Source organism: Leopardus geoffroyi, chromosome A2, assembly GCF_018350155.1.
Source record: "Leopardus geoffroyi isolate Oge1 chromosome A2, O.geoffroyi_Oge1_pat1.0, whole genome shotgun sequence".
Classification (NCBI taxonomy): Eukaryota; Metazoa; Chordata; class Mammalia; order Carnivora; family Felidae; genus Leopardus; species Leopardus geoffroyi.
The window spans coordinates 110,364,038-110,436,126 of record NC_059331.1 but is presented as its reverse complement, the minus strand read 5'-3'; the positions used below and the strand labels follow the sequence as shown (position 1 = coordinate 110,436,126).

At 36.6% G+C, this 72,089-nt stretch overlaps 1 protein-coding gene across 3 annotated transcripts; it reads right to left on the bottom strand.

Moving 5' to 3' along the window:
• Nucleotides 1-14,453: 14,453 nt before the first annotated feature.
• AHR (aryl hydrocarbon receptor) lies at nt 14,454-70,783 on the bottom strand. 3 transcript variants are annotated; one of them, XM_045495005.1, is made up of 11 exons: nt 68,533-70,783; nt 57,026-57,213; nt 39,504-39,607; nt 34,478-34,567; nt 32,534-32,657; nt 31,753-31,883; nt 29,897-30,099; nt 29,031-29,140; nt 27,773-27,914; nt 19,616-20,867; nt 14,454-16,575 (listed from the first exon to the last, which is right to left on the bottom strand). In XM_045495005.1, the coding sequence occupies exons 1-11, from the start codon at nt 68,595-68,597 to the stop codon at nt 16,429-16,431; spliced, it is 2,556 nt and encodes an 851-aa protein (XP_045350961.1). In that variant the 5' UTR covers nt 68,598-70,783; the 3' UTR covers nt 14,454-16,428. The 3 variants fall into 3 exon arrangements, with proteins under 3 accessions (XP_045350961.1, XP_045350962.1, XP_045350963.1); XM_045495006.1 differs by having other exon boundaries at nt 31,753-31,880; XM_045495007.1 differs by lacking the exons at nt 57,026-57,213; nt 68,533-70,783 and adding an exon at nt 36,732-36,835 and having other exon boundaries at nt 39,504-39,608.
• Nucleotides 70,784-72,089: the final 1,306 nt, after the last annotated feature.

Below are 72,089 nucleotides of genomic sequence, written 5' to 3'. Positions count from 1 at the left end.
GACTGTCCCTCAGTTGAGAGTCTTAAAAGTTAAGTACTAAATGTTAGGTCCAAACCCTGTGCTCCTCAGGGAGAAGCTGAGAGTTGGGAGTTCCCTCCCAAATGTGTGGTGTTCTGCCAGGGGTAGGGTTTATGGCAAAGTGTACCTCAGCCTTTCCTGCCCATTTTGATGTTGGTATTTTCTCATTTGCCTGATGTGTAGGAGTTGTTCATTAGTTTCTAGATTTCGTTCATTGGTAATTGCTTTGTAACTATAGATTTGATGTGTGTGGGGGAGAAGGGGAATTCGAGAACCTCCTACATTTCCAGCTTGATTGAGCTCCTCATTCATAACTATCTTGATGGTTTGTGGCAAACTTTTAGGCACTTGTAGATTTTTAACTGAAGCAATTAAGGAAGATTAAAGAATTTGAATCTTCTAACGTGTACACTGGCACCATTATAAAACCAGGAAAACAATCATGTCATGTCATGAGCATCATTGACATTGTATTCCAAATTAAACGATGAATGTTAAATGATCTCACAGCATCAGTTATAGCCAGTACCGCAGCGTGTAGTAATCACGGTTGGAACCAGAATTATTTTTCTTTATTTTCGTTTTTTACATTCTTAAAAATTATTCCAAGAACTAAAAATGAATTTGGTTAGAATGAGAACACATAAAATAAAATAGGATAGCGTGAAAAGAAAAATAAATGCAAAATAAAGCAGTAACAATATAAACTGGAGTAGGAGGTTAATGCAAGTTAGGGAGAGATAAAAATGTAACCCAAATGTGCAAGCTCTAAAGACATAAATCATTGTTCTGGTTGTTCCCTGATTTGGTTTTAAGTTGCCTGGTGTTCAAAATAAAAAGAGATTCAATTACAGTTTGATGAGGAGAAAACATGCTGTTTTCCTAGTTCTAACACTAAGAAAGCATATGGATCCTTTCTAAGGGACTTAAATACATCCCCCACTGTAAATGCCGTAATTTCTTAAAACTGCTTTTCCTAGTACCCCGCAATAAAAATTCAGATCAAAAAACACCAAAACAAAACTCAATGAAACTCTCTGCGAGGATGGTGAAAATAACATGCCTAAACCACAAAGAGTTTTGTGATGGTTAATCTTGACTAAAAGAAAAATTTCGAGTATGTTTATATGTGATACAGCTAAGAGACCATACAGTGAGTACTTTGGGTGTGAAAATAACATTAAACTCTTCCACATATTAAAAAGCTGGATTGTGGAATCTATGTGCTTAGGCAGAGAAATGGCAGATAATTAATGTAAAAGGGCATACCATAGCTATTCTAATCTTACCTATAAAATAATAGGACTCTGAACCATAGGAACAGTCCAAGAGAAGATCCTGGGATCTTTTACCACAGGTCAGAATTTTCTCAAAGTATTTTCCTTGGAATAACTAACATCATTGGATGAGCTCTGAAGATGGTTCCATCGTCAAGTAAGTTTGGAAAATATTGAACACCAGTTCCCTCTCTTGGATAATCATGATACGCAGTAACACGTTAGAGACCTGTAATAAAGGATATCTGATTAACTTTTCTTTGCCTAAGTTTTCCCAAACTTATTTGATCATCAAATCCACATGTTGACATCTTGTGTGACTAATATTCTATAAAAACCATGCATTTAAAAACATTTTGTAGTTTCAGAAGACATTGACTTGATGTGCTGTTAAGATTAAAATAGCTTTAAAAATGTCATTGTGAAGAAAGCTCTAGCAAAGGAAACAATAGACATTAACTCAAAGTTCTTGCATACCATAGCCAGAATACAATTGTGGTCAATGTATTTCAAAAAAAGTGTGGTTTCCTCAAAATACCGAAAGGCTAGTGAAAAATTGTATATTGAACACTTGGAACATGGAAGAAAGACAGAAGTCAGAGTTCCTTTCTGTACTATTAAATCTGTTTGGTAAGATGACTTTTAAATGAATTTTTAAATGCTGTAGCTGTGATTTCAAAGAAAGCATGGGAGTCTATTATCTAAGTGTTGTCATACTTCTGTTTTAAACAGATACTGCAGTGTCCATTTTTCAATTAAGAACTTTGATAAATACACAAATGTGAGTATAAATTTTACAAATGGACTTTGTGCAGAGAGGCACACGTTAATTTTCCAGGAAAGATTCAGTTCTGTCAAGAGCGAGGAGCCATCACGGACATCTTAGCTGATGAATGTTCAGTGGGAGATATTTAATTTTAGATTTCACTTTAATAAAGGAGGGAAACTTTCTGAATGATTGGTCAGTCAAATGGCCAAATCTTAAATTTGGTTTTATTTGCTAGACAAATGAGGAGCATTTTAGGTAGAATAAGCATTAATTATCTCCCATTCTAGCCTCGATTACCTCAACTATAGTGATAATAACTTTTCAATAGTTACTCCTCGATAGATTCCAAAGTAGTAATCCTGCCTTGCTATCTGAGAGTTAACCCAGTTGAGCACTTGACCTTCAAGAGAAATTGTAGCTGCTTGGTGCATGTAGTTAAATCGACGATTCAACTCTTGTACCCGATCAGAGACCACCTTGAAATATTTTTTTTTAAGTTAGAACTTGGAAAAAAAAAATCAAAATTTGAACTTGGAAGACAGATGACTTGAGCAGAGTCTTTGATGCCACCTGTTAGTCGCTGTGTGTGCTGAATAATCTTTTTTGATTGTTTTCAGTAAAAACTCCCCTTATACTAGAGTAGTCAAAATTAATTCTGAAAATGGATAGGAAATTGCTGTGCAAATAACGCATTGAACAAATGTATGCTGTACTATCTTCAGAAAAAAGAAAAAAAAAAGCTTTTCTGATAGTTTTGGGTGGCTTCCTCTCTTTTTTATAAAATCTATTTCTTAAGCATATGCTTCTTGCCACTTACTCTTTTTTAATGATCTTTATTAGACATGAGTACATGATCACATCATGGTACCTACCAGTAAAAAAACAAAACCAAAAACTTTTCATACTCAAGCACTTTAAATGCATGGCTGTAAAACGATGTGCAAAATAGTTGTGTTAATTTTAAATGCAGAACAAACACTTAAAGATGCATATCTGACGCTACTTGTGTAATGTCTAACTTACTGAAATAAAGCAATTTTTCTTCTAGGAATTAAGCCAATTTTTTGGGTTATTTGGAAAGATCAGACACATTTATCAGGACCTTCTTCAGAAACACATGTGGGGCTGTAAGCAATGTATTTCCTGGCTTCTGACATGAGCTAAACATCTGGAAAAGCCAAAGCTGTAATGAAGCTGTGAGTTGGCTGTGTTCTTGCACATTTCTTTGCAATGCCAAAGCAAGGCTGGAGCCCATCAGGCACCACTATCATCCTCATAAAGTGGAGGTCCTTTTTCAGGCCCAGATGTGTCTAAGGGTGGAGAGGAAGGATGGGGAACACTGCCAGACCTTCCTGATCCTCCCCTGCAGAAAGGCCAAGAAGAGATATGGAGAACAGTTTGTCTATTCTTCTCTATATAGTATTATAATGGCAGAGTAAATATTTTCCTCATAATGGCTCCCCTGCCTTCTGAAAATTTATAACCATGGTGTTGGTTTTCTATTGATGCTGTAACAAATAACCACAAATTTTGTGGCTTCAAACAATAAAAATGTATAATTTTGCAGTACTGCAGGTCAGAAATCCTAAAATCAAGGTGTTGGTAGAGCTGCCTTCAAGCACTAGGGAAGGCTTGGTTTCCTTGCCCTTTCCAGCTTCTGGAAGCTGCCTATATTCCTTGGCCTGTGGCCCTCCATCTTCAAGGCAAGCAGCAGAGTATCTTTAAATCTCTCTGTCTCTCTCTCTCTCATTGACCTACGCTTCTGTCATCACATCTCTTTATCTGACCCTGACATTCCTGCCTTCCTCATAGGAACTTGGGTACACCAACATAATCAAGGATAGCCTTCCTATCTCCATCTTAATAACATCTACGAAGTCTTTTGCTATCTAGTCTGGGGATTCAAATATGAACATCTTTGGCAGTTGGGGCGGGGGAGGCATTAGTCTGTCTACCACAATCATCTTGGTCATTTTGATTGCTTTTTTAGAATACTTTCATCATGTGTCGATTGGGACGATTATATTTACCTTATGGGTTGTATCATGAGTCAGCGAGATAATCTGGATTAAGCAATATGGCAAAGCCCTTGAATGATGGCCTTGGGAAAATTTACTCTTTGAAAGTGTTGTTAATTCAGAAGTACAAAGCTTGGATTCTGTGCCCACTACTGCCTCTGCAACCTGAACAGGCAGCTTTGCCTTTTGGCTCTGTTTCCTCATCTCTATGCATAAGTGGAGTTTTCTGATCAGGCTATGAGGATTGGTAGCCCTGACATAAGTTTCACTATAACCCCACCTACAAAAGAAAGGACTTAACAACCTTCCCACAGTCCCACCCACTTATTTATAAGAGTACTGGGGCAATGTTTCTCTGGTGTCCACACATCAGTTCTCAAGTCATCGCACTGGGTGCCCTCTTGGTTCTCTGGTCCAGCCAAGAAAACTGAGAATCTATAAGATAGGAAACAGTACAATATGTTAGACAACTAGGATTGGGAATATGAGAGGGGCCAACAAACAAAAAATTTCATGGACATTGCAAATAATTTTACAAAAACAGCATCAAAGAGAATGATAATGAAGATACTGCCATAGCCTCTGGAAAGGCAGACAGGATTAAAACCAGTATTCAGAGTCATCATCACATTATCTTAAGGCACTACTTCTGCACTGAGCCAGTCTATCTGCTGTAAATGCTCCTAAGTTTTATTGGCCAACATTTTATCTTGCTCATCCCTCCATAGGAGAAAGGCCAAGTGGGTGACAGCCACTGTCCACATTCTTCAAATATGTGAAACAAATCCATCAGTGGTCCTGGGCACAAGGGATTTGATTTTTTCCCGTTTTTTCCTTTGGCTGAAAGTGTAAGAGGCAGTGACATGGAAAACTGGGCTGGCTCTGCCAGCTCAGAGCATCTCAGAATAGTCCATTCTAAGGTCTAGATGTAAGACTGGGGAATAGAGCAGGTGATCCCTGTTTGACTTTTGGGCTAAGTTACCATTTGTAATGATGACAAATTTTCATATTTCTTCCTTATTTCTCAATAGCTTCAAAATGCAAACAGAAAAGAGAAGTGCTATTTGTTTTTTGTTAAATGCTTTATGCTATCAACCAAAATCTATTTCTTCTTCTTCCATAGAAATATAATGTTAGCTGGGCCGATGGTTGCAACCAGGTGTGACCACGTGACTAACTTCGTGGGTACAGAATGTGGGCAGAAGTGTAGTATGTGTAATTTCTAACTTACTTTCTCAAAGATCCATGGTCTGGGAGAGTTCCTTCCTTTCCTTCCTCCTGGTTGGAAAAGACAGTGGCTAGAGCATATTGAGGATGGAAGGGTTGCCCGACCTGTCTGGGTGGCTTTGTGGAGTAAAGCCTATTTATAATAGACCAATGTCTATTTTTGACACGATGCACTTTTGGTCTCTTCATTATTACCAGATTGGCCTTTACCCCAACTAATACAGTTTACAAAAATTTTAAGAGCTAGCAATTTTAACATTTATTATCACGTGCTAGCGACTATGCTGAGCACTTTACATGTATTATCCTATTAGTTTTCCAGAAGATCCTATAAGGTAAACCTCATTATATTATCTTCTTTTTTTAAAATGTTTTTCATTTATTTTTGAGAGAGAGAGAGCGAGTGAGTGAGCAAGCATGAGTGGGGGAGGGGCAGAGAGAGAGAGGTGGACAAAGAACCTGAAGCAGGCTCCAGGCTCTGAGCTGTCAGCATAGAGCCCAACATGGGGCTCCAACTCACAAACTGACATCATGACCTGCACAGAAGTCCGAGGCTTAATCGACTGAGCCACCCAGGTGTCCCTATCTTCTTTCTACATAGAAGGGAACTAAAGGCACATAAAATTTAAATAAGATCCTCATATCACACGTCTAACAAGAGAGCAGAGCCAGAGTTCAAACATAATGTACCCTGGCATATTGCGTTGGGACAAGGACTTGGGGCAGAGTGTTAAAGTCAGAGTTTCAGAACAATTTCCTAGGAGCTTTAGAATAATGTATTTTGAGGATAGAGAGTATTTCTGGTTTGTCATGTTATCTCTGTGGTCAAGAATGGGGAGCATGTCCAGCAAGGAAAGCGGTATGCTTGAAAGAGCAAGCAGAACAGTCCTAAGTGATGGAGGCAATTTTCTGTGGGCTTTCTGCAAATTTTGCGGAAGGTACCAATTTCTTTTGTTCGGGAACAATCTTTTCAAGATGTTTGCGTAGTGAAAAGCCTCAGAACAGGTAGTGTCTCCTTTCACAGCAAAGGGTCAGGCATGCCTACCACCATTAAAAAAGATGAGCGTTCCCTCAGTTTAGGGTTCCTTTCTTTTAAGTGCATGTCAAGATGTTTGTCTTGCCTTGTGGGGAACCAACACAGATGCTAATCAGTTGATACATTTAAGAGGAAGGGAAGTATCTTCAAAGGGAATAGAAATTAATACCCTATAAAATAGATACCCACTTAGAATTGGTTAAATTCTAACTATGTTAACCTAATTCTAAAACACAGATTACAGTCTCTCTTCTAGGTCTTTATGCCAGAGTCCTCAAATTGGATGTCAGTACCCTAAAATGTCAATAAATAGGTAGTTTGGAAAACATTTTAAAGATACAGCATCATGGAAAAATGGAGTTGAGAATAACCGTATAGACATTCTGCAAGCATTACAATATCCAGCATTATCTGAAACTATAATTCTGAATAAAAGAAAATAAGCAGTTTCATGTATCAAGGGTAAAAAAGGTATTTGAGTATTTTGATTTTCCTAAGTGGAGAATAATGTGACCTTCTTGTATTGGGGAAAATATACTGGGACAGAACTCAAGATATAAGAGGTCAGTGTATCACCAACTAAAGAGATCACAGATTGTCAGAACTAGAAGGAAATTGAGTAGTGATAATGTGATATATATATACACATCAGAATTTTGAATTTTCTCATAAATTGTAAATGATCATTTCTAAAGACAGATCATTATATTTCATATCTGCCTAATTCATCTCCAAGTATCTTTTAATGATAGTCTTCTTTACATTAAGGTAAACTCTAATAGCTTGTAACTTTTATCATTGATCGTCAATTAACTTCTGTACCATAAACAAGAATGTTTTTTCCCCCGCGTTAGTATGTTATCTGAAGCAATCATGTCACAGACAATTCTTTTGTTTTCCAATGTCTTAGTTCCTGATCCCTATTAATTCTTCTATGTATGAATTTGTACTCCCTCATGGTTCTCATTGGTTTTAAAATGTGAGTTGCTTCATGCAGGTTGTATACATCAGATACCACAGATATAATTTTGTCTATCCATCCTCCTGAAAAATTTTGTTGGAGCCTAGGGCCTAGGGCCTTTCTAGGGCCTAGTTTCAGAAGCTGATCCTTAGGAGCTGTGGATCCTGTCCAAGCTGGTGGTGGGATTGGAGGTGGGGAAGGAAGCCAAAACTTGTTCTGCCTAGGGTGAAGTTTTAAAAGTTTCAATTAAACAGCACAGGAAAGCAAACTGGACAGACATAAATTCTATCCAAGCAAGTGTTGATATCTTAAAGATCATATACTAGGAAAGCAGACAAGTTTACCTAATGAAGGTGATTTTGCTTCTCAGGTGGGAGTCAGAGGGTCCCCAGGACAAGGTAGCCTAGGGCGGGCCTCCACATTCTAATAATTAAATCATAAGAATGTGTTGTTTTCCACATTTTAATGTACATATGAATCGTCAGAAATGCTTGTTAAAAATAAGATTTTCGGGGCACTTGGGTGGCTCGGCTGAGCGTCCGACTTCGGCTCAAGTCATGATCTCGTGGTTTGTGGGTTCGAGCCCCAGGTCAGGCTCTGTGCTGATGGCTCAGAGCCTGGAGCCTGCTTCGGATTCTGTGTCTCCTTCTCTCTCAGCCCCTCCCCAACTTGTGTTCTGTCTCTCTCTGTCTCTCAAAAATAAATAAATGTAAAAAAAACAATTTAAAAAAACAAGATTCTCAAGATTTTTGAGCATGAAGTGTCTTCAGAAATCCGACTTTTATAGCATTCTTCATATGATATGGATGCAAGATGGTCCATGAACACCCAGGAAAATAGACTATTTCTGGTTCATTCATGGACCCCATGTCCTAAGGACCTGGACCATTAGTGAGGGACTCCCTCCTAATGGGAGGGAGTAAAATAGAAACTATTCAACTGGGTTCTTGAACATCAATCTCAAACTGCACCCTATTGCACTTGGTTGGCTAAATGTTCATGGAATGAATGATTTCCTACTCTCTCTCTCTAACCACTCCCAAATCCTTGCTTGTTGAAAACCTGTCTTTAATTTTAAAACTCCTCTCAATCCCTATAATTGTTTGTCTCCTACACACTCCTTTGCCATCTTATGTAGAAGATTTTTGCCCCTTAGTTTGCCTTTGCTGAGGTGTGGGTCAGCACATCATTCTAGCTGAGTTCTAGCTGTGATTGTAATCTAAAGTTTGTAAGATCGTTGAAGTACAGAAGCAAAAGATGCCACTGTCCAGTGGAAGTGACTCCTATGGTAATGGAGAGGGAAACACAGAGATGGAGGTGTGAACAAAAATGATGGTTCTCTCTCTGCCCCTCCCCCGTTCATGCTCTGTCTCTCTCTGTCCCAAAAATAAATAAACGTTGGAAAAAAAAAAAAAAAGGGCGCCTGGGTGGCGCAGTCGGTTAAGCGTCCGACTTCAGCCAGGTCACGATCTCACGGTCCGTGAGTTCGAGCCCCGCGTCAGGCTCTGGGCTGATGGCTCAGAGCCTGGAGCCTGTTTCTGATTCTGTGTCTCCTTCTCTCTCTGCCCCTCCCCCGTTCATGCTCTGTCTCTCTCTGTCCCAAAAATAAATAAACGTTGAAAAAAAAAATGATGGGAGAATCACTAGATTTATGAGGGAAAATGGCTCATTCAGTTTTGTTCAAAGACCATTTAAGGTTCTTGTAGGATATTTAAAAACGGTACTAAATATTGTACAAAATAAACCATGGAAAGTCCGGGCCAGAAACTCAGAGGAGAGGTCTAGACCACACACAGAGTCATACATAAGTGATATAATTAGGTGAGATCATGAAGACAGAAACATACAGAGACAAGAGGAAAAGGGACAGACCAAACCTTATAAAAATGTCTATCTGTAGAATTACAGAAGATTGGACAGAGGGACAAAGAGTGATCCGAGATCAAGAAATTTGAGGACAATGATATGGAAGCCAAGGAAAGAAAATATTAAGGAAGAAAAACTTTCCCCTTAATAGAACACTTGCACCCCATAAAATTGGAAATAGTGAAATTCAGAGTGTGAAGATTAAATAAGAGGTCAGTGGTGAAGTAAAGCAAGTCATAGCCAGCTGCTCTATTCAGTAATGAAAACAAAACAGAAGAATGATATAGTTTGATTTCTTTTCCTTAGAAGGGAATGGACTATGCTTGTATGCTGAAGAAACCATTGCACTGAAGATGTGAGAAAGTGGAGTAAGGGAAATCTGAGAGGATGGTTGACAGAAACGTAAAAGTCAAAGAGTAGAATACTGAAGTTTGTGTCAGATTGTTTCCAGTCAAATTAGAATGTTATTGTAGCCAGAAATGAGGAGGCCACGGGGCCGGGGGGTAGATATTAGAAAGATGGGTTAGATGAGTGAGGGGTAGATAGTAGATGGGTTAACTGAGACAGAAGTCTTACGTTTTCTATAAAAGAGGTACAGAGGTAGGCAGACAAAGGTTCGGTTTCTGGCTCTAAGTTCTGAGGAACCTTGGCTCATCCTATTTTGGCTTCACCTTTCTAGTTTCTAGCTTCTGTTTTACAGGCTCCAGGGAACTTCTAGCTCTGTCTTTATCACGTGCACACGTGCTGGCTAGCAGAGGAAAAGGCAAACGCAAACTAGGTTCCGTGCCGCTGCATCATGTGTATTGAGGCATCCTTTCTGGAAGTTACCACACAGATTTTCCTTTCATATATTTGGCCAAAACTCACATTAGCTCCACTTATCCATGAAGGAGGCTGAAAAATGTTGTCTTTTTCCCTCATTGTGATCAGAGGACAGTCACAGTTCTCCTACAACAAAAGAAGGGAAGATGCTATTGCCAGTCGCTGCCACAGACACGGTAAACGTTTTTGGTGAGGCCATCAGTTCTGTCACTTTGTCTAGTTGACCAGGAAAAGAAGGTGTTTTGGCCCGGGCTATGGATGGGAGTGGCAGTTGCCAAGGAGGTGGTGAGCAATTCAAGTATACAAGCAAAAATACTGTTGAAATCCTGATACTGAGGTCCAGGCTGAGGGACTGAAAAAGAAGGGACTGCATGCTAGGAACTGGAGAGGACAATAAGGTGAAGAGCTAGTTGAACAAAGAAGATAGGATTGGGAAAGGAGAGAAAATAGTGTGATTAGAAAAGCAAATTTCAAGTTGGCAGAGTGAAGGCATTTACATGTGCTCCAAGTCTGAGCTGTGGCTGTACTCATCTGGAATGGAAAAGTAGATGATTAGAGTTGATGTGTAGGAATTACAGAAGGATCCTTGAGGATGATGATGTCAGGAGATAAAAGTGGAAAGGGACGTTGACCTGGAGACTAAAAACCAAGATGTTCATCAAATCAACAGTGAACAGATTGAGAAGGATTAGTGTCGTGGAGTGCCCGGGTGGCTCAGTTGGTTCAGCGTCTGACTTCAGCTCGAGTCATGATCTCGCAGTTGGTGGGTTCAAGCCTTGCATCGGGCTCTGTGCTGACAGCGTGGAGCCTGGAGCCTACTTCAGATTCTGTCTCCATCTCTGTCCCTCCCCTGCTCATGCTCTGTCTCGCTCTCTCTTTCTCTCTCAAATATAAAATAAAACAATGTAAAAAAAGGATTAGTGTCAGGCATAGATTTACCTCCAACTGAGAAGAGGTTGCATGGATATCACAGGGAAATAGTAAAAGCAGATACTTATTGAGTAGTTGCTATGTGGCTATCATCAAACTGTTTATTTAATATGAAAATGATTTCTTTGTTAATGTCTATTTTTGAGACAGAGTGCGAGCGGAGTAGAGAGAGAGAGAGACGCAGAATCTGCAGCAGACTCTAGGCTCTGAGTTGTCAGCACAGAGCTGGACATGGGGCTCAAACTCATGAGCTGTGAGATCATGAGCTGTGACTGAGCCAAAGTCGGACGCTTAACCAACTGAGCCACCCAGGTGCCCCAAAAAATGATTTTTAAGTAAACTATTTTGGAATAATTTTAGATTTAAATTAGAGATGCAAAAATAGAGCATTTTTTAATGTTTATTATTTTTGAGGGAGAGCAAGCAGGGGAGGGAAAGGGAGAGAGGGAAACACAGAATGGGAAGAAGACTATAGGCTCTGAGCTGTCAGCACAGAGCCTGAGGTGGGGCTCAAACTTACAGACTGCGAGATCATGACTTGAGCTGAAGTCAGCTGCTTAACAGACTGAGCCACCCAAGCACCCCGAAAAAATAGAGCAAATTTTCATCCCCTTCATTCAGGTTCCTCTAACACCACACAGTGTCTTTCATAGCCGTGGGACATTGGTGAAACAAGGAAATAAATTAATGTCAAGCAAACTTTATTGGGATTTCTGTAACTGTTGCTGTTTTTTGTTGAATTGGACACTTGTTTGCAGCTGTGTCCTTTTTCAATGGCAGGATGCAGTCCAAGATGCCGTAATATATTTAGTGCCCATTTACCTCCTTAGTCTCCTTTGGTCTGTGACAGTGTCTTGGTCTGTTTTTCTTGACCTTGATATTTTACAGAATACTCAGGAATTTTGTGCATTGTTTCTCACTTCAGGTTTGTCTGATACTTTCATACAATTAGACTGGGATTCGGTAGAGCTGAAGCGTGCTTGTCAGAGCATCACTTGGGGAGAACACGCTGCCATGACTTACCCTTGGTGATGTCAACCCCAATCACTGGCTTAAAGCAGTGCTTGCCAGATTGCTATAGTGTAAAGTCATTATGTTTTTTTTTTTTCCCCTTTTCTGGACTCTGTTCTTGGGAAGCAAGTTACTAAGTTCGGCCCACATTCAAAAGGAAGGGGTACTAAGCTCCATCTATTGGAGAGTGTAGTATCTACAAACACTTAGGATTCTTCTGTAAAGAAAATTTACCCCTTCTTGCTCATTTATGTGTTTAATCATTTATATAGATCAGGATGGACTTGGAATATTTATTTTATTCTTTGGGTTTTAATCCAATGCTGTTATTATGTTATTCAAATTGTTCCAGTTTTGGCCATTGGGAACTAAGTAGTTTATCATAAATCATTTATTGAATCCTCCAACAATCCAGTGAGGCAGGTATTATGGTTATCCTTATTTTGTAGAAACTATGACTCAGAGTAAGAGACCTTCCCAATGATCCATATCATATATGTACAAAGCCAGGAATCACACTCCAGAGTCTGTGTGCTAAGCTTTGCTATGCTCTCAGAGGGAGAAGATGTTCCACAATGTGAGTCAGTGATTAGCAGAGGTAAGATAAGAGATAACAGGCTTTGCAGCAGTTCATCATAAAGGCAGGAATTGCAGAATGGATGAGCTTCCAAAGGTACAGTATATAGGGGAAAAAAAGACAAAATGTCAGAACCAAGTCTGTCACCAGGTGGAAGAAGGGAGAGTAGCTAACACAGGAAAGACAAGGACTAATAGAAGGTTGCAGGACAATGGATGTCACGGAAGCTAAGGGAAGAAAAAAGTTCATCGATGGTACGAATGGTACAATTTGGCCTGCAGGGATAGAGAATTAGCCTCTGGTGGGAAGGAAGTTAAGTGAACGTCCATAAAGCATTTTAATAGAAAGATGAAAAATAAAACAAGATTTTAGGAGATAAAAAATTATTTTAGAGAAAGGAGGTAAAGAATTTAGTAAGAAAAGGATGCAGGGTCAAGTAAGTATTTTCCAGGCTGGAGGGAGAAGCAGCACAGAGAGAAGTTTATAGAACAAAGACTGGACAGGGGCAATGTAGACACTATGTGCACAAGACTTAGAAAGGAAGGGTATTCATCTGGAAGTTAGGGGAAGCTCTCCTCACATACTGTAGGTGAGCCTAAGAGATCAAGAGTAGTGGCACTGTTGAGGTCAAGGTACAGACACACTAAGGATGCGTTACAGGTTTCTGATGATTTCAATTGTATTAGTAACACTAGAAGCAAGGTCATCCGCAGACACTGGGAGGCAAACATGAGAATAGTATCCAGTCCTGTGAGTAACTAACACCACTGGTCAGTATTTGGCAGGCTCGGTGAAGGGCACAACTGGAAGTCATTCCTGCTGATAGAAGCCACTGGAGTGAAAGCAAAGACAATTATCATGATCTCGATTTTTTTACTTGATGTTTTCAGATCAAATGGTTAAAGCTGAATATGGAACTCTTAGACAAAAGACAACAGTATTTCTAAAATGTCCAAATTAGGTATGGTGTTGGTCACTTGCCATGCTTATATGTCGAGTGTTGAGAAGAAATATCTAATGATTGTAATGATTGTAATGGCTAAACATAAGACTAATGTAAAAAAAGTTAACAGAATGAAAAATGTTGTTTTGGGATTTTTTTCTTCAAATAATTCTAATTGCAACATTCTTAGTGAATGTTTTCCAGAGTTTAATGCCAAAGGCCTAACGTATCATTTATATTTGTTAGAGGATAGGCTTAAGCAATAATTTTTCTAATCTGAGAACAAAATACAACATGAGTTGTTTTAAAAACTCATCAAATATTATTAAAAGCGGAGTTTTAAAATTTAATCTGAGACAATAACACCACTACATCTGTAACACCAATACAAAGTTTAAAAGAGTACTCCATTTCAGAAGCATTTTAATCTGCGACATTACTTGAAGAGCCTTTTTTATATCCATGTAAAGGCTAAAATATCCATGGGCAGAATTTTATAAATTATTGCTTCATGTCTCCTTCAATATTATAGATTGCCTTTAATATCGTTAAAACACCGTACTAAACATGCTCTTTTCCTCTATATGAACCAGAAAGAATTTACATTAAAACATGTTATTTATACTTGATTTTATTACAATATATTATTGTATACAATTTTGTTTGATAAGGATATTATAAATCATATTTTGAACAAAAAATGTATGTATGACATAGGTATGCAGTAATATTTTGAAGAAAAAAGTCATGAAAACATCTACCAAAAATTTAGTAATACTGGAAAACACTAGTCGGTGCAGAGTAATGAATGAAAGCTTCCTCCTACACTGGAACACAGGCAAATCTCCTGTACCGGAAGAACACCTTGGTTTAGGAAAAGTTCAAATTAGACATACCCACATACTCAGAAGTGCACATTATCTAAGAAATGAGTCCCTCATTAGACCAGCACACGGAGCATTCTCTGTTTGGCACTTAGCAATACAGACAAATGTGTATTTGGTTTAATGTGATTTTATTATTCTTAGATACATTTTATTTTATATAGATAAAAATATACAATATTGCTTTAAAAGTTTTTAATTTTGTAAGTGTAGAACTGTCATCCTATTCACACTTTAAAAAGCCTATTTTTCCACTAAATAATTCACCCAACGGCATGTGGAAGACACTAACAAAAATGGTTATTGTGAAGGCTTTTAATGAAAAGCTTAAATGTAAAAATGGAATATTAAGCCAGACCACTGGTCTAAATCTTTAGTGATACCTCATACTGGAAACAAATTATGAAATGTTTTAGACAAATTGTTTTTTTTCCTTAAATTGATTCTATGGATTCAAAGTATGAACTGAAAATTCATAGAACTGACATATTTTTTCTGAAGCCACTTTGATAAACATTAATTTACTAAAAAAAAAAATAAGTGAAAATAGTGCATTTTAATACTATACCTTGGTTTAAGATTCCGTCATGTTTTTTTATAGAATACATGAAAAATGTGCCTGCCCTTCAGATGTCACATTTAAATAAATGAGTCTTTTTTAAAAATTACCCGAGGACAGTAAAGTTAGCAGGGGGATCATTTGCCTTCCCAGTAATAAAGGCCATTGTATCCTAGAAACAATGTTCAAAGTTAAGAGAATGGCTTGGGTGTCTTAAGACCAAAGTAAAAGCAGTTGGATTCATTATTTGATATTTTGAAAAGACGCAAGAATATATGTAAGACTCAAATTACGTGCACATATAAGGTATAGACTATTTCCAAATGAAAGCTTGAAAATACTTTAAATATAATTTTGTTCATTATAAACTATATAAATGCACCAATCGTGTCACTCATGACAATACTTTGCATCAAACATTGCCACGTTCAAACTTCACGCTCCTCAAATATGAGAAAAAACAAATAGTTTCCACTGTACTAGTAAGTGAAAGTTATAAAGTCAACATATTCTACCTTAAAGTTCATTCTAGGTCTAAAGTAGTTTTTAAAGAATTTATACACAGTGAAATGGTGATTAAAGAGCTAGAAATAAAGCTACTTCCTCCTCGTTGCAAGTTGATAAACACGGTCCCATTCAAGCAGATCTTTGCACACCGGCAACACTGAACCACCATGGTGGAGATTTCAGTAAAGGTAAGTTGCAGTGTATCTCTTTCTCCCGAAAACACTGTTGACATTTTAGCGCTGCAGTCTTTATTTGATGATCAAAAAATAATTTGGAAAGACATTTTACTTTCAAAATTTTTCAACGTAAGGCACATAGCAACATTTAATATGTAGAAGCAACTAGGTAATAAATATTTTTTCAACCATAACTTGCCCTTTTCCTGAAGAAAGTGGGTGAGTAGTGCAGTTAAAACATGCCTGGACTAACACAAATGACTGAATTTAAGAAATACAAATAACATTTGTGTGCAGAAAGTTATTAAAAAGTTTACTTTCTATGAAATATACATCCTACAGTGTTATAGGTATAAAAAATTGTGAGGCACTTACACAACAAAGGAGGAAAGCACTGAGATTATCTTTTTATAAAAGCACCAAAACACTTATTTTAACATCTGAGATAAAAGCAGAAGATAAAAGGAAATAGTTTGTTATTCGGTGTACTAGTAAGAATAGATAAGTTGAAAACTCAAAAGTATTCCATTTTTTTCTGACAGAAATTTTTTTATTTAAAAGTGTCATAAAGTTCCCCTGAATAAATTTTGTATATTCTCTAGTACTCAGACTATAAAGTGAAACAAAGAAAGCATCTCCCTCTCTCTGGCAGTACACTTTCTTTTTTAATGACTATAGTATATGTAGTTTTGGTAATTTTTTTTAACTCTTAAAAACATGAAAATTTGGTTTGGAATAATAGTGCGAACATACATCAATGCCTCCATGTAAAGTTGCTGATGTCCAACACTGATAGTTCTATTATTCTGTAATCTTCTTTAATCCATGGTGAAAAATGGGCTTGGCATTACAGGAATCCACTGGATGTCAAATCGGGGAAAGGTCTGGCTTCTGACGTGTGATGAAGGGGCTGAAGGTGTGTGGGAGTCTGAGTGCTATTTATATTATTTAATTCAGCTGGATAGGTTTCATTTAAAACTCCTCCATTCTGAAACTGCAAACAAAAATAGCAATGCAACTTATTAGATTTTTCAAGTATCTTAAGCCACTAAATGATATATTAAAAAGTATTTTTAAAATCTTTGCCTTGCATGTTAAACTTCAGATCCTTTACATCATTCAATGAAGACCAACACAGCAAATATTATGTATTAGCTGCATTTATAACAATTTGGTTTCTCCATGAGATGGTACAGATGTGTGATACATGGGTCTCAGCTCAGAAGTGGTATTAGGAGAGTATTTGATTAACAAATTGCCTTTGGTCTGGATAGGAAATGATGGATCAGAGAGTACCAGTTATGAATCACAGTTAGATATATCTGTCATACATAGGTTGGCTTTGACCAGATTTCATCTCAGGCACGTTCTGGGTACCAAAGTCCTGACTGCATACAAAATGACTAGACTGGACTGCAGACGTAGAACTTTTCTATAAGAGGTCATTTCTGATAGAAGCATCTTAATATTCCTAAAATATTACAGCATGGGTATGATTTCCTAAACCATTTTTATTTGTTACAGGCTTTTAGTAAGTACTATTAAAAAGTATCCTAATTATAGATTTTTATCAAATAAAATGCTCTTGTCCTCTTAGAATGCAAATAGTCTAATGAGTCTATAACTGCTACTAAAAAAAAAAAAACATAGTCTGTACATATTTATAGATTATAGGGCCTTTGTATTGGATATAGTTAGTGAAAGTTATGGAAATTTTCATATAGATCAAAATCATACCCTTAATTCCTTGAAACACAGATTTAAAAGATCCTCTACAACACACATTAAATATATAGTGAAAGTCCTATAATCCAGGTCTTCAGTGAATGGCAGCTGTGGAGCCTTCAAATGGAAGTTATTATGCAGAGAATGGTAGCCTTTGAGTAAGTTACTCTTACCAGTCATTAACACAATGCAAGTCAGCAATTGTCTTGAAGTATATTATCAAAAACAATGTTATTCAATAAAATAATACTGTGAGCCACATAGGCAATTTTTAAAAGTAACTCCCTGGGGAAATACATAGGTCTACAGACTTGCTATTAACTCACTGTTCATAAAGAAGTAATACAAAGTGGCAGGGAGGGGAGAAAAAAAAAAAAAAAACTCGAAAGAACCTGGTAATGAAATTTTAGGTTATGTAAATTATTAAGTTGTCACCAACTTACTCAAGTTACCTATCCATGGTACTTCATAGCAATGTTGTGAGAGTGTACTGAATAATTCTGATATAATTGAAGATGTCAGAAATGAGGATAAGAAAAACTCTCATTGCCATTTTCTATCAAATAACTCATATACAAGCCAAATGTAAGACAATTACAAATGTTAACTTGAATCTTTGTTACTAATCTATAATACACAGAAAACAGAAACCACGGAACTTAGTTTAAATCAAGATTTTCTTCAAAAGCCTATTTAATTATACTATAAAATGAACTCAATATTTTCTAACAGAAAAGCATGAATGAAAAAATGATGTATTCCCCAGTGGCCACAGAGAGCAGCTACCATCACTGTTTAAATCTAAATATATATATATATACACACACACACACACATATATGTTTAAATCTAAAAAATATATATACATAATCTAAAAAATATATGTGTGTATATATATATATATATATATATATATATATATAATTTTTTTAGATTTAAAGTTGTGCTTGCTGCTAGACGTATTCTGATGACATAGTTTAAAAATAGAGGGGCTCCTGGCTGGCTCAGTTGGTAAAGCATGTGAGTTTTGATCTCAGGGTTGTGAGTTCAAGCCCCTTAAAAAATAAGTAAAAATTCTGGTGGGTCCTGGGTGGCTCAGCCTGTTAAGTGTCCGACTCTAGATTTTGGCTCAGGTCAGGATCTCACAATTCATGAGTACAAGCCCCGCCATGGGGTTCTGTGCTGACAGTGCAGAGCCTGCTTGGGATTCTCTCTCTCTCTCCCTCTTTATCTGCTCCTCCTCTACTCGATCTGTCTCTCTCTCAAATAAACAAACAAAACTTTTAGACAAGTAGACAATTTAGCACAGTACCCAGCTTGACCACATGAGAGAAAGCCAGTAAGTTATGCTTTTTTACAAGATGCTAGAAAAAAACATTCCATCTTGAAGGATAAAATGAGGATTGGGCAGATAACATGGAGGGATTGCCAGAGAACAAGGAGGACCCTCAGACTGAATTCAGGGATCACCAAGGACAAAGGGTCTGAAAACACAACTGTATTGACTTTAACCTGATTTTAACACATACAAAAAAGATTGAGCTTTAAGAAATTACTTTTGGGGCGCCTGGGTGGCACAGTCGGTTAAGCGTCCGACTTCAGCCAGGTCACGATCTCGCAGTCTGTGAGTTCGAGCCCCGCATCGGGCTCTGGGCTGATGGCTCAGAGCCTGGAGCCTGTTTCCGATTCTGTGTCTCCCTCTCTCTCTGCCCCTCCCCCGTTCATGCTCTGTCTCTCTCTGTCCCAAAAATAAATAAACGTTGAAAAAAAAAAAATTAAAAAAAAAAAAGAAAGAAATTACTTTTAAAAATGCAAATATATATTTGAAGTCTGATATTTAAAAAAAAAGGTTTTTTTTAATGTTTATTTACTTTTGAGAGAGAGACAGAGAATGAGTGGGGATGGAGACACAGAATTGGAAGTAGGCTCCAGGCTCTGAGCGGTCAACAACAGAGCCCAAAGTGGGGCTGGAACTCACAAACCACGAGATCACAACCAAAGTTGGATGCTTAACCAACTGAGACACCCAGGCGCCTCTGAAGTCTGAATTTTTAAAGGGTCCTATAATTACAAAGAACGGAGATAAACCAAAGGATCTATTCTAAACAATATATGACATATTCTTGTTGCTGTAGCCCTTGATTTTTTTTCTCCTTGGCTGTTCAGTTAAAAAAGATCTATTAGTAACACACTACTACTGGAAAAGTACTGGCTTATTAAAAAACAGTCACATAAAAATTTTATAATTGATGTCTATAAATGTAAGAAGAATCACTAAAAAGGCTTACTCAACCTGAGAAAACCCTTACCTTGTTTAAAAATGCATGTGGGTCCGGCATGGTTGGATTGTACTGCATCTGGGCCTCGTGGCCGTGCGGAGTTTCCGGCTGGCACTGGTACATGGACACAGCCCCGGCATAACACGTCTGAGGAGTTACTATGGGCGGCTCTGGAGTAAGTCCGTGTGTTTGGTTCTCAGGAGCTTGTAAACACGTGAAGAAATCTTCTAAATTAGAAGTAGTAGGGTACGGGGATGGTTCGAAGGTCCCTAAGGGAAAGTCTAACTGTGGCCCCTGGGAATGTTGTGGTAGCACAGACTGATCACAGGGGATAAAGTTGTGTGTATAAGGCATAGCATCCGTCTCAGATTTGTAGGGACACTCTTGACTGGTCCCAGGTAAGTCTGAAAGGACACTATACTGCTGTAGCTCTTGCTGCGGACAACCAAAAGGCACAGACTGGTTAGCGCTCCAATTGGCAAACATGCCATTAACTTGCATATGCTGCATTTTCTGACACAGTTGTTGCTGCTGCTGCTCCGATGCTACGAGGTTTTGCTGGTGCTGCAGTCGCTGCTGCTGCTGTTCTAGCTGCAGGTGCTCCTGTACCATACAACTTGAGTTCACAGCCATGGCCTGTTGCTGCTGGTAACCGGGACACTGGAAGGCAGGCTTCCTTAAAGAATCTTGGACATAGGTCAGGATTTCATCTGTGAGGTCAAGATCTCTGAAGTCATCCTCACCAGAAAAGTCAGTTCTGAAAAATTCCTCATTCTGTTGCATGTCTTTGATATCTTCAAAATCAATGCCTAGGTGTTTCATAATGCTGTACAAGTCACTATTTCTGTTGTCTGCAAAGGGCCCTGATTGGCCTCCAGAGATTGCTGAGTTCATATCCTGAGACTGACCTATTTGCTCGTGTTTCAGGATACTGTTATTTCCTACTGGTGCCATACTGTCTTGCCAATTACTGCATTCATTCATAGGTTCGTTAAAAAGATTTCTTTCAAAAGCTGTGTTACTGGAAGCAGGATAGAGATAAATAGACTCATCTTGTTGCATCATGGCACCCAGGAGGGAATTGGTATTGAAAGATTCCTTATTTAGAGTTGATGTGGTGGCAGACTCTCTTCCACAAGCAGTAGTTTTAGTCCTCACTGGTAAGGGATCCATCATGGGAGGAAAAGGGTTGTTTACCTGGTATAACACAGCTTCTCCAGAAGTAAACATAAAAGGCAACTTCATAGTTCGTTTTCGTAAATGGTCTGTTCCTTCTTCATCTCTAAAATTGGGTATGAGAAAAAAAGAGTTATATCAAACACTTAGAAAAATGTAATAGAAAAACAATATAAAAGCAAAATACATTGTAACTGAGTTTGATCTGGAGCATGAACTTTACTTTGACATAAATGTTCCAGATGACAAGTGTTAGAAAACTTCTTAGAAAAATTTAAGTGATTTAGAATTTATCCCAGAATTTAGTCATTATATCCATTCTCAGTTACCACCCCTGAAATTCTCCTGAAAAAAATAAATTCAAAGTGGAATAAAGATCCAACTATAAAAACAAACTATAACACTTAGGAATTAACCATCCCAGCCAAAGCAACCCCTGTGCAGAGCAACTGGGGACTCCTTGCCCACTACAGCACTAGTCATTCAGCCAAAGGTGCCAGAGACATGCAACCTACATAGGAGATCCTTCTACACAAGTCTGCTCCTTCAAGATTGGGAGTACCTGTTAAACCTAATGAGAAAGTCAAAATGAGAAAACAGGATAACACTTCCAACAAAAGAGTAAGACAAAACTTGAGAAAAACTAAACAAAATGGAGATAAACAATCTACCTGATAAAGAGTTCAAAGAAATGCTCATTGGACTTGGGAGAAAAGTAGACAAACTCAGTGACTGCTTCAGCCAAGAGACATAAAATATAAAAAAAAAAAAAAAAATCAGAGTTGAATACAATAACTAAAATGAAAAATACAGAAGGAATCAACAACAGGTCAGACGATGCAGAAGAATGGATCAGTGATCTGGAGCACAGGTAATGGAAAGTAGGCAAGGAGAACAGCAAAAAGAAAAAGGATAAGTTAAGGGGTCTCTGAGACAACATCAAACACACAAACATTCACATCATAGGGCTTCTAGAAGAAGAAGACAGAAGGAAAGGGGCTGAAAAATTCCCTAAACTGGGGAAGGAAACAGGTTTTCTGGTCCAGGAAGCAGCCAAACTCTGCAGGCCAGAAGGGGCTGTCATGAGATATTCCAAGTACTGAAAGGAAACAAACCTACAGCAAGGCTATCACTCAGAATTGAAGAAGAGATGAAAACTTTCCCACACAAAAGTTAAAGGGAATTCATCACCACTAAACCACTTAAAAGAAATGTAAAGGGACTTCTTTCAGGAAAAAATAGGTCACAACAAGAAGTGAGAAAATTAAGAAAGGAAAATTGTCACTGGCAAACCTAGAGTACAGGCAGTAGATCAATCATTTATAAATGCATGATTTAACCTTATGATGATGAAAAGACAAAAGTAGTAAAAATGAATTAGATCTAAATATTAGTTTAGGGAATCAAAGATAAAACATAACATCAAATATATAAAAAATGGAGAGGGCAGCAAAAACATAGTACTTTTAGAAATGTGTTCAAACTTAAGCAACCATCAACTTAATATAAACTGCTATATACTTGGGATGTTATATATGAACCTTAAGGTTACTGCAGACCAAAAATATGTAAAAGATTTAAAAAATAATATCAAATAAAGAAATCCAAGTATGACACTGAAGAAAGATACCCATCAGAAGGGAAGCAAGAAAATAAGAAGGGAAAAGAGAAGAACTACAAAAAAAAAAAAAAATCAGAACAGTGAACACAATGGCAATTAATGTATTAATTAAATATAAATGGTCTAAATGCTTCAATCAAAAGATACAAGGTGACTGGATAAAAAACAAGACCCATCTATATGCTACCTATAAGAGACTAACTTCAGACTAAAGACAAATTCAGACTCAAAGTGAAGGGATATGAAAGTATTTTCCATGCAAATGAAAGCAAAATAAAATAAGCTGGGGTAACAACACTTACAAGACAAAATACATTTTAAAACAAAGACTATAACAAGAGACAAGGAAGGGCATTGCATAATGATAAAGGGATCATTCCAAAAAAGGATATAACAAATGCAAATATCTATGCACCTAGCAGAGGATGAGTAAATACATGAAGCCTAAATGAAAGACAGAAAGGGACACAAAATGACAGTAATACAACAGTAGTAGGGGACTTGAGCACCCCACTTACATCAGTGGATAGATCATCTGGGCAAAACATTAATGAGGAAACAGTGGCTTTGAACAATACATTAGACCAGATGGAGTTAATCTATCACAGGGAATTCCATCTAAGAGAAGTAGAATGCACATTCAAATGCACACAGAACATTCTCTAAGACAGATCATGTTAAGTCACAAAACTAGTGTCAGTAAATTTGAGACTGAAATCCAAACAAGGATTTTTTCTGACCACAGATAAATGAAGCTAGAAATAAACTGTTAAGGAAAAAAAAAAAAAAAAAAAAACAAACCTAGAAAAAACACAAATACATGGAGGCTGAACAACAGGGTATTAAAAAACCAAAGGAACAACAAAGAAATGAAAAAGGAAATCAGAAAATACCTGGACACAAATGAAAATGGAAATGCAGTGGTCCAAATCTTTGGGACACAGCCAAAGTAGTTCTAAGTAGTTGAAACCAATACAGGCCTATCAAAAAACCAGGAAAATCTGAAACAAATCTAACCTTTCACCCAAAGCAACTAGAAAAAGAATAAACACAAAGTTAGAAGGAAGGAAATACTAAAGATCAGAGCAGAAATACATGAAATAGAGACTACAAAGAAATGATTAATGAAACCAACAGCCTTTGTAAAGATAATCAATAAACCTTTAGAGAGGATCAAGAAAAAAAGAAAATGCAAATAAATAAAATCAGAAATAAAAGAGAAGTAACAACCCTTATGCAAAGTGAAAAAAAAACAATCAACAAAATGAGAAGACAACCTACTGAAGAGAAGATATTTGCAAATGATGTATCTAATAAGGGGTTAATATCCAAAATATATAAATAATTCATACAGCTTACCAAAAAGAATCTGATTAAAAAGAGAACCTGATAGACATTTTTCCAGGGAAGGTAACAGACGACTAACAGACAGATGAAAAAATGTTCAACATCACTAATTATCAGGGAAATGCGCATCAAAACTACAATGAGATATCACCTCACACCAGTCTGAATGGCTACCATCAAAAACAAGAAATAACAAGTGGTAGCGAGGGTGTGGAGGAAAGGGAGCCCTCATGCACTGTTGGTGGGAATGTAAACTGGCACAGCCACTGTGGAAAACAGTATAGAAGCTCCTCAAAAAACTAAAAAAATAACCACCACGCAATTCAGTAATTTCACTGCTGGGTGTTTACCCAAAGAAAATGAAAACACTAACTCAAAAGGATAGAGACACCTTTATGTTTATTACAACACTGCTTACAATAGCCAAAATAGGGAAGCAACCTGTCTATTAAACAGAAGAGAGGATAAAGAAGATATGGTATATTGCTCAGCCATAAAAAAGAATGAAATCCTGCTATCTATAAAAACATGGATGGACCTACAAGGTGTTACACTAAGTGAAAGTTAGGGAAAGATGAATAGCATATGATTTCACTTACATGGAATCTAGAAAACTAACAAAACACACACACACAAAAACAGATACAGTTTCATAAATAGAGAACAAATTGGTGGTTGCCAGACTGAAAGTGCTGGGAGGATGGGTTAAATAGACGAATGGGATTGAAAGGTATAAACTCCCAGTTATAATAAATTATGGGGATAAAAAGTATGACACAGGGAATATGGTCAATAATACTGTAATAACTTTATATGCTGACAGATGGCAGCTACACTTACGGTAAGCACTACATAATGTGTATCATTGTTGAATCACTATGTTGTACATTTGAAACTAATAAAATATTGTATGTTAATTATACTTAAAAAATCTTAGAAATCTGAGTGGGAAGAGTCATGTGTAAATAAAATGGAGAATATAGGAAAATACTAGCATAATTGACATAAAAATTAAAAATCTTACATGGCACAAGCATTCATAAATCAAGTTAATGCATGGATAAAACGTGTCATGTTTGTAATTTCACATGTATACTACATATAGTATGTGTGTGTATGAGGACCCAGAGAGAGGCCAACAACCTAGGCGAAAATAGACAAACAATATGAACGGACAATTCATAGAAGGAAAATGCCCTAGAAAGATACAAAAGATGTCCTGCCTCATTGGTAATGAGAAAATACAACCAATAACCTTTTAATAACTAACAGAACAAGCAAACTCAAATAGTAAAAATATGAACAGCCCAAATGAAACCACTGATAAATGAAGAGCACTATACCTGCAATAGAACATAGATTCTTGACCAGAGCACATGGGATATGTTACTAACACTGACTATATATTTGATCATAAAACATTTGATCATAAACTATACAAAAAATACAAATTTCAAAACACGGACATCACACACAGAATGTTTTCTAACTTCAGTGGAATTGATGTAAAATTCAATAACAAAAACACTAGGGGCACCTGGGTGGCTCAGTCGGTTGAGTGTCCAACTTCGGCTCAGATCACAATCTCAAGGTTCATGGGTTCGAGCCCCCATTGGGCTCTGTGCTGACAGCACAGAGCCTGGAGCCTGCTTCGGATTCTGTGTCTCCCTATCCCTCTGCCCCTCCCCCACCCACATGCACTCGCTCTCGAAGACATTTAGAAATTTTTTTTTTAAACAAAAAACCCAGAAAATCCCCAATGTAAAAAGTACATACTACTATATTTCAAAATCATGAACAGAAAAAACAAGACACATCAAAACATGAGGACTGTAGTTAAAGTTGTGCTTAAGGGGGAATTGATAACTTAAAGCCTGGAAAAATAGCAAATATACCCAAAGAGGGTAGAAGGAAAGAAGTAATAAGCAGATATAAATGCAGCAGAAAACAAGCAAACAATAGGAAAAATCAACAAACCAAAAGTTGGATCCTTGAGAAGATTAGAAACTAATGGCTTTGTAGCAATATTATTTGAGAAGGCACAATTTGCTAATAATGTTTCTTTAAGAGTCAGTACAGATACTACAAAATGAAAAGGAAATACAGCATAAAAGAGAAAAATCATCATCATGTTAATGAATCCAGAAGTATTTAACAAAATTCAGCACCCATCATAACATTTAGTAAACTAAAGAGAAGGGAAGCTCTTAAATTAAAAACATATATACACACATACACACACACATGAATATATATTATACGTATATATATACATGAGTGTACATATACTTAAACAAAAATATATATTTAGTAGCAAAATGTATATAATCTATATGGATATATGAATATAATGTATATAAATGTACAGAATGTATATGTGTATATATGTTTGCATGTAGTATCCAGATATTGTATATGTATGTGTGTATACATACACACACATGTGTGTGTGTGTGTGTGTATATATAAATATATATATATATAAAATTTAATAGCAAAAGCACTACCACAACATCATACTTGATGGTAAAATATTAAAAGATTTCCCCCTGAGACTGGTAATAAGACAAAAACAAAACCTGATATCATTATTTCTTTCACATTTTACTGAGGGCCTAACCAGTGCAATAAAGGAATTTTAAAAAATAATAAATGTCTAAAGATTAAAAAAATTATTGCAAATGTTATGTAGTAAATTGTGAAGGATCCAGACACTTATGAGAATAAGTGGATTTCAATAAGTTCACTGAATACCAGCCAGCATTAAAAAATTCAACGATTAGAAACTGGTGTACACATGCATACTATTCTTTTTAATGTTTTATTTATTTTTTGAGCAAAAGAGTGGAAGGGAGAGGACAGACAGAGAATCTCAAGCAGGCTCCATGATGTCAGTACAAGAGCCTGACTTGGGGCTCGATCTCACGAACCATGAGATCATGACCTGAGCTGAAATCAAGAGCTGGATACTTAACCAACTGAGCCATCCAGGCACCACACCATGCACACCATTTAAAAACAGCATCACAAAACATCAAACAACTAGAAATAAAATTAAGAAAAAGATACGTAAGAGTCAGGTAAGAAAAATACAACCCATTATTAAGACAAAGACAGGTACAGACTCATGTACCCATATGCACATACATATATTCACCACGTTCAAGGGTTGGAAGAGTCAGTATTGTAAAGACGCTGATTATCCCAAAATAAGCTATAGTTTCAATGTTATTCCGTTCAAAATCACAACAGATACTCCGATGAAATCTGACAACTTATTTCTAAACTATAAAGGATAAAGAAGAGAGGAGACAATGCTAGAGGAGAACAAAAATTCCTCAACTAGTATGGAAAGCTGACACACAAATATCAAGATTTATTATAAAGATGTAGTAATAAAGATAATGTGCTATTGAGGTGAAAACAGACAAGTAGACTAATGGAATCCAGAAACAGAACCACAGACACAATCCCCTGATCAAAATGCAGTGGAGCAGGGAAAAAAAGCAGCCTTGTCAATAAGTGATTCTGATCAACTGGATATACATATAAAGGAAAATATTAATGTTGATCTTACCTCAAGTCACATACAAACAAAACATCAGCTCTCTAGAGCATAGAAAACATTTCTAATACAAATATCTGACAAAATGCTTATTTACAGAATCTATATGAAACACAAAAACCTCTGCTTGTTTAGAAAACATGTACTAAGCACAGAACTGTTATGCATTTATTTTATTTTATATATGGCACTAGCTTTTCATCTTTCCTTCATACATCAGGAAAAAACCTGGAGTTTTCTTTGGTTATTCTCTTTCTGTAATTCCACCTATTTAGTTCAATAAAGTTTGTCAATTCTGTCTTCTCAATGTCCTTCATTTATGCCTTGTTTCTTTACATATTTTCAGTTTTTACTTCCAGAGAAAATTCTCATAGAATTTATTTTGAGGTTTTCATGTAAGAGGATTTAAAAACCAAAGTGTTATTAAAAAAAAAAAAAAAAGAAATGAAGACATGAAACATTTTGTCTTTGTACTTACGTCAGTGGTCTCTGAGTTGCAATGATATAATCTGGTCTTCCATTTTTATACACTAAGCGTGCATTAGACTGAACCCAGGTCCATCGATTGTCTTTGGTGAGAAGCCTGAATACTATCATGCCACTTTCTCCAGTCTTAATCACTAAAACAAAATCCAAAAATTAAATTATCAAACCTGAAAACAACATTTTAATTCTTTTTAATGTTTATTTCTGACAGAGACACAGTATGAGTGAGGGAAGGGCTGAGAGACAGGAAGACACAGAATCTGAAGCAAGCTCCAGGCTCTGAGCTGTCAGCACAGAGCCCCACGTGGAGATCGAACTCAAGAACCTTAAGATCATGATTTGAGACGAAGTCAGTCACTTAACTGACTGAGCCACCCAAGTGCCCCTGAAATCAACATTTTAAAGAAAACCTCTGAAACAAAGCCCCTATGACATATTTTTTGGACATATTTCTTTTATCACCAAAGATGATGTATGTCTTGATAACTTCTAAACACAATATATTAAAATGTATGGAAACAGTTCTTCAGAGTTGTTTATTTTCTACTTCAGACTAAACATTATTTAAAAAAATTTTTTTCTTAATGTTTATTTTTCAGAGAGAGAGACAGAGCACGAGGTAGGGAGAGGCAGAGAGAGAGTGGGGACACAGAATCCAAAGGAGGGTCCAGGCCCTGAGCTGTCAGCAAAGAGCCCGACATGGGGCTCGAACTCCCAAACCATGAGATCATGACTTGAGCTGAAGTCAGTCGCTTAACCGACTGAGCCACCCAGGCGCCCCAAGACTAAATTTATTATTTAGTAGATTAAAGGGAAGATTAAATGAGAAAATTCTGGTAATACATCTAACTACAGAGAGGGTACACAATTTGGGGAAAACAAAACTATTAAAATTAATTTCATTTTAAAAAGGGAATGTTTCTACCACTTAGGATTTTATTTAACCATTTTAAAGCATAATCTATATTAGCATAGATTTATAAATTAATGATACCATTTAAAATGCCATTAAAAATTGAGCAAAACATTGGGCAAAATGTTCATTTTCATAGTAATTAAAGTACTAGACTCTTGCATGGTAAGTGTAAGGCAGTTAATAAATTGAGTGTAATTCAGGTTAATCATAATGGTTTGACATCAACTGTAAGTTTATCCAGTTGCTTTAAACTCATTACCTTTTGTGATATTGGAAACATGTACTAGAATATATGCAGTTTTTTGGGACACATTCATAACAAAATACAACTTACTCCGGATATGGTACTCTGCACAATAAAGCATATCAGCAGCATGAATAAATTGATATCCTGATCCTCTCATGCACAACTCTGCTTCAGTGTAGCCTAAAACAAGTTTTCCTCTGTTAAAAAAAAAAAAAAAAGGTAAATAAGAAATTAAAATTTAACATAAATGAAATAAACAACCTAATTGATCAGCTATATGCTATTTTCTGCACTGTTTTCCTTGATTCAGAATTTCGTATGAGCAGTAGAAAAAACCATATTCATGCAAGTGCTCTCTTGTTTATGACTGTTAATATCAGTTTTATTTTCTTCTTCTGGAAAAAAAAAACTGTTGAAAATTAGCATGGCTAAAGATGAATCTAACAGAGTAGATTATGTAGGCAAAACAGAATCTTTAATAAAAACCTAGAAAGCATATACTCCATTTCAAGGGGCAAAGCTTTTCACATCTGTCTGCATTCCCATATTAGGGGAAAACCAATTATAGGTTTTAACACAGTATGAATGCTAATATCACAGTCTACCTCATAATTTTCTGGAAGTTACTCAACTTCTAGGGCTAAAAATCAAATAGATTCTGTGCATTAAAAAATGTAAAACACACCACCAAATGTCATCAGGATAGTGAATCTTACTAATACAAGTAAATCATCTTTATGACACAGAAACTGTGACAAGTATCGTAAAAAAAATTACAAGAGGATTTGTGAGCCTGATGAAATTATTTTAAAAGGCTACACTGAAAGAGTATGAAATAACAGCTAATTTAATAATAAACATTATAATTTACACTACATGTTTTACATACTAAGAGAGATTTGCTACAACAAAATATACATTTAATGAAAGAAAACTGAACAAGTTTTACTTACTTGGCATCACAACCAGTAGGTGTAAAGTCCAATTTGTGTTTGGTTCTAAAGATGAAGTTTTTGGTTCTAATTTCAAGTATGGAGGGTGGCTGCAGTGGAGTAGCTATTGCAAACAAAGCCAACTGAGGTGGAAGGATTGACCCATCTTTGCCTTTCTTGTTCTGTCCGTGAAGATACTTTAACCTCCCCTGGAAATTCATTGCCTTTAAAAAACCAAAACCGGCTTATTAAAATTAACCCTTTAAAACTGTTAATTTCCAAAGGCTCAATCATGGCCATTTCCAGTGTTGTTGATAATTCCATAAAAGTTCCTGAGGCTGACTGATGTTACATCCATTCTTTTCTCCACAAGAAGCCCATTATAATTATCCCAAAAGGCAATACGAATTAGATGCTAAAGGGGCAGCCCAATAAGGTACTCCTTTTTAACTGTCACAACAAAAATACCCGTATCATCTTCTGAGCTCATAAATGCCCTGTCATTCACACCTAGAGGACGTAGCTCCTTCCCCCCATGGCATTCAATACATGTTTCCTGAATGAACGAATAATGCTAAAGTCATCAAGTACACATTAATTTTCAAATAGAGATGAGCTATATTCCACAGCTCATGCTCTATTTCATAACTCACGGCAATCTTTCATATACAGATAAAATGCAATTTCATTACAATGCTAAAATTAATCATAAAATCACATAAAGAATGCAGAACTCAAAGTAACAATAAAGGGTACTTTTAGAAAGAAGATCGAGGAAACAAAGATGATTTAAACATGAACATGATCAACTTAGTTGCTTAAAACAGTATTAATCAGGCTGAGGGATGATTCTGACCTCAGTGTGATATGGTAGCAGCACAAGGAACCAAAGACCCAATTATGCAAATTCCACCTGAGAAATACATATTAGCTGATCATCAGTACTAGGAAAGCTATCTCAAAGCACAATTCTAACTCTGGGTCAGCAAAATTATCTTCAGAAATAAACACATTAACAAAAATCACTGTTTGCTAATAATGTTTAAGATCTGGTTACTTCAAATTCCTGCTAATTCACAAGAGTAATATGCACTATGCTTTGTACTGTCTTCTGTGCCTAGTGGAGTGCACTTCCTTAAGGACAAACACAGTATGAATCTGAGCATCCTGCGAAAGCTGCTCCCTGATTATCCTGTTCAGGTGTTCAGAACAACAGCATCTCATACCAGATGACTACTTTGCAATCATGAATATACAACCATTTTTCTTTCTTTTTAAAAGTTTTTATTTATTTTTTAGAGAGAGACTGCAAGCAGGGGAGGGGCAGAGAGAGAGTAAGACACAATCTGGAGCAGGCTCCAGGCTCCAAGCTGTCAGCACAGAGCCCAACACGAGGTTCAAACCCACAAACCATGAGATCATAACCTGAGCCTAAGCCGGACGCTTAACTGACTGATTTACCCAGGTGGCCCTACAACCATTTTTCTATATGGCAGTTACTGTAGCTGTGTAGCAAAGGACATGATAATTTTCTGTTCAGCAGGAATTAAATGCAAAGAGGGTTTAAAGCAACAGTCTGCTGCTAAACGGCTACTAAGTTCTCTTTTACATAAAAAAGTCCCAGAAATATTTTGCCAAGATACAAAGTCCATGTTATTTCACTCAGCCTTTGTTACTATATCCTAAAAGATCGAGATTTGGAGTTATGGAAAATACTAGAAATCTGAAAAAAAAAAAAAGTTACTTTCCTTCATGCAATTATTTTATAAAGGAGGTTTTTAAAATCAAACTCAAATCTAACCGAAAAAAATGGTTTCGACATTTATTTCTTACTTTCTGAACTGCAATTGCCAGTATCATAAGATTTTGCACCTTACCAGGAAACCAGATGAATTATCCAGGAGACACCTTAGTCGGCACACGAAGCTCCTCTCCATAAAGGAAGAGTTTTCTGGAGGAAGCTGGTCTGGGTTATAACAGACTGCTGGCTGCGGGAGGCCATTAGCTTCTAGAGAAATAATAGCAACACAAATTTACATCCCATTTTGCTGTACAATCAGGTGTTTTGGGGTGGATAAAATTTGTGTTAATTTCTTAACCGGATTCTATTCTGAATACAAAAATGAAGAATCATTTTCAGAAGAGGAACTAATGAAGAGAAATACACGTACAGAATATCACTTTTACTACACAGAACTTCAACTACTCAGTTTCGTTTTTATTTCTATTGTCAATAATCTTCATATTCTCTAACACTTTTTATCTTCTTAACACCTTCACACATTTCTAAAAGCATTGATTGAGAAAAGATTTTACCCTTGGATTTTTATTTGGTGCATTTTACAGACAGAACAACTTCTACACACTCCAGGATCAACCTTATACATTCCTTCCAATCTTTCAAAAGTTATTTGTATAAAATATATTACCAAGTATGGTAACACTTCTTCGCTTGAAATTCATCAATGGTGGTCATTTGTCAAAATATTCCTTAGGTCTTCAGTCTGTGGCTTGGCTGTGACATCCAACTGCAGACTCCTGTCTTTCCACTTCTTCCCAACCTTAACCAAGGAGTTATATGCCTCCAAAGGTTCTCTGCCTCCTTTCACAGACTGACATTAAAAACTCCCAACACTATCTTTCGGTAAACATTCTTACCATCAATTCTTTGTCCAGAGTCTGCACACTGCGTAGGGTTTAATGTCCAGTGCAGCTGACGCTGAAATTCAGGTCGATCTTCAGTGTGAATAAGTTCATACACACTCTGGTGTATGACATCAGACTAAAGAAAAAACACACAGGGAAATTTTTTTAAAGCCGTGATTAAAAAAATGTGTCTAACTAAGTTAATTTCAAAATGTAGCTACATTACGGGGTGGTCGTTAATGGTGATGAATGCACATGAGTCAGACAGATGATCACAGAGCTGTCCAGTCATCCAAGATAGGAAAAGCTAGAGAGAGGGGAGCACTGTCACTGGTGAGCAAGAGTTCCTTGCCATCACTTCCCTAGCTGAATGCTCTTCAATTATAGAAGTCAACTCTTCACTCCTTCATGGCAACACATTAAGTTCTGTGTCTTTTTAGCCACTTCTTGATCTTTTAAATCCTATTTCCTTCACAAACGCTTGTCTGAAAATCCAGTTGTCTTAGACTTCTCTAAGCTTAAGAGTATTAAATTATTTCTTTCACTGTCCTCTAATGACTTTCTTTAACGTTAAATTTTTATTTCCGGTCCACTCTGGAAGAATAAGGGATTATACCTTTACCAGGTCAGAATCCTTCTTCTACCACTTGACTCTCCATAAGATAGGCTTTGTTGCAGAGCCAGGTTCCACTGGTTTTGCTATCTAGACTTAAACCTCCTTGTAAACTTAACTAGCATTAAACCATCTCTATGCAGTCCATTACCCAATTACCAGAGTTCTTCTCTGAATCACAGACTGTAGCACAGGTTCCCTTAATAAAAAAAGCTTAGGGGCGCCTGGGTGGTGCAGTTGGTTAAGCGTCCGACTTCAGCCAGGTCACGATCTCGCAGTCCGTGAGTTCGAGCCCTGCGTCAGGCTCTGGGCTGATGGCTCAGAGCCTGGAGCCTGTTTCCGATTCTGTGTCTCCCTCTCTCTCTGCCCCTCCCCCGTTCATGCTCTGTCTCTCTCTGTCCGAAAAATAAATAAACGTTGAAATAAAAAAAGCTTAGAGGCTTCCACTGTGTACTTAACATAGTTTAAACTTCAGTCGGTTTAACAGTGTAGACACTGTTATTCAAGCCAGCAGTCTCAGCATCACCTGTGAGATTGTTTGACATACGAATTCATAGGCCCCACTCTGACGTACTAAATCAGAGTATGTCGGAGTGGGGACGCATCAAGTTCTTCCAGTGAGTCTCAACACATTAGAATTTAAGAACTAGTGATACATAAGAAAAGCTAGCAGTCAAGTGTACTTACAAACTGTTCTCACATCATATCAGATGCTCTTGTCCCTCAAATATGACAAACACCACTCCATTTATGCACCATTTATTCAAGAACATTAAACAAACCAAATACATTCATCTCTTTAAGCACTTCCAGTCTAGTGCTTATAGTAGTGCTTCTATCTCTTCTTTCCTGTGCTCCTCCTACGCTAAAGTCCACCCTCTGAATCTTATGCTTAAATACCATTTGCATCAGGAAAGCTTCCATTATCAGCATTAAGTCAGAATTAAAGATATAAACCATGATATTTTGCCTGTACCTTTACATATCATCACCTCATTCATTTCAGAGCTGCCGCATGCCCTCCATAGTATCCATAACTAATTTGATGGCAAATAATCTCCTGTCTGCCCCCCATCCAATGTTTCTAATATGTAAGAGATTCCTTAATAAGTGAAAGATGAAACACAATATCCACAAATCTCATAAAACATTTAAGAAAATTATAATGCAGTAAATTATTAATAGTATAGAAATTATTAGCTGCAAAAAGATGATTTTTATTTTATAAGCATATTTTAATTGACATTTTCCATATATAAAGTATCAATAACATCCCTAAAATGTATGATACATAGAGTTAATTTCTAAAAAGATTTTAAATGACCCAAGAAAAATATATTTACCTGCTGGAACCCTAAGTAATCTTGTATAGTAGAAGAAGCATAAAAGACCAAAGCATCTGTAGTGACAACCAGCACGAAGCCATTCAGAGCCTACAAAGAAAAAGATTAGTAATTAGAAAAAGATTCTAAAATTAGTAATGTGACTAAATAACAATATGGTCACTCATAAATAATGAGGTTGCTTAGCCGCTCTGGAAAGCAGTGTGGAGGTTCCTCAGAAAATTAAAAATAGACCTACCCTATGACCCAGCAATAGCACTGCTAGGAATTTATCCAAGGGATACAGGAGTACTGATGCATAGGGGCACTTGTACCCCAATGTTTATAGCAGCACTCTCAACAATAGCCAAATTATGGAAAGAGCCTAAATGTCCATCAACTGATGAATGGATAAAGAAATTGTGGTTTATATACACAATGGAGTACTACGTGGCAATGAGAAAGAATGAAATATGGCCTTCTGTAGCAACGTGGATGGTACTGGAGAGTATGATGCTAAGTGAAATAAGCCATACAGAGAAAGACAGATACCATATGGTTTCACTCTTATGTGGATCCTAAGAAACTTAACAGAAACCCATGGGGGAAGGGAAGGGAAAAAAAAAAAAAAAAGAGGTTAGAGTGGGAGAGAGCCAAAGCATAAGAGACTGTTAAAAACTGAGAACAAACTGAGGGTTGATGGGGGGTGGGAGGGAGGGGAGGGTGGGTGATGGGTATTGAGGAGGGCACCTTTTGGGATGAGCACTGGGTGTTGTATGGAAACCAATTTGACAATAAATTTCATATATTAAAAAAAATAATAATAATGAGGCTGCTTAAGGCTGTTACTTTATTGCTGAAAAATTTTCTCTTTTAAATGGCTAAAATCACACCTCATAAACACAGATACACTGTATACTGTGGGATGAGTGGAATCTATTCATACCTTTTGATTTAGGTAAGGAAAAGCTTACAGCTAAATTTAATGCTCAGTCACAGTAACTTCAGTAAAATTGGTTTCGTCTTCCTCGTGCTTCAGATATTGCTTTAAATATACTGTATATTTTTACTGTATATGTTTTTTAAATTGTATAAACATGTATTATAATCTATCACATTGCTTTTTAGAGAAAGATAGTCTGTAAAGATGCTTATTATTTTGTATAAACATGTATTATAATCTATCACATTGCTTTTTAGAGAAAGATAGTCTGTAAAGATGCTTATTATTTTCTGAAGAGAAATTTGATAGAACATCTTTGCACAGACCATTCACACATTGAAGCAATTTGAAATCTGAATACTCCCAAAGCATTAAAACAATTTAAAAACTTTTATTGGCAATATAATCACATATATGGACTGCACATAAAATACACATAATATACATGTAATACAAATATACACTTTAATTACTAATATATTCAAGTTTAAAGCTGTCATTTTATATAAGACAAATGTCCATCTAATTACTAATATAGTCAAGTTTAAAGCTATCATTTTATATGTGCTATTTCTATTATTTCCATCTATATTATACTTCTTTTTCTTTCAATTTTACCTGCTTTTGGCCAATTTTTATTTTTATTATTCCCTTTGCTCCCCTACTTTCAGCTTGGAAATTTATATTCTTTTCTATTCTTTCAATCATTACTCAAGTCCACTGTTAATATTTCTATACTCTTGGATAAAAGAAAGAGTATTTATTTGGATCACTTTAAACATTTATGGTTATCACATATTTTATCTCTATAAGCCTTCACTGTTTCCTGCTTCAATTCAGCTCAGCAGAGTTCAATGTGTTCTTTGCTATGTTATCAGGGCTAAACCCTTCTGAGACTCTCCTCTTCTTCATGTAAAAGGAGACATGGTGTGGTTTAGTGAGAACCATACAGTTTGGAGTCAGATTTGAACTGGATTACTTTCCCAGTCTCTTATTATCTCTGTGGCTTTGATTAATTATGCCTTCAAATTTTAGTGTCATCATTTGAAAAACAGGCAATTTGGTTAAGAGCCTATTTCATCTTAGCGCCTGGCACAGAGTTGGCACTCAATTAACATAAGGCACCATTACTATAAGGTTGTGGAAATGAGCAAATATTTACATGGCCATGCTTTGTGAACTGTTGAGGTATATAATGACAACAATTAGCTAATTCAACCCTGAATCAATGATGACAAACTGAAGAGGACACCTATCAAGTACTGGAACTAGAGAATTACCAAGACATTGCCACTGTGCTTAGAATGCTAGCAAAGTCAGGTAGGTATCTACCTTAGTTATTAGATACAGTAGATGAACAGCAACTGTCTTCCTTTTCACTCTAATTCTTTTCATCTTCAAGATTCTTGGTCTCTAATATACGCCTGCAAAACTGACTGCAAAGACAATAAACAGCATCTACTATTTAACAGCCACTTTTCTAAACATTTTTGTTTATTCGTCAACATTCCATTGAGGTAAGTGTCATATTCCAGTATTGCAATCAGGTAAATGAGGTGAACTGCAAAACAACTTGTCGAAGGTCACAGAGCGAAGCTGAGCCAGGAAACAACTAGCCTTGCTCAATGAAGCCTGTCCACGTACCTATCATGGTCTGCCTCCTCTAGGAGTATTGCTCGCCAGCTGTGGCAGGACTGTTACACTTTTAATCCCAACTGGGCTCTAAAGTTCTTGATTTCAGAGATTATGGCTACAATGCCTGGTGATTTCCCCAGAAGGAATGGGGCTGGCACCCACCAGGAACTTAAATATTTACTCATTAACACCCTACAAATTATTTTTAAATTTCAGTTGGCAGTAATAATAGATATACCGTTTTTGTATTTTTTCCTTCCAAAAATATCTTCTTTTTAGATAGGAGTATCCACTTATCATATGCATTTTATTTTGTGGAGTGTCCTGCTTTCTCAAACAGCGAAACGAATTTAGTACTTTCCAGTGAGCTCATTATGCCAGAAGACACAAAGATCATTTAAGTTATAATATCACACTCTCTTAGACGGTGAATTGTCAGAAATAAAAAGCCTTTAAAAAGAATATAAGCATCCTGATTTTATGTATATCTCAAATGATCTTCAATACTATATGGAAGAAAGTTATTATACTGAAAGAGTCAATAAAAATATGGTAATTACATATTAATGAAAGAAACTATCATTCTTTAGACTTACAAAAATTTGCCCTACCTATCCAAAAGTCATGTTGAGGTTCACTTACTATTTAACGTAAGACAAATAAACTGCAATCAGTAGTGTTAATTATTGTTTCAATGGCTGTTAACTCAACAACAAAGCTGTTGATTATAATCAGCACCACAGTAAATAGCACCAGAGAGAACGTGATGAAATAAATGAAAATAAAAGTCTGAAATAAATAATGGCTAATGAGAAGATACAAAAAGTCATTTTTTTTTCATTTTTATTCCTGGTAAAACAGTAATAAATTTAAGCTAAGTTTAAAAGTAATTATTTAAAATTTTTGCTAATAAACTATTATGTAACATTTTCTTTATGTATCTCCTTAGTTAAAACCAAAGGAAAAGATTTCTCATTAAAAAGTTTCATGCCAGAGGGTATACTCTACCTCGGGAAACATTCTCTATGTCTGAGGGATAATTGGTCGATAATCACATGTTGAAAGTATGAAGTTAGATGCCATTATGGCAACTGTATATAATGAAGTATGCCATTTTCACGTGTCTACAAGGTTTTTGGTCAGCTATTTCAGAAGAGATAACAGCCAAGCATGATACTAGCAAATCAGATAACGTGTGATGCTTCCAAATGGAAAATCTACTACTGATATGCAATATAATTCATAACAGATGCATTTATTTTAAAGACATAAATATTTTCAATTTTCAGATAATTAAAAAAATGAAACTAGTTTTTCATTAGTATTATTTTTATTCTTTGTCATTGACATAGAATATGTTTACAATTTGCCTAAATATTCTATGAGGGAAAAAAAAATCATTGGCCCATAATTTAAACAGTTTTACCAAATGTTAAGCATTCCATATGTGATTATTTTCATTTGAAATAAAGGACTTCCTTATTACTTTACGACATAACCCATGGTGTGTGTTTAATCACATGAAGCAACGACTATTAGAATGTTTTCCTATAACCTGAAGAAGGAGTCTTTATGTTTCAAGCTATTATACACATAAACATCCTCAGCCAGGGACAGGTTGAGTACTCATGCTTGAATATATTTAATTTGTTTAACCTAATGGGTGCAAAACTTAATTTTCGTAATTACAAAATTATAATAAAAAATGTTATAAATTGTTGGGTTACACATAAGCATTTTCAGAAAGAATTAAGGGAGCTACCAAAAGTTGCGGCTACTTTCTGTTACAATGGCAAACTAAGTTCTTCACTCGGTTCACCGGGTAGAATTGAAGATGATCACTTAATAGTGATAACATATCAAAGCACACATCCTCATTCTATCTTTTTTTAACAAAATAAATACCTGAGAATTTTAGCTGACAATCAAGCATCCTATCAATTCCAAGAAAGAGAGTAAAAAAAAAGAAAATTAAATTAAAATATTTTCACAGACAAATCTAGAAACTAAGTTCTAAAACAAAAATTAGGACTTACAGCTGTTAAGAAAATCTGTAGCGTGTTGATAAGACATACCCCATAGCTAAGAGTTAAGAACATAGTGAAAAATAAAATTCAGGTAAGAACATTTTTGAACTGTTAAGTAAATACAATTAACTGCTTTAATGAAGCTATAGTCCTGAAAAGGTACATATAAATTCGGTGTCTTAAATGAGAACCTTTAAAATAATGTAGGAGTTTTGCTATTTAAAGAAATACAATAGGGAAACTGATAGGTAGACTTCTAATCTACTCGATACCATTACACTTTTTCATATAGTAGCATTATACCACTGTTGCAGTCCCAGTAAACGTGGCATGAAGCACCCTGGGTGAGTTCTAAGTAAACGGGAGTAACTGAAAGACTGATCAATTAGTCTTCCATTTACAATGTTTTTTATTAGGAGAAGCTATATTTACTAAAATTCACCTGTAATAAGAATTCTCCTTCTTGCAGACTCAGGCCTTCTCTGAATTTTGTTCTACAGTTTTCCTGAATTCCATTTCTGTCAGCTGGGGAGGCCTGTAATGCAACTGTGGAGAAAAGGAAAAAGCAACGATAGAGTGAGCGATTTCAAAGGGCTATAATGGAAAAGTCTCTATATACCTAACAAAGACACAATTTGAAATACCGGTGTCTACTGCTACTATAACGACTAAGCAAATATTCCTTTGTCAATGAGCGGTTTCCAAGTCAATGGACAGATTGCTAAAAATTATTAATTACAAATAAATAATTTATTTAAATTAATAGAAACAACTTCTGATGAGCTCATTATGATTTCTGGCACATAACTTAAGAGTTTTAAAGACCTGCATGGTACCTCTATAACTACGCCTCCCATTTCTCTTTACTCATGAAAATAAATGATTTTCATACTAATATACACTTATCTAAACAGTGAACTAGTAGTGGTGAGGAGAAAGAATCAACCATATGCTTTATTAAGAAATATATTTCCATCAAGTTTAGAATCTTCTTGTGTAACTTTTGGGTAAAAAAGGGATTAGTATTGTTAGCAGAGTCTTGCTAAATTTATAAATCAACTCATGGAGAATTAACATCGTTGTGATTTTGAATCATTCTATCCAAGAACATGCATTTTCTTCCTTTTGTTCATATCTGTATTTTTTTGTCTCACTAGAATATTTTAAAGTTTCCACAAAAAAAGATTTGTACATTTTTATGTTTATTCCTATGTATTCCATCCTGTAAAGTGCCTTCCCCTTCCTAACTGCTTGTGGATTATGGATTGAAGGGGAAGTCTGTTGCCATGGTGGGATGCTTACTTCTGGAGGTAGCATGTTATAATGCTCTCTCTCCTCCCCTCCCATCTCTCTTCTTCATAGTGTGTGTGTGTGTGTGTGTGTGTGTGTGTGTGTGTGTGTGTGTGTAGCTTGGGAGGCACCACAGCTGAGGGTACTAATAATAGCTGCTATGTTCTTAGAATTTTTCCAAGCACTCTCAAATATTATCTAATAGTAGTATCTGGCAGAATTAAGTTCAAATCTTAGCTTTGCCATTTATTTAAATGTGTAGGGTCTTTGAGCCTCTGTCCTGATATGTGACCTGGTAATCAAAAACAAACAAACAAAAAAACAATTTTGCAGGGTTATTGTGAAGAGTAATGAGAATATATGTGAAGTTCCTGGCATTCAGCAGCTCAATAGTAGTTCAATAAATGGTAAATTATTAGCAGTGTTTCCCAGATCCTATAGACTATCTTGTTATAATATGCAACCTTTTAGATACAATTACAATACAGTATTTCCATTTTTCTGATCTATTTTTAACCTTCAATGTCAAATAAGAGAAATCATTAAGTGAAACTGACTTTGACATTCCTTTTAAGACTCATTTCATTAGATTTTTATTGCACCAAAGATAATCTGGCTTGGCAAAAAACAAGATTTACTAATAACCAGATTTTCTCTCCAGTTGAACAAAGCCTCACATATAAAACATTTTCACGCTGAAGTATATTTTCTGGTAAATCAGTGCATGTGTCACACTGCAATCTTATGCCAAGTTCTTGCTTTTGCAGAACTTGAAACATACCACTTTGAAAGAAGAGGCCAAAAGTTTGGCCTCTGAATGTAACAATTTCAAGAGGCCAAAGAACATATTTCCTTGGGCCAAAAAAATAGTTTGAGGTACATAAATTGATCTAACAGTTAATCAAGACCAAAGGAAATGGTTAATCTTTCTCAATGTAAGTAGAAGAGAAAAAGGCTTTTTCTCCTTTCCTGTTCTGTTGCTGCTTGCTTTCTAATGGTCAAATTTGACTGAGTGCATTAAAACCTCACAATGTCAGGGTTAACTATACTCTCACTTTTCCAAAAGCTCCAGTGCAAGGCACCATTTAAGAGTTACACCAGGGGTGCCTGGGTGGTTCAGTGGGTTGAGCGTCTGACTTCGGCTCAGGTCATGATGTCACCATTTGTGAGTTCAAACCCCACATCAGGCTCTGTGCTGACAGCTTGGAGCCTGGAGCTTGCTTCGGATTCTGTGTCTCCCTCTTTGTCTCCCTCTCTGTCTGCCCCTCCCCCACTTGTGCTCTGTGTCTCTCTCTCTCAAAGGTAAATAAACATTAAAAAAAAAAAAAAAAAAAAAAAGAGTTACACCAAATATCAGTAAGATTTACTGTTAACTTCCGAGCGGTGCTAGTGCTGGGTCATAGGGTAGATCTATTATTAATTTTTTGAGGAACCTCCACACTGTTTTCCAGAGTGGCTACACCAGTTTGCATTCTCACCAACAGCGCAAGAGGGTTCCCAGCAATAACACTGCTAGGAATTTACCCAAGAGATACAGGAGTGCTGATGCATAGGGGCACTTGTACCCCAATGTTTATAGCAGCACTTTCAACAATAGCCAAATTATGGAAAGAGCCTGAATGTCCATCAACTGATGAATGGATAAAGAAATTGTGGGTTATATACACAATGGAATACTACGTGGCAATGAAAAAGAATGAAATATGGCCTTTTGTAGCAACGTAGATTGAACTGGAGAGTGTTATGCTAAGTGAAATAAGTCATACAGAGAAAGACAGATACCATATGTTTTGACTCTTATGTGGATCCTGAGAAACTTAAGAGAAGACCATGGGGGAGGGGAAGGAAAAAAAAAAAGTTAGAGAGGGAGGGAGCCAAACTATAAGAGACTGTTAAAAACTGAGAATAAACAGGGTTGATGGGGGGTGGGGGAGAGGGGAAAATGGGTGATGGGCATTGAGGAGGGCACCTGTTGGGATGAGCAATGGGTATTGTATGGAAAGCAATTTGACAATAAATTTCATATTAAAGAAAAAAAGGTTTACTGTTAAAAAGAAAACAACAAAACCAAAACCTACACATTGCAAAAAGCAAAGTATGTAATTATAAAAATGGATAGATATTACTAGTATCGAATTTTAAAATGTCTAAATTATCAGGAATCTCTAAAAATTAATTTTCAATTAAAACAACTGGTGTCAGTTCCAACCAGAGCTACTGGACCACTGACACTATTCAACTCAGAACAAGTTACAATTTGTTTCTGGCTTTGTATTAGGGATATTAGCCGATGTAATTAGAAATCAGACTCTGCCCTTAGCTGGGAATAGAAGTTATAGAAATAAAGAACTAAGAATGTCAGAAATGATTAAGTAGCAAAATGGGATTTAATTAAAGTTTTACAGGATCTTGGAAGAAAAAAGAAAACAAACCCTTTTTAAACAACAGGGCTTATTGGGGCGCCTGGGTGGCGCAGTCGGTTAAGCGTCCGACTTCAGCCAGGTCACGATCTCGCGGTCCGTGAGTTCGAGCCCCGCATCGGGCTCTGGGCTGATGGCTCAGAGCCTGGAGCCTGTTTCCGATTCTGTGTCTCCCTCTCTCTCTGCCCCTCCCCCGTTCATGCTCTGTTTCTCTCTGTCCCAAAAATAAATAAACGTTGAAAAAAAAAATTAAAAAAAAAAATTTAAAAACAACAACAGGGCTTACAATTCTAAATGTTGGAAGGTTTATGTTTAATACGTGTAATTGCTTAAGTAGGAAAAGTGACAACTACATATTAGGGAGGGATCACTGGAGAGTTCTTCCAAAGATATTTCTGTTGCTCTTAGGTTTAAGGTTAATAACTAGTTAATAACTAGTTAATAAGGCTAATAAGGATTTAAATAAATACTGTGCAAAGATGAGTCCAGGAAAGATGCATTCCCTTCGCATTCTCGTTTTACAAATATACTAATGTGACTTTTTAGAGATCTTACTTTACGTCTGGGCCTCCAGTCCCAAACTATGCCCCTCCATGAAGTTTGTCCTCTGTTTCCTGACCTCATACCTACCACCTCTCCCTTCTTAAAACTGCTTGAGCTACTTTAATACAAGTCATTTTCATGTATGCATTTCTCGCCTTGATTAGAAAGTCATAGAAGAGTGAGATGACTTGGGGTACTGGCACCAGTGTACTTCCTACCATCGAAGTGGCCTAAAATAATTTCCTTAGTAATAAGATGTGATACGTAACTGAGCACACACTGTATGCCAAGCAGTTTCCATACACTAGGTCTTATCAGTCTTCCAAACAGTATCCTGAGAGATTGGTATTATTTTGTCCTTTCAATGAAACTGAGACTTAGAGAGGTTAAGAAACCGTCTCCAGGTCAGAGGGCTTAAAGCAGTGAAGTCTAGATCAAACCCAGGTAGCCTACTCGTGCAAGCTATTATTAACCACATGCTGGACTCCTCACCTATGCCAACTACCTTTGACCTTTAGTGTCTTCATCTTTAAGTGAGGACAAGGATACTTCTGGAGACAAATTCTTGTTAGGGCTAAAGTAAGATGTGGAGTACCTAAGTAATACCTAGAATCACAATTTACAGCCCAGGATTGAGATAATTGAGATAATGGGCTATATGTTGAGTTGATATACCCTCAAATCATTATGAAAATCGACACTGAAAATGCACATCAGGGGGGCACCTAGGTGGTTCAGTCGGTTAAGCATCTGACTCTTGGTTTCAGCTCAGGTCATAATCTCGAGATTTATGAGTTCAAGCCCCACGTCAGGCTCTGCACTGGCAGTATGGAGTCTGCTTGGGATTCTCTCTCTCCTTCTTTCTGCCCCTCCACCACTCATACTGTCTCTCAAAATATATAAACTTAAAAAAAATTTTTTTAATGCACACCAGAGATAACTGAGTGTATTTTCATTTCCAAACAGGGAGTATTAATGAATATTATCTATTGCAGATTTGAAAGCACTTCACAATGATGAATTGTTATAAAACTTATATGAATAATCAGATGCATAGGACACTTACACATTACATCACTGGAATGAAATATACAATATTTCACAGAAACAAAACGTAGCATCTGAAAGTAAGTCACAGCCAATTCTGTTACATGAGAAGCATTTGCTATAATAAACAGACACTTGTTAAAATCCTCCCCATCTGCAAGAATACACTTTCTAAAATATAAAGATGTGACTTTGAACAGTCTGAGGAATATTAAGATTTTATAGCATCAAAATATTTCACCTAATTCTTCATTGAGAAGTCATTGAAGCCATTATACAAGAATTTAATCTAATGGATGAATGAATCTAGAGGGTAAATATCATCGGAGCATTATCAAATGGTCATTTAAACAAGTGATTCAAGTCTTAACTCCCACGTGTATTTAACCATATCCATTTCCTATATGACACCTTCCTTCCTTATACATCTAAGCTTGGATTTCCATTTCTCCTATAAACTAAATATTTCCTCTTTGAAAGCATGCTCTGAAGTGTTCAACAGAGAAATTCATGAGGAAGAAATACTGCATATGGTAAATTATATTTTGTAGGCTACTGTATTTGTAATTAAACAGAAAGATGACATGGTAAGTATCTTGCCAGGAAAAAGCATAACATTTTTCAATCTCTACTTATTGATTTAAATTCAATTTATTTTATAATAATTATTATCCCCTTTATTACTTCTGGCAGAAAAAGTTAAATTCCATTTGCACACTGATATAAGCATAAGAGAGAGCAAAGCTATCACTATAAAATTCAACCACATAAACTTCTATAAATTAGGAAGAGTTAAGTAATGCAGTAATTCTTAAATATAAACAAAACATTCCTAGTTTAGTCCAATATGGATAAGTATTTATAAATAATTTCCAAATAATATATTAACTGTACCTAAGGAGAGCTTCTTCTACATACTTTGGGGTAAAAGAAATATTTCAACTCTAAGTTTTTGTTTGTAAATGAAGTGTTCTTCTTTTGAGGGAAAGAAGGAAGAAACTGAAATTCAAGAAAAGTATGCTACATGCTGAGTTCCTAGGACACAAAGACTAGGTCTATATAGTTTACACAATAATTTCCCCTATGATATTGACAGATTTTTTTTTCTACCTACAAATTTCTAATCACCAAAGGCAGAAACAAAGTAAATTCAGTTTTTGAAAATGCAAATGCACACTTCTATCTTTAAGAATGAATGTAGGTTGCATGACTGGTAGTCTATCTTTTTAGCCAATCTAAAACACATTATTTTAAAGCCGAGTAAGTCCTTAAAAGTTAGACCTATTCCTGTTCTCAAGTAAGTGGAAATTGACTTCCAAAGACGTTATTTAACATTTCCCCAGGTTTCCATTTAGTGATAATCAATTCTACTGTAACTGTGTTAGGGCCCTGAGGTCATGGAACCAACAAGAGCAGTTAGTTTACCTTTGTAGTGGGGAAAGAGTTGCACTGAGCTTTCTACATATTCAAGACTGGAATTCAAACTGCATTCCAAGTAGCAGAATTTAACCAATTAAAGCAGTGATTCTCAAATGTTCATAGACAGTACAATTACTTATAAGGCTAGGGCTATTAAAAGACACTGTGGGACCTCACCCTCTAAAATTTCTGATTTAGGAGATCTAGGATGGGGCCTTATAGTTTGCGTTGCTAACAAGTTCCCAAGTGATGCTGGGACCAGGTGCCACATTTTGAGAACCAGTGACTCCAGAAATTCACAAACTTTTAAATGTTCTGAATCTCATTCTCTTATTATTTTTTTAAAATTATTATTCCTCTGCTTAAAGAGTGCTTTCATTAATATGAATGTCTTCAGTAAATGACTCAATGCCACTTTTATAAAGATCAAAACAGAAGCACATAATTTAAGACTAAAATATAAAGCAGTAACAAAAAATTCTGTATATATACAAATACAGCAAGCAGCACATAGCCCACAGTGTATTCCTCACCAAAGCAAGCCATGTCACTTTTCCCTGAACAAAGTGTTTAGATTTCAGTGTGTGCCACTTCTGAAGAGGAAACAATATGGGGAAATAAATAATTACATATTATGCTTAAACGCTAAAAAGTTTACTAGCAAATTTCTATCTCTAAATCAAAATATAAAATTAACTCAAGAGATTGTCACAGAATATTAACGCCAGGTCTGAAAGGCCTCTACGCATATCCAACAATGACAACAAAATTGCCCATTAAAAGAGGTAAAATATCAGTGTTCTGTAATTAATAATTATAATTTATATAAAATTTTAGTTGTAAAATTTACTTCATACAGCTCATACTTTTAGGATAAATCCACCATAAACTTAGCACATGAGGGAGGCAAACATTCTTATTGTCCATGCTGAGACGATGAAGGCTCTGGGCAACAGTGAGGTTAAAGGTCTTATCTAAGGCCAAAGGCTTAGCCTCTATGTCTCCTGCCTGCCGGTGCTTTTGTTCCGTGACAATCCGCCTCTGCCATCCTAAGATAAAGAGACAGGAGGCTGACTCCATAACAGAGAGACCAGACGTAATGACACTAGACACAATTAACACTCCAGTTGACAACAATATCTGTAAAAGTGACCATAAGAGGCACGCCACATCATATGAGAAAATTTAAGGCTAGAAGAAAGCAGAATAATTCAATACAATTTTAGGTTAGATTGATTCAAAGTGACTTGCTTGTTTCCCTTCCCAACCTCTACGGCAAGAACCTGAATGGCTTTCTGGCTTCTATGGACAGTCAGGGGCCAGAAATGATCTCCTACAGTAATGTAATTTTTCTCTCTGGACTCTGATGTCGTTTTAGTTTACACTTTCATGTGCAATTTTCTTTTGAGCCTCTAAGAACTTGAAATAGCAAAAGAAGGTATCTTTTTTTTTTCATGGATAGACATCTTCAAATTTACATCCAAGTTAGTTAGTATATAATGCTGTAATGATTTCAGGAGTAGAATCCGGTGATTCATCCCCTGCATATAACATCCAGTATCCTCCTTAATACTCCTCCCATTTAGCCCATCCCACCACCCACAACCTCTCCACCACCCCTCAGTTTGTTCTCTATATTTAAGTTTCTTATGTTTTGTTTCCCTCTGTTTTTGTATTAGTTTTGCTTCCCTTCCCTTATGTTCATGTTTTATATCTTAAATTCCGCATATTAGTGAAGTCATACGATATTTGTCTTTCTCTGACACTTCTCTAATCTCGCTTAGCATAATACACTCTAGTTCCATCCACCTTGTTGCAAAAGGCAAGATTTCATTCTTTTTGACTGCCAAGTAATACATCCAAATGAAGGCATCTTTAAGCAAAGTCTCACCTCAGCACAGTTTCATACTCCATGTACACACAGATTTGCTCTCCTTCACTGCTCCTTAAAACATCTCATCTCTGGTATTTTTTGTCTTATTCTATATGCTCTCCTCTGGAATATTTTATTCACTTTCATGGTTTAAAATATTATTTCAACTGTATTATAATGATTCCAAAATCTAAATCTCCAGCTATTGAACAAACAAGAATTTGAGCTATGGGGTGCCTGGGTGGCTCAGTCAGTTAAGTGTCTGACTTTGGCTCAGGTCATAACTTCACGGTTTGATGCAGAGCCTGCATCAGGCTCTGTGCTGATAGCTGGGAGCAGGGAGCCTGGAGCCTGCTTCGGATTCTGTGTCTCCCTCTCTCTCTGCCCCTCCTCCACTCATGTTCTGTGTTTGTCTCTCAAAAATGAATAAACGTTAAAATTTTTTTTTTAAAATGGTTGCTCAAAAAGTAGAAAAGCTGTAAAAGCATGATTTCAAAATACGACATAAATATGATTACTAACTAAAAATGATTAATGGTAATGTAACTATATTTCAGGCCTTAAAGCAATTAATTAATGTAACTATATCAGGCCTTAAAGCGATTAATTTTCTACTATACGTAAATACAATTTCTAAAACACTACAACAAGATGATGCTGTAGATTTGCATTAACCAGATCACACACACACACAAAAATCAAATTAACACACACACAAAATATCAAATTAACTACAGACATTTAAAATCTTTATTTGGGGGAAAAAAGGAAAAATTGCAAGTTGGAGGGCTTTAATATTACCCCAATGGGTGTGCCCGGGTGCCTCAGTAGGTTATGCGTCTGACTTCAGCTCAGGTCATGATCTCATGATTCGTGGGTTTGAGCCCCACATCCGGCTCTGTGCTGGCAGCTCGGAGCCTGGAGCCTGCTTCAGATTCTGTGTCTCCCTCTCTCTCTGCCCCTCCCCTGCTCATGTTCTTTCTCTCTCTCTCAAAAATAAAATAAACATTAAAAAAATTGTTTTTAATATTACCCCAATGGTAATCTTCCTAAAAAAAAAAAAAAAAAAGCTAAACGCATCAATTTATGACCACCTGGACCTGCTCATGGCCAAGCAATTAAGGATCCTACAGACATACAACGCTAAGTATGATCAAAGAGAAAACCCATTTAAAAAGCAGTAAATTTACAAGAGGAAAAAAAGCAAACCATAATAAAAGATATAGCAAGTTCAGGTTCAGTCTGAATCTTTAATATGCACTTGTTGTCTTTTTTGAAAATACCTATCAAAGCAAATGAATACTCAGTGATGAAAGTATCCTATATAAAATATCATAAAACGTTAAATTTATTCACAGAATCTAATGAATCTTGTAAGTTACAATATCTGAAGAAAAGAGAAAGTATATTCCTTATCCAAAGAGATCATATTATTAAATGTAAGAGCCAGGATTTAATACTTCAACTGGACTCAATAAAAATATTCTACTATTCCTTTTATTTGTCCCTGTTTCAGTTTACATCGATTAGATTATAGAAAGTCCATACATTAAAATTTAAAAGAACCTTTACATTTTTAAGTCTTTACATTTTATAGCTTTAATTATGTAGCTATCATGAATGTTATAATTAGTTTCACGTTTAGAATATGAATTCTGGAAAAAAATATATAGTTCAATTATAGTAAGGTAGATAACACCACACATAAATGAAACTGAATCCTATATGATGATTTCAAACGTGCTCATCATTTATGCAAACAAACCTACCATAGAACTTTCTGGAATTAAGAAATCACATTTGCTGTGGTACCGCATTGCTGAAACTTTTGCAAACTACTTGCTATACAGTAACTTCAAAATTATATAATGTAGATGAAATTAGCATACAAATCCCATGAATGAAAAGCACACGTATAATAAAACCCTTAAACTTTATAAAATTTCAACCCCCGAAAGGGCTTTTTATTTAATTCATTTCTCTGCCTGTTCAAGCTCATTCTCTGCACATGTTTCTCAAGACAGTGTTCTGGGTTACTCAGACACCAAAACAGGATTGAAATCCAGAGAAACACACAAGCTCAAGATGAATAAACACAATAGCTCTCTTTTGAAAACCTAATGAACTGGAAATGAACTGTTAACTAAAGACAAAAGGAAGACCAAGAAAAGAGCACGGGCAATTTTTTAATTTAAAATAAAGTCAACAAAGATCCATATTCGACAATGAGGTTGACTAAATGTTAGATCACCACATCATGTAAGTTAACTATTGTTATCCTCCCCTCTTAGAGCATTTTTTAGACTTCATGAATTTAGAACATTCCACTATGTAAATAATACTACACTTTATAAAATGGTGATTATTTTAAGTACATGTAATGGTTCAGAATGATTTTCCCCTATGTTACTTAGTTTTTAAAATAACCAGAAACTACTCCCTATAACAGCTGCCTATGCAGGAGTTGGGAATTAGATCTCAGGTCCTCAAACTTGTCAGGCTTACTGAAACCTAGACAAAATCATCTCTTTCTTGTGTTTAAGTTTTCCTTTCCACAGGTTAAATTTATGTATCTCAATTATAAAGATGTCACAAAATATAACCCATGACATATATAATGGAGTATGTAAAAGACTTCACAGTTAATAGTTATATTTTAATGGTGTAATATATACTATGAATATTTTATTGACATAATACTACATGCCACTGATCCGTACTATTGCCTCACTGAAAGAAAACTTTTCTGCCTTTTCTACCTCATTAGATACTTGTGCCTCAGCAGACATATGAATTGTAATTTTGGGAATGCTGTCCAAAAGTAAAGTAATTTAAATGCAACACTGACATAATAATGAATATTTTAAAAAGAGACCATGAAATCTAACTCAAATTTTTTAGATGCTACGATTACTCTTACCAAGAATATGACATTACCATACTGATTCCAATCAGTCAACAAACCCAATGTCCACTGTTAGACTTGGAACTAATAGACACAATACAAGAGGAAACAAGCCTTTCCCTTAATACCACCCAATTTTAAAGGCTGGGTTATAACCACCCAAATCCTAGTCTCCATGAATAAACTATTACTGGTCATAGTCAGTAAATTATTTAAACTTCTTAGATATTTTCCCTCTCAGAGGTAACATGATATTTGAGTTTAATACTCATTTTGTAATTTGGGTCTTCCTTTTATGCTCCTCTTTTCTTTTTAATTAAAAAAGTATGGTTTAATCTTAACATTCTAGAATTTGGTGAAAAAAGTTTAAATATAATGTTAAAGACTTTAGTCTTCCATTCTGTATTTCCAGGACCTAAGTCCACACTGACTTGTCAGGTCACAGCTCTATGTGATCCTATAACTGTCCTCAGGCTCCCCTCTGGTCTGATTTAATTTGCCTTGACAGGCAAAAATGGCACTTTACTGTGTTTAATCACCAACATCAGAAAACATCAATTTTGGATTGTGGGTATTTTTTTCTTTTTTTTCAATATTTATTTATGTTTATTTATTTGAGAGAGAGTGTGTGTGCACAGTCAGTGGGGAGGAGCAGAGAGAGAGGGAGAGAGAGAATCTGCTGTTAGCAGATGCCCAATGCAGGTTTCGATCCCAGGAACTGCAAGATCATGACTTGAGCCAAAATCAAAAGTCAGACGTTTAACCAACTGAGCCACCCAGGCGCCCCTGGGTATTATTTTTCTAAAGGCAGAAAAGACTCTACAAAGAAACTTCAAAGATACATAATTTAGAGGAGTCTTTATAAAAAGAAATAGGCACGGAAAAATAAAAGAGAACCCAGAAGAGCAATGTTACTGAGGAAACTGAACAGAACTTCAACAGCTTTTACCATTTTGATCTATCATTATTAATATATTGTTATTAATCCTTAAAATATGTCTATGTGTGTCCATTGTGCATAAATTAAAAATAAAGTATAACCTTATTCTTATCAAATTTACAAAAGGGAGTGGTTTTTTTAAAATACTTAGCTCTGGGGCGCCTGGGTGGCGCAGTCGGTTAGGCGTCTGACTTCAGCCAGGTCACGATCTCACGGTCCGTGAGTTTGAGCCCCGCATCAGGCTCTGGGCTGATGGCTCAGAGCCTGGAGCCTGTTTCCGATTCTGTGTCTCCCTCTCTCTCTGCCCCTCCCCCGTTCATGCTCTGTCTCTCTCTGTCCCAAAAATAAATAAACGTTGAAAAAAAAAATTTTTTTTTAAAATACTTAGCTCTATTTGCACATTCCGTCTACACTAATAAAAATTTTTTTAAGTCCCAAGACTGCCAGACTGCTGGCAGGTACAAATGGAGCATCCAACAAAGAAGCAAAGAACTATCGAATCAGGAACAGTACTCATAAAGAGAAGGCAAAGGAGCAGAGAGACAGGCAAGGAATGCAAAGGGAAGTACTGATTGGAGAAGGATACAGTTGATACTAGTTCATCCTAAAAAGATGTATGTAGCTTTCACATTTGCATCTTTAAATTCTTGTACACACTTCACTGTATGACCCAGCCAATCAGAGACCATGTAAAAAAATTTACTGCTACAATTCCATAAAATATTTCTCATATCTGCATATTTATAGATAGAAAATAAAATAACCAATAGAACCAATAACTGTAATTGGCTACTAGCAGAGAGAGTATCTGGCAAAAGCAAAATATTAACATCTGAAACTAAGTCCCACAACTGTACATTTAAATCCATAATCTAAAATTTCAACATGAAATTTACATTGTTTTTCAGATATAAGTTAGTGAAACTGAGTTAATAAATATTTACTGAATGCCTACTATGGGACGGACATTGTTCTAAGTGTGTTAAGGTACAACAGTACACATAATACCCTCAAGGAGTTTCCATTCTAGTTAGTGAAACAGGCGATATATAGGAATTTTAAGTGCACCAGAAAAACCAAAGCACTATAATATAGAAATGAAAATGTTTGTAATGATTACTTCATTTGTGGATAAACAGAATACAAACTGAAAAATAATTGTCTGAGCTTTATTTTCTAGAATATAGTTTACAAGTTTTCAAGGATTCAGTATTCAAAGACTTCCTCAATTATTTCTTCAGTTCAAACCAAAATAACTAACAAAAGTTCTAATCTTCTTACTTCCTTTGAAATATTCCCTAAGTAGTGCATTATAAATACTGAATGGGTACATTTTTAAAGGATTTCACATACTATATTTGTCACAGTTGCTGAAACACTAGACCCTGAGCTATTAGAGAGCAGAAATCTTTTTCTACCTCTTTTCCTTTTTTGTGAATTCAGCACCTGCACAGGGTTTAGAATAAAGTGTAATCCTGAATTACAAATTTATTATATAATAATTTTAATCTAATAGTGTCAAAGAAAGTGCTAACCCTATCATACTTGAAAAATAAATATTTTGTTCAAAGCTGTATTTCAGAATGTTTTGATCAATTAGAAATGGATAAATAGTAGTGTACTTAAATCCTAAGTGCTGCTTTTCAGACAGTCAGAGCAGTATTAGAGTCATGGCTCCAAAGTTTAAGAAGATCCACCCAAGCTGGATTATTTAAACTTGCAATAAATAGATGTATTTTCTTGGAAAAATATCTATTGTTACAGTAAAACTTGAGTTTCCTTTTTAACAAGATTGTATGATTACTCGTTTATATTGTTCTTTCCGCAGGAATCACACACCCCCTGTTTGCATCCTGTTATTCACTTAGAGCTTCCCTTCACTTCGCTATACTGTTTTCCCTAGTAGGAGACTGGTTTTACTGCACATTAGAATCCTAAACTGTCCGCATGCTCCAAGTCTCCTGGTTTGTAGCATTTAGCATCTGTTCAGATCTTAAACATTACCTTGAAAAATGAATTGTCTGCGTCCTTTCAAAATATTCAATTGCCATCCTACATCACTGGAGGCCTGGAAAAGACTGGAATCTTTTCTATTGATTGTATCTCTCAGCTTCCATCTAATTCCGTGAACAACTTAAGAAACTACTTAGGGTATACATTCCACTAAAACCTAAGCAAACACATTTATATTCTTCTTAAAATTTTGTACATTTGGATTTGTTTTTCTGAAGGCAAAGAGAAAATTTTTTAAGTAATTCAGGCGTAATCAAAACCAAGTTAAATCAATGCTTCAGACTCATCTAGGATCCATAATAAAGGTACAGATTCCTTGGTTCTACACTGAAGCCACTTAGAATCAGCAATAAGAGGGGCATGCCCTAGAATGTGCCTTTTAATAACCTTTCCAGGTTATTCTGATACACACTGAAGTTTAAAAACTGTAATGCAAAGGACCTAAAATTAAAGGTAATGTAACTGATGAAGGAATGATGAAGGACAAGATCCTATTGTTAAATACACTGAACCAGAATGAAAAATTAACTCATTAATGAAGAGCTAAGAAAATAACTGTTAATATGTAAGATCTCCAAAAGGAGCCCAGCTATGCTATAATAACATTCTTTGTAAGGTAGGTTTGAAATCTACCTTACTTGGGGTATTCAACAGGACACATGTGTCTCATGAAAAAAAATATATCTATCTATATAAATTTATACATTAAACATACATATATTACTTCAATTAGCATATGTGTGTGTGCATAGATATAAACACACACACTGCCTAGAAAACGGTAATTATGTTAGCGCTTAAATGGTACCTGGCTACTTGCTAAGCAGCTTCAATGCTAACCCACTATTTCTTTTCTTTTAGTTTTTTTTTTGAGAGAGAAAAGGAGAATCAGTGTGTAGAAGGGGCAGAGAGAGGGAGAGAGAGAGAGAGAGAAAGAGAGAGAATCCCAAGCAGGCTCTGCACCTTCAGCGCAGACCCCGATTCAGAGCTCAAACTGACGAACCGTGAGATCATGACCTGAGCTGAGATTGGTCCAATGCTTAACTGACTGAGCCACCCAAGAGCCCCTTACCCACTACTTCTAAACAGGGCACAATCTATACATTTTCTTCTTCTTTTTTTTTTTTAAGTGTATTTATTTATTTGGAGAGAGACAGAGAGAGACAGAGAGAGAGGGAGAGAGGGCACTTGTGCTCACACATGCACAAATGAGTGGGGGAGAGGGAGAGAGGGAGAGAGAGAGACAGACAGAGAGAGAGAGAGAGAGAGACAGAGACAGAGACAGAGAGACAGAGAGGGACAGAGACAGAGAGAGAGAGAGAATCCCAAGCAGGCTCTATGCTTAAAGGGCAGAGCCCTACATGGGGCTTAATTCCAGGAACGGTGAGATCATAACCTTAGTGGTAATCTACACGCAGATGCTTAACTGAGCCACCCAGGTGCCCCTTTTCTCTTTTTAACATTTATAGTTTGATTTCCTATCATATAGGAGCAAGAAACAAAAAGGCAAAAATGACTAACATCAATGCATCTTTACCAAAGTCAAGGAATAACATCTCTCTGGCTTCTAGTCAGTCAACTTTCTAAGGGCAGAAACCAGATGCTGTTTGTCATAGAACCCCTTGCCACAAGGTCAAGCAGTAAGCACTGCATGTGAACTAATGCTGAGGATTAGGACAGCTATTCCACAAAGCTGGGAGTGGTTACAGTCTATGATAGGGGCTCCCAAACTTCCACATACATCCAGCCCCACCACTCTACCAGAGTTTTATTCTGCAGGTCTAGGGTGGGCCCAAGATCTGGCATTTGTAACAAGTTCCCGGGTGACACTACTGCTGCTTATCTGGGGACTACGCTTTGAGAACCACAGATCAGGGGAAAGTCCTCAGGACTGTGCTATATAAATGGTTCCCAAAAAAGAGAAGTAATTGGAAGATGGTTAGGAAAAACAACACAGGGCATCCAGAAACCAGGGTTCTAGTTCCAACTCTATCAAAGAATTACTGTTTAGCTGATAAACACACACACACACACACACACACACACACACACACACCGAATCCCACATAACCCATCCTAGGGATGAAGGATCTGGTGTAAAGGAAAATTCAAAGACTTTATAGATAAGAAACAATTTTAAGTGTCTACTATGAACCTTTAAACATATAATCTGACCTGAAATGATTATCCTCATAATCAGTGTGCATTGCTCAAATCACAACTGTTAAACTACATAGTTTTTATCCAAAATAAAGATCATACACAGCAAGCAAATAAAAAAAATGCCCAGACTAAACACAGCAAACCATTTAAATATAAACCTGCAGGGAAATAACTGTTTTCCTATATTCTAAACACATATTATAAATTCAAGTATCTGTAGATGGGTCTAGGGCAGCAGCAGCAGCAGCATCTGAGATCCTGTGAGAAATGCAAAATCTTGGCCCTCTTGGGTGGCTCAGTCGGTTAAGCGTCTGACTTCGGCTCAGGTCATGATCTTACAGCTTGTGAGTTTGAGCCCCGCATCGGGCTCTATGCTCACAGCTCAGAGCCTGGAGTCTGCTTCAGATGCTGTGTCCCTTATCTCTCTCTGCCCTCCCCCACTGGTGTTCTGTCTCATTTCTGTCTCTCAAAACGAAATAAATGTTAAAAAAAAATGCAAAATCTCTGACTACCACCTAAACCTACTAAATAAGAACTCCCATCTTAGTAAGATCCCTATGTGATTTGTAGATACTCGAAGTTTGAGAAGCACTGACTAGGGCACTCAGATTTTATCACTAATTCTTTACTACTATTTGTTAAATAGCATGATATATTTAAAAGAATCAACATTTCCCAGAAAAAAAATCTATTTCTGACATATAAACAGATAAAAAGAGAAACTGAGGAATTATTTTACATAAGAATATACAATGAAACTTTATTTTCCAACAAAAATTTCCAATAAAATACTTAATTGCTATGAAATCATATATGATTAGAAAGTAACTTCATGGCTGAGTAAACTGAGGTACAGGGATGCTAAATGGTTTGGTTAAAATCAAATAGTTTATCATGGCACAATGAGATTGAAATCCAATTCTGACTCCTGTAATATAATACTCCTTCTGGTGGAGAAAAAATTATTTACATTTTCCTGGAGTAAACACATGGTTAATATATAGTAGTAGAAGTGTACATAATTTTTTTAAAGAATGAATATCTACCCAAACATATTGAAGGAAATAAGCAAAAATATGTCATAGTATATGTGTTTTATTCCCTTCATTGAGAGATTGAGAGAGAGAGAGAGAGACAGAGACTTTAAAAAATTGCATTGGAAGGAGTAGTGGAACTGGAAACTATATGGACATAACTTTCAAACCTATGATTTTCACAGAATGACACTACAAATCAGGCAAGTGGAAGCATCTTTCTGATGAATGAACCTGGAACACGTATTTTTAGAAATACTACAAGTTTGGCTCTGCTACTTAAATTTTAATATATAGCAATAAACAAAACTTCTTACCATCAAAGAAGCTCTTGGCTCTTAGGTAACTGACACTGAGCCTGAGAACTGAAAGTTTGTCCAGCTTATTAATAACATCTTGTGGAAAAGGCAGCAGGCTAGCCAAACGGTCCAACTCTGTATTAAGTCGGTCTCTATGTCGCTTGGAAGGATTGGACTTGATTCCTTCAGGTGGGATTGGCTTGACACTGAAAAACAAACAAAATACCACAAAATAAGATAGATAAAGTAAAAATTTCTATTGCATTATAGCTCTTCAAGTATTTTTCTAATGAAACAAACACCAAAAAGTCTATTCAAGTTTACGTAAATCCCTTCAAAAGGCTCCTTTGTATCGTAATTAAGAAAAACAAAAAAAAAATCGGTAAAATTCCTCATAATGTCTTATTAAAAGCTTATGAACTCATCTTAAGAAAATGCTGAGTGCATCTTATATACTTCATACTCCCTTCACTTCATACATTTGTGGTACAGTGATTCCCAGTAACAAATCCAGTAGGATTATTTTTTCAAACCCAGACACTGTTCCAGAAAGAAATGAAAAAGAAATCTGCAATTAATTATGTGAAGATTATGCTTCCTTTGCTATCTTCCTCAAGAAGCATCTTGGCATCATTTATGATGTAGATAAATAGGAGCTACCCTAATCACCCCAGCTTCCTATATTTAACACTTTCATCCTGTCAGTGACAACTATTCAAAGTCCTTCTGGCACCTCTATATGGTCATCTAGGCATTTAATGGGGTCCTCCAATATTTAAAAAAAAATTGGCTTTGGTTATTTATATTTTTTGAGTGACAGATATTAGAGGTTAACTGTGATTCTTTGCAAATTTTGTATTTAGGGCTGGTCAATAATTCTACTTAATTATTAGCTTTCATAGCTTATGTCTTAGAAAATTCAATGAATCCCCAACATGTAGCATGATTTTCATCTGAGAGAAAAGATATTTATAGTTAAGAGTAGAACCTGAGTTCAGATATGAGAAACTGCATAACTTCACAGAAAGGTCTTAGCCAGGATTTCACAGCAGAAATTCATTATTTAAAATGAACTGACAGATCATCACACACACAATGAAATATAGACAAGATATTAAAAAAAAAAAAAAAACAAAGATCATGCCTCTTCACCTTTCCATTTGCCAGAAAAATAAAATCTTATGCAGGGCATTCTTACAACAAAGACATTTCCCTCCAGTTTTATTGAGAAGACAAAGGCATTTTCGACAATTCAAATGATGGCATCTTCAAAAGTAGAAATTGGCCTGAATATAGTGCTGATTTAATCGAAATATTTCTAGATACTTTATGTTTTCAATGTTGTATGTGGAGAAGTAATACTTTATTTAAAAATTAATAAAAAGTCAATAAAGGGGCACCTGGGTGACTCAGTCAGTTAAGCATCTGACTTCGGCTCAGGTTACGATCTCACGGTTCACGTGTTCAAGCCCCATGTTGGGCTCTGTGCTGACAGCTGGGAGCCTGGAGCCTGCTTCGGATTCTGTGTCTCCCTCTCCCTCTGTCCCTCCCCCACTCACTCACTGTCTCTGTCTCTCTCTCTCTCTCTCTCTCTCTCTCAGAAATTAATAAATATTAAAAAATCTTTTTTTTAAAGTCAATAAAAATTTTAATATTTGTTATATATTGTCCCCAACAAGTAATTTCTTCAGAACTTACCTATTTCTGTTTTTATTACAGTTCATGTTATTTATATCTTTTTTTTTTTTTAATGTTTTACTTTTTAAAACAGAGAGAGACAGAGCATAAGTGGGGATAGGGCAGAGACAGAGGGAGACACAGAATCCGAAACAGGCTCCAGCCTCTGACCTGTTAGCACAGAGCCCAATGCAGGGCTTGAACTCACAAACTGAGATCATGACCTGAGCCGAAGTCGGACGCTTAACCAACTGAGCCACCCAGGCGCCCCCAGTTCATGTTATTTCTACAAAAGTAAGAATTAATAAATTGATAAAGTATATGGCATACATACAAAATAAATCAGGTACTTTCTCCAGACTGTGTAATTGCATACTTAACAGAAACAGATGATTCTTTCTCTATTTTTCCTTAATCATACTGCATTTGTAATCAAATTCAAGTCATCTCTAAATTTCTTCAATTAATCAAATGATTTTCAAAAGTTACCTATAATGCATGTCTACCTCCCTGAATAATTCTCTGATTAATCTCTTGTTGACACAAATATTTACTTGCAGTTATCATGTCCTGGGTAGTCTAGGAAAACATTCCTCTCCTACATATTCAAAAAGTGTTATGGGAGCAAAGTATGTGAGCAACTAACTACTTGAATTAAGATCTTTATAGACAAGGTAGTATCTGAGATGGACCTTTAAAGATGAACGGGATTTCAGGAGGAGGCAGGGCTGAGAAACAGTGGCCTGTGAAAAGTCCCCCGTCCGGAGTGTGAAGCATAGAGTACAAGAGAAAGGAGAAAGGGGAAAGTGGTTGTGGCCACATTCATGCAACAAATAGTAACCACCTACCATGGGCAAGGCACAGAAGACTCAGCAGTGAACTATACTACGTGTACTAATGTGCCTGTTCTCATGAAGCTTACATTCCAGTGGCAGGAAACATAAATAACTAGTTGAGTGAATAAATAAACATACAACTTTCAGAGCTGCTAAGTGTTAAAAAGAAAAATAAAGCAAGATAAGGAACTAAAGAGTGACAAGCATGCTGGTTTTGATAGCCAGGAAGGGTGTCTGATGTTACATTTCAGCACAGACATAAATACAACGAAGGAGTGAGCTGTGCGGGTATCTGATGAAAAAAAAAAATGTTCAAGATAGAGCAAACAGACAATTTCCTCACAGAAATGGTGTAAAATTAGACTCTGGTATCTGGGAGTCATCTTAAGCTCTGAGCTGGGATTTACATGACCAGTCTTGTGTTTTACTAAGCTGACTCTGGCGATGACGAGCATGAAATGTAGGGCAACTCTCAGTGAAGCTAGCACTTGTTTCTAAAATACAAATCTACAACACTCCTCGGATTTAAAAATTTCAGTCGCTCTGGACAGTCCATGTTCCTTAGCCTAGAAGCAAAACACCTCTTGATCTTTTACAGCCCCCTAACTATTCCTCTGGCCTCATTTCTTGCAGCCAAAGCCTTTCTTGTCCATTATACTCCAGACAGAAGAAAGTACTTAGTTATCAATATATACTTTGGTGCTTTCATACATGTTGCTCTCTGGAATCCTCTTGTTCTGTCTCATCCGCTACAAAGCCGTGCTCAATTAGATGACTTCTGTAAAGTCCTCCCTGACCTACTCACAATGGATCCCTCTTGTACTACTTCCGTACCTTATGCATCTTAAGCAAATGTCTTATACAACCATTCCATTAAGGAATATCCTGTGCAGATAGTATTTCCAATAAACTGAAAACACATTTTGTCTCGCACTCTTGGTAGCTTTCCAGTAATGATTATAAAACACTGGGGACAAGACAGTAACACAATGAACCAAGACAAACTAAGAGGACACAGAGAAATAACAATCATGATACAAAAAAAGGAAAAAAAAAATCATTCAAGATATTGCTCCATGAAGTCCTGCTCTCCATCTTGTGCTGTCTCTCTGCAGTGCTCAACCATGAGCTAGATGAACCTACTTCTTTGCACAACATAAAACTTTCCACAGCTCTAATGTGTTATCTATCATACACATTATGGAATATTTAGCATGAGATCAAATTTCTTAAGTGTTATGTAACTGGTAATACTTAGACTTGTTTATTGCTCTTCTGCCTGTAAACTTGATCGTTTTTGTATCCCCAGTGCTCAACATAGTACTATCCACAGAGTGGACCTTCAATTAATGTTTGCTGATCAAAAGTATCTGGAAAAAGAGTTATCAGGACCTGACCAAAGGCAGTGATAGGAAAGAAAGTAAGTAAGGCCTGGTATGAGATACTTCAACACAGCACTTTATGCCCATCATAAAGCTTGCTATATAGCAAGGCTCCAATGTTTGCTGATGGGGCACAGGAAGTACGGAAGAGGAAAACATGGAGTGAGGAAGAAGCAGGTTGGGGTAAGGACTATACTTCCTAATGGAAGGTACACCAAACAAAGAGAACGAGACGAGAGGACAGAGCTTGATGATACAGACATTTAGGCATAACATTGGGGAAGAGGCACAGGCAAAGACAACAGAGGAGGAATTACAAGAAGACAGGAAAAGAACCGGGTTGGAATATTCTGGATATTACAAAACAAAATCAAATACACAGAAAAATTAAATGAGAAGTACCCACCGGATGTGGCATTTCAAATGCACTACTGTTAAAACTAAAGCAACCGACGAGGCATACTCTGTCACTGATTTTGTGAGAAATGTTTACAACTATTTTGTGAAAGTATTTCGTTCTTATCTACACATCTTAAAGATGTGCATAATAATTAGAGAGAAAAAGTAAACTTACATCAGTTACACCTGACTTGGGTTATGCTAGTACTTTTACTTTCGTATCGCCTTTAAATCTATGCCAAAATATATACTGCCAACTACCTATTTAAATGAGAGGCTATATTTGAAATATAAACAAACATCTCTGTAACCTTAGACTTGGGAGATCTGAAGTTAAGATATCTCTTGACATAGAGAGACCACTGATGTTGATAAAGCGAAGAAGCAATTTATTATTTTCTTAAAGCCTTACCTCAAAACCTTGTCCCAACCTGCAAATCAGAACTGTTGTGAAATCAAGACTCTAGCTGACTGTGTGCCATGCTTCTGTTTTCAAAGCCCTGCATGCTGTAAGTACTGCTACTGACAAGCCCAACGCCACATCCAATGCTAGTATGAGTGCCATCTTTAAAGCCTTTTCAATATCCCAGTGTAGTGTGTCTATTAGACTCCTCACTTGCGCCCAGTGTTGAAAACAAGCTAAATGTCTAACCCAGTTTAATCTGGGTTACTATAAGTTACTACAGCTGTAAATGTTTATGTTTTCATATGACATTTATCATAAAACCTCAAATGTCACGCAAAGATACAGTTTCAGTAATCCTATGAGATTAAAGCAACGTTTTCTAACAGATTATCTATCGCAGTACTGAGTCTGCTCTATCAGCTTTTTCCTCTCAGTGATTTAATCTATTCCCACTGCTTCTGTCAATCTACGAATAAATTGCTAATCTTTATTTCCAGCTCCTATACCTGGGTGTCTTCTCATTTATATTTTCCAGAATTTAGGCACCCCCTTCTTAGCATGTGATACGGTACTACTCTTCACTTTAGCCAATGGCTATGAAACTGAAATAATCCTCAATAAATCTCTGCCCCATACTGACTTTACTCAAGCCATTCATTCACCATTTCCACCTCAATGGCTTCAGTGTGTACTTATTTATCTCTGAAAGTAAATGTTAAATGCTTCAAATCATAAATTATATGATTAATGTAACATTGGACAGGTGATCTGTGACACAAATAAAGTCATATTTCATTGGCAGGGTGAATACAGCTGGATATTTTACTTTCCCAGATGAAGGGGGAAAAAATCTACAGAAACTTCTGAGAATTCTAGCTGAAAGTCACTTTTAATGAGCCAGAATTCTTCAATCACCTGCTGCTGCCACTGTATAGTTGTGATGAGTCCTTCCCTCTCCCCCTTTTTGCTATACCTAAGGATAGGCAATAAGGTTCAAACAGCACATAATCTCTAGCACAAGACTTTAACAGTGAAAACGTGGAACATGAAAGATGCCCTAGAAATCACGGTTACTTCCAAAATCCTGAAAAAAGTCATTGCAAGTGTTTCCTTTTTCCTTTCTTATATGAATGTACATTTTTTTTTTTCAGTATGTCCTTTGGAACCCATATAAAAAGTATCTACTATACTAAAATCACTAAAACATGACAATTTTAAGTGGTGGTCAATTGTTTAGTAAATAATTGTAAATACTGACCGTGTGCATGGTATTAAGAAGCTCTGGTGGCTACAAACACAAATAAAAGCCTGAGCTAACCTTGAAGAACTTATCTTTCTTACTAGGAGGAGATGCATTATAAGAAGGCAATATCAAACACATGTGCCATACAGTTGCCATAAAAGTGATGCTCAGGAGTTCAGGAAAGTAAGAGCAGGGAGAGCAATAGGGGAAGGTTCATGAAGATCTGGCATCTAAACCAGGTCTAAAAAGACAGGTAAGTCACTTCTGGTTTTGTGACAGCCAAGTACACAGCTCTCTAAAAAGATCCTTCTCTTCAGATAATTCATGCTAGAAAAGAAAACAAGAGACAGAAACAATCTGTATCCAATAAACCTAAAAGATAGCTAAACCCAGATATAAATAATACGGAGATGAAAAATAGGTACAAACAAAATCAACGATAACATAGAACAGGAAGGAAAATGTACTCACAGTATATTACTTAGCTCAGCAGTAAACAATATTTACAGTTAAAAAATACGGAAACACCCAAAGTTAATTTAATCCATAACAGTGAAAAAGTTATATTGGGAGAGTGAAGAAGGTGGGGGGGTGGGGGAGGAGATACGAAGTAACAATCACTTTAACTATGACAATAAAACATCAACAGAAAATACCTAATATGCTGAAAAGATAGCATGATACACATACCCTTGACTTGTTTAACCATGCATGTGTTATTTAATAGGAATACTGTCCCAAAAAAGTATTTCAATCAAAGGGAAAAGAGCAAAATGAAAAATATAAGACAAAGCAAACAATACACTTCAAGTAGAAAAATCTGCAAATAAACTATTACTACTAGTATTACAACTTCATACACGTACGCGTGCGCGCACACACACACACACTCACAAACCCAACATTTAAGTTGAATTACCTACCCCTCCTCTCTTTTTTGCCTATGAAATTGACAATTCACATTTTAAAGCAAAAATGCAAGGACACAGGCACTCTCCCATACTATCCACAGGAATAAATTTTTTTGTAGAGTAATTTGATACTATTTCAAAGTATATTTGGCTCAACCTTGAAAGTATGCATACACACCTTTGTACCTCCAAATTCCACGTAAAGGAACTTTTCCTAAGGAAACAACTAAGAATCTGCATAGAAACTCATGTATCTCAAGGATATTCTCTGAAATACCAGATAAAATATTAAGAAGTTGGAAGTAACAGAATTTCCCCCCAAAACAAAAATAGTTAAATAAACCATGGAACATTTACAGAATGGAGTACTATGCAGCCACTGAGAACCATATAGGAATTATAAAGGAAGGGAGGCAGGTAGTAAATCATAAGAAAGACCAAGAGGAAAGACCATGAATGCAAGTACGGAGGTAAGCACAAGTCTGGCAAAGAGTAAATCATTTATTTCATATAATACAAATTAATGTTATTATTGCAAATAGCACTAATTATTTAAGGAGAAACAGGGAGCGTTAAGGAAATCCCTAGTCTATGGGTGTGCCATAAAAATCACTAAACTTACTTACCTGAGCATTATTGTGAAGTTGGTAATAACATAAGCTTTGCAGCCATAAGACCTGAAATCTGATATTCAAACTCAGCTTTCTCATTTGCTACCTAACAATTCTGAATCTGAATCCCAGATCCCTATCTATAAAATAAATAGTAATACCTTTTCACGCTACCATCATAAAAATAAAATAAAATGTAAAACATTGTGCACATATATATCACAATAAGTACTAATGAACAGTAGCTTTTTGATAAACTTTTGGGCAAAAAAAATCCATTTAAAAAAAAACTGCGGAAGTAGAAAGGTACTGTTGTTAGAGATTTCCATGGTATTTATTTCTAAGTAACTGTCCTAATTATATACAATGTTAAGCATGCACTCTATAAGTTTAGATGTCAGTGAAGTACCACATTTCAGCCATAATCATAATTGAGAACATAATCATATGCTGCCTCTTACAGGAGAACTGATTGTTCTGTGATAATGTAAGCTATAATTATTTATAGAATAGAATTTTCCATTTCATTTATATCATTAAACAATGACTTACAGTCTTTACAGTTTGTAAAATGTTTTGTTCTTCTCATTTTAGTTGTGAGACTGACTGTGTAGGTATTGACTGTGCTCCTTTACTGGTCAATCACTTGCTTGGATCTACAAGAGCAAGGAAACTAGACCTCATCCTTTAGTTTAGACCTAATGCTCTTTCCATTTATTTCTCATTTTTCCCTCTTTTTGCCAGTTATTTTTCATAAATGCTGATAAGTAAACACTTTCACTTATTCATTTCATAGTTCCAATATGTAAGGATCTCTGTAGTCATTATGCATAAACTAAGGAAAGCTATCTGAAAAATATGATAAAACAATAATTATGGAAGTGAAAAGACCTATCCCTTTATTTTAAAAGCTATTTGGGAAATGATACCATAGTACATTTATATGAAATACTTTCAGTAAAACAATATATAATTTTATTCCACTACTATATATAAATGAGGCTTATGAAGCTTAAATAAACAGTAACTTAGCAAATACAGCAACAAAGACCATGCTTTTATATTATATAACTAGTATATTAAGGTAGCCAGGATCACCTAATACTGAGGAGTTATTACCCATACAGGCATTTCATGATGGCTGTCTTGATCACCACTGCTGTGGCTATCATTTTTAAGTGTAGATGTCATTTACTCAACACCTATTATTTACCAACAATCAGTAATAACTTTGTAGAAAAACAGTAAATTGAAGTACCGCTGGACTTTTCCAGTAGTAACAAAACTTTGAAAAATGTAAAAATATATACAAAGTTATAATCAACAGGAAAAAAAGATTCTATTTAATTCAATGGTATCCTTTTCAACTACCTTCATGAGACAAAGTAACTAAACAAATGAACAATATTTTCATCTCCAAAGAAAACAAAACAGGAACATAACTTAAATTAAAAAGAAGAATTTCATTTGTTTGTGTTCTAAGCAGAGTGATTACATATAGAGCAACACCTTAAGGAAAGCAACGGTAGAATCCATTCCTAAGGGTATCTTTGGAAATTTCCTTTAGGAACATGGGTCTGGTGCAAGGTTGGTTAGGATCCTTTAATTCCCTAACTTAATTATTGCAAAAAGAAGGGAAACATTTACTGAGCATCTAGTATGTACAAGATACTTTAGTGGGATTAAATTTAACACATTTAAGTCGTATTTGGTGCCAATTAGATAATTTTCAATGTTAGACTTGCCACTAGGGGGAGATTATCTTGTTTAATACAGTCAATTGAAGAGGGACTGGAAGAGCTTCAGATTAAAGTTGTCACATACTTGATTATAAAATTTTATGAAACTGGATATTAAATTGACTGTATTGTTAACAGTCCTATAATTATGAAGCAACATATGTTTTTTTTTTCTTTAAGTAAAATAAAATGACTCTCACTTAAGGGATCAAAGTTAAATACCATTTTCAGCTCAGACTAGTGTTTTTCTGATAATGCTGGCATATTTTAGACCTCATTAGCTAAAAACTAGTAATTTAAATGCGTGTTAAACGTAGCATTAGGTTTAATGGCCACATTCCTAAAATAAACCTTGACTAACAGCATTATAAAGTAATCCGTTTTTCATTCAGGTAAAAACAACTTATAATCAATTTCACGTGATTCTGCAAATGCCAGCACTAGGCTTTCCTTAAGGGAGCAATATGGTGACATGTTAAGGCATTTATATGACTACAAGCAACACAAAGTGCTCAATAAAGATCTGATAAAATCTATACTAAAATAAAATGAACGTGAACGTGGAAAATGCTTTAGTTATACTGTATTACAAGAGATTGTTAAATACAAATGTATTTACAAGTTTTCTGAAGTATATTAAAACGCTAACATAAAACAACGAAAGATAGATCTTACATAAATAAAATGTTAATAAAAGCCAAAGATGTTAAACTTTATAATGAATACAACATTAAGGCTTTTGATTAAAAAAAAAAAAAAAAAAGTCATCTAGATGCTTTGTTACGACAATGATTAAAACCTAAAAATTCATCATGGAGATCTTCAAGTTTTCTGACCATACACATAAAATCCATGATACTGCCTTTATATTAGGCTAAGTATACTACTGTATTAACAAATACATAGAAGAGGCATTTGGGATGCCTCTGGTTATTTTAAATAACCACCAAACACAAGGCCGAGTTTGACAGGTACATTTTTATATAAGGAACTCCTTTATAAAATATAAGTATTTTAAGCCAATGCCACAGAATTGGCAAGGCAGAAAACTGCTGACTAGGCAGTATTCCTAATGCCAGCCACACTGCAGGATAAGACTTCCAAATTTTAATCAGTCTACTTATAGGTTAGTATCTCCTCTTAAGGCCAAGTCTAGACCTGAAGAACTATAATTGAAATTCTAACAGGAAATTAAAACTTCAGAATAATGAAACTTTTAAACCTGTTACTGGTTCCAAACACAAATTCTGAATTGTGATTTTTCTGATCTGGATTAGTGATCTAAACTGAGTTTTAAGCAAAGTGCACACTTCTGACTTGTTCTGAGTAAACGTTTCTGTTCTTAAAATGGTTTATGAAGATTTGAAAAAATGTTAAGTAGCTCAAAGATCAAATTAGTAATAAACACGTGAATATAACGATCTCTGCAATCTGTGTCAAGCATTAATTTTTTTTCCTGAAACATTATTTTAATGTATTTACCATCTCACACAAATATATATCACCAAAACAAATATCTAAGTTTCTAATTAATCTATTAGAATCGATAAAACTTTGAAGGAAGGGGAAAAGAGAAAAATGCTAAGAATGCAAACGTGTTTCAGTAATTCCAGCTTTAAATCTTTCACTTTACAGACCCTAAAATCACTTCAAAAGTGGTAAGAAAAGTCCCCAAAAGGGTGGCTGAAAATACAAATCCCCCGCTGTATCCTGTCCACTACACTCAATTCATCCCTGCTCCCCTGTATATACATTTTACCGATATGATCACGTTGAGCGCTATAAAATTACTGCCAAATAAGTAAATAAGAGCTAGGAGAAAGCCGGTTGCAGAGACCAAAAAATACCTTCAGAGGAACTCAGACCCTTTTTTGCAGACGGCACGTGTTTAGGTCTTTAAAACATCTGGCCCTACCAGGATGAAAATAATAACCGTCCTCTAACCGAACCAATGAGAATATTAAAAATCGAAGAGGATTTCAAGGCGGTTTTGTGTTAATTAATCCACCAGTCCCACTGGGCAGGCTAGACCAGTCAACAAATTAAAACCACAGAAAAGAGAGGTGCAAATGGGTTGGGGAGCGGGAGGGTGCGTGTGCACCGCGAAGTGGGAGGGGTGCATTTTTTTAAATGCGATCATTAAAAACTAAAAATCCAAGGCCTGGGTCTGTCGACCGGCCTCTAAATCTCGATTCCACGGACTGTATCGCGAATGAACCTAATCTCTGCACGGCGGGGATTTGGAGGAGAGGTGGGGCCGCCTCCCGCACCGGGGTGCAGTGGCGCACACTCCGCGCGGAAGACTAGCTCTGCACACTCACGTTTTCTGCACCGGCTTCCGCCGCTTGCGACTGGCGTAGGTGATGTGAGAGCTGCTGCTGTTCATGGTGCCCAACCGGCGGCGGCTCCTCCCCAGGAGCGGGCGCAGACGGCCAGGTTCCCGGGACCCGGAGCGACCCGGACGACTGCAGCGGCCGGCGCCGGATTCCACGAAGTCGCGCCCGCTCCACCTGCGTCCACGCGAGGACGCCGCGCGCCCCGAACCCTGGCTCCCGCAGCCCCGCGCGTCCAGGTGCGCCGCCCGGGCCTGGCGCTGAGGGGCGAGGGGCGGAGACCGGAGAGCAAGGCGGCGCAGGTGCCTTCAACACCGGCAGAGGCGGCGTAGCGCTGTCCGCAGGTAGGCGGCCCGGGTGGAGGAGGAGCCTGGGCAGACTGTTTGCAATACCGGCCTGGGTCGCGCGCTGTGGCGCCGCGCCCCGTGACCGTCGCCGCGGCCCCTCGGGTAAGGGAGGCGCAGCTCCGCTGCTCCTGGGGCTTCCCCTATCCCGGGTGCTTCCCGCCTGCAGAGCTCAGACTTCGGCCGCACTCCCGTACCACCAGCTTCCGCTAGACTACGCAGCTGCCTCTGCTTTGAGCCGGTGGTCCTGATCACGTTTTCGGGACCGAGCGTCGAGGGGACTCTCCCAGCGTTGCCTCTGGACTCAGTGCACAGCGGCTGAAGAGCAGAAGCGCCCCGACTCCACTGCGGCCCCGCCCAGCTCGTTGTAGCCCCGCCCTATGCCACTTGGCCACGCCCCTCATTACATTCCCTTGAGGGCCCCACCCTCCCTGCGCGTGATGACGTAAAACGTAACGACGCCCTCCCCCACTCCGCGTAGCCGTCTTCTTTAGGTCAAGGGGAGGATTCTGTGGAAACATTTCCACACCTCTAGAAGGGAGGTGTGACAACAGATTACGTAGAGCCAAACTCTGTTGCTAGACTAGCTCAAGGAGACATGCCAAATAGTGAGCTTAACTTCACCTATGTGAGAGACAGTGACTCAGCTAACTTTTGGCTAAGAGTTACAGTGAGCTGGCAGATAACCAATGGGACTCTAAATATTTTCCTAGAGGGGAAAGCTTCATTCAGGAGGCCACATCTGAGTTGAACTAGAAGGCTAAGAGTTTCCTTGGTCTTTTGTTGTTGTTGTTTCCTTACCAGTCAGAATAACTTTGTTACTCTCCAGCCAGATTTCGATAGGACGGAAAGGAAACAACGAAGAAGGAAAGGAGGCACTTAGAGATAAGAAGTGGTCTGGTATGATTGGAGAGACGCATTGGAAGAGAACTTCAGGAGTTCTAGGATCAAATCAGAAAGCCTTGATGAAGAGTCTAGATTTTATTTTGTAGTCAGTGGTAACCTTTTAAAGATACGCAGCATGAAAGTGACATTGTGGTGTCCTACAAAAGTCACTCTGGGAGGAAAGTGCAAACTGTATTACAGGAGAGCAAGGCTGGATGCAAGGGGAGTAGTAAGAGAGTTGTTGAAATAGTTCAGGTGAAAGTCCAAGGAAGTGGCAGTGGGACAGAAAAGAACAAATAGATGATGATAAAAAGGGATAAGAAAATAGAAGAGAGCACACTCAAATGGCCCATGATTTCTTACTCTGTGCTGGTAACCAAGATAGTGAACACAGAGAAGTTTATTTGCTTGTCAGCAACAAAGTGCATCGAGACCAGGATGCCTAGATGACATCTCACACCATATTCTATCCTACGTTTTAACATGTCTTCAAGCCCTTTCCAAACTGGTAAGTTTCTTACCTCAAGTGCCATTGATGGATAAATTGAGCTTATCATTTTATTTAGCTGAAACTGCTTTATCATTGGCTTTACCATTCTCTAGATCAACCTATGAAATATCTTCAACTCCTCTTCGACTTCCTTCCTAATTATTAAAGAAAGTGCTATTACATTTTGTTCTTTGCAATATCCCTATTCATCTCCCTCTACCTTATTCTTCAATAATTACAGAGAGTGCCCAGCTCAAATCCCATACCATTTGGGATTCTTCAACTGATATTATCCTCTCCATACATTAATTCATCAAGAGATATTTTGAGAGTAACACCTATGTGTCAGGAATTGTTCCAGTAGTGGGAAGATAATGGTGAACAAAACCAGAAATATAACAGCCTGTCGAGGAATATGGGAATATGGTGATCTAGTAAATGAATTTGACCAAGTCATGCAGGCAAAGATAGGCTTTCCAAAAACAAACAAACAAACAAACAAAATAAAAACAAAAACAAAAAAAAATGGTAATTGAGTTGAGGTCTGAAGGATAAGCAGGGTTACTTAGGAGAAAGGAGGGAAGAACATTCCAAGCCATTGAAACAGTACAAGCAACATCGCTTTAGTGGGGAAAAAGCTTGACTGATACAAGGGATCAAAACAAGTTCAGGGCATAAATGGTGAAATTTGTGTTTCAAAAATAATACCATATCTGCAGGGTGTAGAATAGATTAAAGAAGGAGGAGCAGAGTAGAATGGATGGAAGTAATACTCGTTAGGAAATCATTTGTAGTAGCCCAGCCCAGAGATGACAATCATTGATACTAGGATGGAGATGATGGTGGAGATGAAGTAAGTAGACTACATTCTATAGACATTTGGGAGGCCTCAGAAGATAGAGTGGATATATGACAGGGAAGAGGATGTATCAAAAAATTAATAATTTTCTGGACTATGTACCTGGCTGCGTGATACTGGCATGTACTTTTGGGAAATCACTAATACAGCTCGGATCTCTTCTGTTTGAAGTGCCTTTGATACATCTAAGAGAAGATGTCAAGTAGGTGATAGGACACACAAGTTTGTAATTCAAAGAAGATGTGTAAGCTGGAGACATAAATATAGAAGTCATTTGCATTTAAGGGCACCTAGGTGGCTCATTCATTTGAGTGTCTGACTCTTGATTTTAGCTCAGGTCATGATGCCAGGGTCCTAGGATCCCAGGATCCAGCCCAGCATCAGGCTCCATGCTCAGCATGGAGAAGAGCAATTCTCTTCTCTCTCTCCCTCTGCGCCTCTCCCCTGCTCATGCATGCACACACACTCTCTCTCTCTCTCAAAAAAAAAAAAAAAAAAAAAAAGTTGACAGAGCATGGAGTTTATACGGTACAAATATATACTAGAAAATATATATTGGAAAAGGACTATGTCCCAAAGAACTTCAATATATAATATCTAATAGCTGGATAGAAGATTGTGGTCCTATAAAACCAAGTGAAAAAGTCACTAGAAACAGGAAAATAACAGGATAACAGGAAAATAAGACCATCATGTCATAGGGAACAATGTGGAAAAATATCAGGTGTGGTTCACAGAAATGAATGCTGTTGATAGGTTCAAATAAGATGAGAACTGAAAATGTCTTTGTTGGCTTCTCAACATGCAACCATTGGTGACTTTAGTGAACATTATGTTGATGGACTAATGACCTGCAAGTAAGATTGATGCAGATACAGAATCCAATCCACTTCTGTATTGGGGGTGAAGAAATGGCATAAGCAAACACAGTTCTTTCTTTCTAACAATTTCTTTTTTTTTTAAAGTT

Excerpts from the sequence above, each read along its gene's own strand:
- AHR (XM_045495005.1), bottom strand. The coding sequence starts at position 68,597 with ATGAACAGCAGCAGCTCTCACATCACCTACGCCAGTCGCAAGCGGCGG. Across the intron at positions 39,608-57,025 it reads AGCCAAGAGCTTCTTTGATG|TTGCATTACAGGCCTCCCCA; the intron begins GTAAGAAGTTTT and ends TTTTCTCCACAG. Across the intron at positions 32,658-34,477 it reads ATTACTTAGGGTTCCAGCAG|TCTGATGTCATACACCAGAG; the intron begins GTAAATATATTT and ends TTTTTTCTTTAG.